Raw genomic sequence first — 60,948 nt, forward strand, 5'->3', positions numbered from 1 at the left:
AGAGCTAATATCTCAACTCGAACTAGGTTCTGTCTTTTTTGGAATAACTGTTTTATGTTCCTCAATCCTATTCATTACAAAGGCTTATATTTAGGATTAATGTCTAATACTAATGTATTTGCTTCTCAAAATTAGCCCAATTATGCTGTTAACTTGAATTTGTATTTAGTTCATGAACATACTGAATTCTGCACCAACTGTGTAAGACTGTGATCTACCGATTGCCATGCAAAGGCAGTGGCACAAGGATTAGGAAATCTGAATCATCAGAGGTTTTATTATAATTGGAAATATTGAATAAGATGTCCCTAAATGAACCATTTTGATCAGTTACAAAAGATAACAAGCCACAGACCAAGAGATTACACTCCAATTATTGTCTTACATTCAGGGATCCTACTGCTTGTGTTAATGAGTAGCTGCCAAGCAATAGTCATTGAACAGGGACGGGAAGCATAGAAATCATATTCCAGACTTGGCTATGGCAGTAATTTATCCCACTTGTGCATACCCAGCATGGTGTGTGACCTTGAGTTGCTGTTATTTCGGTGGATTTTGTTGTCGTTGGTTTTTTTTTTTTTAACCTTTGTTTTATTCTGCATTACATTTCATCTATTATTCATGTGAATCTTGGAGTAAAGCTAATCTTCCTGCCACTTCACCTTTTCCTGTCACACTCCCTTTCTGGCCACCTCTGCCCCAGAGCACTCTTGATGGAAGCATTTGTTATACAACTAGCTTACAACATAAACCTTACCCTGGGTCACAAAGGGGAAGGAAAATCATATTTTGAAGTACAGAATTTAACATCTGAACAATTCTGGTATGTCTAAAACATTCAGACAATGTTTCAAAGGCACCTGATGTAAAACACTGAGTAATATTCAATTGTGTAAGACTATTTCATGTTTTAGTTAATCAGTATTGTAGAAATATAACAGAAAAAGATTTCATCATCATAGTGAACCACGGTAGACTACACGCAATAGCTCTTGTGATACTTTAAAAAATTAAGTTTGAATTGGGATTGGATGACCATGAAGGTCAGTCAACACATTATGGACCAAAATGCCTCTGGCAGCTCCTGTGATCCTTCCTTAAAAAACAGCTGGTAGGACATGCCACTGTTTGCCCTGTTTAAACTTTTCATCCTTTCCTCCATCTTGCTATGGAGAACATGTCAGGAGTTCTTGGCACCATCTTGGATGGTGAGGATGAAAGTCACACCTTGGGAATGATGGGGAGGTTAACTGGAAGGAGCCTGAATCTCTGAGCTGGACTGGGCTTCTACTCAGGAACCTCTATGTGAAAGAGAAGCATGCTTCTATCTTGTTGAGCCACTCCTGCTGTGGATATTTTCTATTCACACCCCAACCCAATGCTAACAGATACAGCTCAAGTAATAACAATAATTACAGCTAAAATGTGTTGACCTCTTACTTTGTCAGATATTGTGCTAAGCACTGTATTTGCAGTATTATCTTTAATCCTCATAACGACTCCAGGAGGCACACACTATTATTGTCCTTAGTTAGTTTACAGAGGAGAAAACTTGAAGTTTAGGAAGTTAACTAACTTACCAAGGGGGTGCAGCCAGTAAGTGGTTGAAGTGATTCAACCCCAGCATATGACTCCAGAACCCATGCTCTAAACATTAACCATGGTGGAAAATATCTTAGTGACTTTGACTCATGGTTCCTCTGTACAATCCATTCATCTCAATTCAAGCAATATTTTTGTCTCATTTTTTGGACCGTCCTGCCTTCTAAACACCCTACCTGCTAAACAAATACTTACTTTAATAAGTTACAACACCCTGTGTTATCCAAGGTTAAGGAAGAGAGGGATGACATTTATTTTGATGAAGTATGTATATAATTCGCTGTGCTTTGCACCAAAAGGCATAATTTCATTTTCCTTACTGATGCACAATGGGAAAAACGAAGTAAAAGAGACAACATCTTGAGGAATGATTCAGTCAGGAGGGATGTGGCCAGAGGATAATCTGCAGCCAGTATTGTTCCAGTGCAATCCTCCACACTGTAATATTTAAAGTGCTTTATAGGTCAGCAGCTAGAGAAAGAAAGAAAGAAGCTAAGAAATGCAGAATGAAGACAGCCTCGCCAAAATTAACCAGAACAAGTTTTGGTGGACTAGACCAGGATACTGTTGTTTCTCCATTAGGACAATGAATTCATTATCGTTTCCAGCCTAGCATAAATTTCTTTCAGCCTCTTCCTGGATTTTTGACAAAAGCATGAAAATGTCTTTGGTTTCCAACAATGATATGTTTTTCCTTTATCAATTCTTTTCAGTAAATATTTGTTGGAACCCTATTAAGTGCCAAGCACTGAGTTGGGCTCAAAGATGGGTACGAATATAAAGAAGACATTGTCCCTGTCCTTGTCTAGTTGGAAGGGACAAAGAAGAGCGCATGTGGGTTAGGAGGCAGAGAGAAGGAAGATGTGCAGGAGATGAGGTGAGACCTGCAGAGGCTGGAACACAAAGGGCCAATTCTCATTGGCCAAGAGGCTTACACATCATCCAATGGCATGGAGAGCAACTGAAGGAAGTTGGGCAGAAGAGTAACGTCAGTTTTGTTTTAAAACTCTAGTTCCACATAGCAGCATGAAAGATGAATTAAATGAGATCAGAATGGAGGCAAGCATTTTAGTTAGGGAGCTAAATTATGCTAATCCAGGAGAACCATGATGAGGGCCCACATCAAAGTAGTGGATCGGGATAAAAAAGAGACTGAATGCAGAAATATCTCCTAAAGAAAATCAACAGATTTAGTGTTGAAGAGATTGAGGAAGAGATTGGAGAGGAAGAGGAAAGAATCAATGAAGATTCTCAAAGGTATGGCTTACTGAGTTTATCTTGGCGTTTTAGAGGTAGCTGGTATTGAAGAAAAAAAAAAGAGCACCTACAGGATTTGACTGTGGAGAATATATTGTTTCCTTTGACTCTACCTCTTAGCAGCAATGAACAAGTCATGTTGATTTCTTAAACTTCAGATTCCTCATCTGTAAAACAATAATTATTTTTTTTCTTAGGATTTTTAAATGAGAATTCGTAAGATTATATAAGAAAAGAGCTTACTATTGCCCCTGTAACAAAACTGGAGTTACATCAGTCAAGGTTCAGTGCAGAAAACAGAAACCACACAAAGTATATCAAGCAAAAAGGTGTTAAGTTCAGGGAACTAGATGCCTCCAAAATAATTGGAAGGACTGGAAAACAAATGTCAGGGTTGTTAAGTTTTAATCACACCACTGCAAGTATAATCCAGAGATCAGGAAACTGATGTTGCTGCCACACAGGTGGAGAGGCTTCAGGAAACTATTGCCAATGTCATAGACATTCTGCAGCCCCAGAACTGTTGATCAGCAGTGAAACATGAAGCCCAGTCACCGTAAAACTTATGTCTGCCAACGGCTGCGTGTTCACCACCACTTCTGCTGTCAGGAGAATGTCTCTGCTTCCCTTCCACCTCTCAAACACAAGCAAGCGTATTTCTCTGATATGGCATAATTGTATCCAGAACTCTATTACATGTAACTAATTCCCAGGTTTCTGGCTCCTGCAATATTGGGCAGAGCATAGAATATGGTGGAAATGGATAATTACCAACAAATAATACCCAGCTCAGGCCTTAAGAAATATAATTTTAGTGATAGTGCTCCTCTGAACAGGAAGAAAGCAGGTTTGGGAGTGGAGATGGTGAATTCAGTTTGGGACATTTTGACTTTGAAGTGCCTGTGGGACATCCAGACAGTTGTATATGGAAAAATAATTTAGGAGGTAGGTATATAAATAAAGATTTAGGAATTATCATCTCAGTAGCAGCTGAAATCATACAACGCAAATGGCCTCCACCCTCCCACCTCCCCTGGGAGAATTATAGATTGAGGAGACACTAATACCAAGCATAGGACCCCAACATAAAAGGGATGGAAAAGGGATAGAGGAGCTCACAAAGAAGTCAGAGAGAATTTTAAGAAGGAGGGTGTGGTCTGCAGAATGCCAAACAGAAGTCAAAGAACTAAAAACTTTCCACAGGGTATGTCAACTTGGATGTCATTGTTCACTTGGGTAGGTTCCATTTCAATAACAGTGGTAAAGTCAGATTTCAATATCAGAAGGAGAGGAAGTCTTGGTTGTGAAGGAAAGAGATGGAACAGGGAGATAGTGTGATTTTTATAAAAAAAGAAAACTTCTACATCATGAGAAGAACTACTAAAATGATAATAATGTTCTTTTGCCTTGCAACTATCTTTAGTAGTTATGTTTCTGTGTTATGTATTCTAAAAATACTTCCTTAAGTCTGGGATGATGATCACCTAACATTGTAATGGCTATTCTGGGTAGTGTGATTTTTAAGTCATTGTTTTTCTTTCTTCTTTTCACATTTTTCATAGCTCGAAGCAAGCATAATCGTTTAAACCAAAAGTAATTGTCATTATCCCCAAACCGAAAATAAATTTTCTCCATACTGAGTGTGGGTTGGGACTTTAGGTCATTTTATACAAGTGGTGTGCTGTTGACAATGTCTAGGACAAGTAAGCCCAGTTTCTAATGGAGGTACCAAGCCTCTTCCTGGACTCAGGGTTTTTAAAGGTAATTATGAAATTGGAATGTCTAAAGAAAAATATACATAATAAACAGGATGAAGGGGATTGGAAATTAACTCTTTAACTTCATTTCACATGGCTGGAAACTTACGTAAAGTATTAGCTTCACAATTTAAGATTCAGAATTTTGAGACAGAAGGAAATAAAAAGACCATAGTCCGGTGCCTAAAATTACAGATGGAAACTGAGGCCTAGAAAGGTCCTGGCCAAGGCCACAGAGTAGGAAGAATGAAAAGTAGAAGTCTGAATCCTGAACCCCTAAGAGAGTCTCTGCCACCCTTAGGCCACATGGCTCACAAGTGAGGCAGAGAACTTGGAGAGCATCAGAAAAGGCTGAGGGCTGGACAACAGGGTGTGGAGTGAAAGGTCAGAAGATTTGGGATTGTTTGACTTGGAAAAGAGAAGACTGAAGGGATCTTAATAATTTCCCAAGACAAAAGGGAAACTATCTCTCCTAATAAAATAGATAATAAAAGTTTCTCTACCCTCTTGCCCAGGTTGTTCTTTCCGGGCAAAAAGTTGCTTTCCTTTTCCCTCCACCTACCTAAATGTAATCCCCCTTCAATGTCATTAGACACATCCCAGATCTTCCTAAACCTCCTCAGATGAGTCCCCTTTGAACATGGAACTTCATCTCTCCCTTTAGCACTTATGGCTGGAGCCACAGAGACGAACACACACATTGTCACAATGCCTCATCGTTTCACTATGGTGTGTCTTTCTTCTTCAGAGAGATCTATCCCAACCCTTCATTTGTAGCTCCCCTGACTTCTGTTATGGCCTAGCATAGGATTGACATAAATAGCAGACACTCAATAAATACTTGTAGAATTTAATTAAACCATGGCATAAAGATTTATGTTAAATACTAAACAAATTTTTCTAATGGTGAATATTATAATTGTTAAGTAGGATGCGAAATCTCCTCTAAACTTATTTAAAAATGGATATATTACCTATCTAGAAAATTTAAGGTGTGATTTTGTCTGAAGATCCAAGGAAACAAGGATGAACAATAATTTATTTTTGAGTCTGAGCCTCTTGATTCTGTCATAATCTACATTTAATTAGAAAGTATGTGTATCTCAAATACACTGCATTAAGAGGTCACTGTGGAGGTTTCAGCTACATCTAATGTTGATTCAAGCCATTGCAGAGTCAAACTGGCTAGCTGATGAGATATTTATAATGATCTTTCACTGCATCGAAATAAAATAAAGAACTGAATGGTTGCTTCGATAATCGTAACTGAAATCTCATAGTTCTATCCTTATAATGAGAAACACATGCTAAAAGCCATTGTATTACTTCAATGTCAAAAAATCTGATGGATTATAGATGCACTCATTCTTTATGAATGGTTAATTTATCACCTCTAGTATTTACAAAATGTAGTTTTTTCACAGATTTTTCTGTATGCCTTTTTCTAATTTTCTTATTTCTATTCATGAATTTCCTAATTTACTGAAATAAGTGATACACTAGAGATAAGAGTATATCGCTAAATAACTTTGGCAGATGAAAAGAAGAAAATCACTCAGCAGAAAGCTCATGACTTGCTGCGTATTTTAAAATACCATCCTTAAGGACCTTTACTATTGTTTTAATTAAAACCATTGTACTCTCAGACTCACGGGAGTTTTTCTTTCACTATAAAACATGTCTATGGACAGGGACTTGCTTTCTTATTAGCATGTAAGTTTCTAAATATAATAAATATGACATTGGGAATCATGAATTGCCTGCTACCCAGTAGAGCTCATTAAAATGTTGACTCTCGAATCACCTTCTTGAGAGGCAGTCCTCTTTTAAAAAACTAATGGGAGCCATAACTTGAGTTTGTGAAATGTGTAGCTTCTCCTTTTAGTAATGACTATAACTTGCTTACAGATAAAGATGAGACTTGCGTCCTCTGCGATATTTCCATGTCTAATAATGTTTAAATATAATTTTAGAATAAGAAGGGCTGTTAAATGTCATTTTGTAAGTTTTATGAAAGGAAAGAATCAAAGTGTCTGTCACTTCAACAAACATCAGGCTTCTATTTAGCATGATTTAGGGTCACTTGAAAACAGTCATGCTCTCTGGCGGGCTTTGAGATGTGGCCTTGTCAAGAACAGAGAGTTCTCCCAAGGCAGGGATAGATTCACTGTCAAGGTAATGAAGGTGACGCTTCAGGGCTCCCCTCCCTTGCCCACTCACTATGAGTGCTCTAAGCACTGGGTCATAGAGCGTGCCAAGAGGAGAGATGCTGGGTTCTCACCCGAAGCATTTCTATCTACTCGTCTCCACTGAGTTGCCTAAAGAGATCATTGAATTTTCAAGGCTTGCATAATTTGTTGTGATTTATTTTCTCATTTTAACTAAGATCATTGTGTAATTTTTCTATCTTTTTTCATATAGAGCAGCAGTCCCCAATCTTTTTGGCACCAGGGACCTGTTTCTTGGAAGACAATTTTTCTGCAGATGGGGGCAGGGTGGGGGTGGTTTGGGGGGATGATTCAAGTGCATTGCATTTATTGTGCACTTTATTTCTATTATTATTACATTGTAATATATAATGAAACAATTATACAATTCATTATAATGTGGAATCAGTGGGAGCCCTGAGCTTGTTTGCCTGCAACTAGACAGTCCCATTTTGGGGGGATGGGAGACAGTGACAGATCATCAGGCATTAGATTCTCATAAGCAGCGAGCAACTTAGATCCCTCACATGTGCATTTCACAATAAGGTTTGTGCTCCGAAGAGAATCTAATGCCGCTGCTGATCTGACAGGAGACAGAGCTCAGGCAGTCATGTGAGTGATGGGGAGCAGCTGTAAGTAGAGATGAAGCTTTGCTCACTCACCTACTGCTGTGTGGCCCAGTTCCTGGTCCATGGCCCAGGAGTCTGGGGCCCTTGATATCGAGGGATCTCAAAACCATATAAATTTCAGGCCCTACAAAACCTAGATCTGCCACTGCCCAACAGCGAGAAGGGTTCTTTTGCAAGGAAAATCTGTTTCAGAGAATCTTTTCAATTGAGAAGTTCTGAGTTTCATTAGCTTCACAAAAGCCCCTTGATGTAATTTGTGTATATGTGGGCAAACGATCTGCATAAATCATCATTTGGATATTGGGGGTTAATGAAGCGAACACTAAGCTTTAGAGGCAAATGAGGGCCAGAATTTAGATGCAGCATCATGGACCCTGATAACAACAGGTGGATCATTGTAACAAAAATGGCCAAGCAGATGTGAATTCCAGTTTCATTACTTGGCAGGCTCCTCCTACCAAGTCGGCATGAGGTTTTGAAGCATCAAGTAAAAGTCAGGGCAAAAGGCATGATCTGCCCCCAAATCTCTCAGCAAAAGCTGTGTTCAGCATCTCTGAGAAAATTTGGCAGCCAGTGCACAGCATGATGAATAATACGGCACAAAGATTCAAACTAGTTTGAGAAAAAAAATGAAAGGATTGCAGGGACCTCTGAACACCAGGTCTCCTACTGACTCTATTCTGTCGAGTTAATGTTTCACAACTTTAACATAGACCTGGTTCTGATTCACTGAAACTTGTAAAACAAACAAACAAACAAAAACTTTGGAAGGGGGGGCAATTAGAACAAAAACATTTCTTTCACTTTAAATTTCATGACTTATTAACACGCCCTGTACTGTAGAAAATTCACCAACTTTAGTAACAAGGGCACAGCAGTACACCAATGTCGTTAAATTGGAGTATGTGGTTCTTAAAAATTATTTTGAAGTAAGTTCTATCATCTGCATGAATTACATTTAAATACTTTGAGTAAATCTTTTTATAAAGTTATCTACATAACTTAATAAGTCAGGAGACAATCTCTTCTTGAAAAAGAAGGAAACCCAGCTACATGCCACAAGATAGATGAACCTGGAGGACATTATGGCAAGTGAATTAGCCAGTCCCAGGAGGACAAATACTACTCCATTATTCCACTTACATGAGGTTTCAAAAGTAGTCAAACTCATAGAAACAAAGAATAGAATCTTAGTTGCCAGGGGCTGCAGGAAGGGAAATAGAAAGAGTTGCTCATAAGACATATAAAATTTCAGTTACACAAGATGATTAAGTTCTAGAGACTAGCTGTCTCGCATTGTACTTATAGATAACGATACTGTAGGCTGGGCACAGTGGCTCACGCCTGTAATCCCAGCACTTTGGGAGGCCAAGGAGAGCGGATCACGAGGTCAGGAGATGGAGACCAGCCTGGCTAACACAGTGAAACCCCATCTCTACTAAAAATACAAAAAATTAGCTTGGCGTGGTGGCACGCACCTATAGTCCCAGCTACTCGGGAGGCTGGGGCAGGAGAATTGCTTGAATCTGGGAGGCAGAAGTTGCAGTGAGCTGAGATTGTGCCACTGCATGCCAGCCTGGGAGACATAGTGAGACTCCATCTCAAAAAAAAAAAAAAAAGATAACGATACTGTAGTGTACACTTAAAATCTGCTGGCTGGGCGTGGTGGCTCACACCTGTAATCCCAGCACTTTGGGAGGCCAAGGCGGGTGGATCACGAGGTCAGGAGATCGAGATCATCCTGGCTAACACAGTGAAACCCCGTCTCTACTAAAAATACAAAAAATTATTCAGGCATGGTGGCGGCCACCTGTGGTCCCAGCTACTCGGGAGGATGAGGCAGGAGAATGGCATGAACCCAGGAGGCAGAGCTTGCAGTGAGCCAAGATGGCACCACTGCACACCGGCCTGGGTGACAGAGCGAGACTCCGTCTCAAAAAAAAAAAAAAAAATCTGCTAAGAGGCCGTATCTCATCCTAAATGTTCTTACCACACTAAAGTAAAATAAAGTAAAATAAAATAAAATAAAATAAAATAAAATAAAATAAAAATGGAGCAGAAGAGGAGGAGGAGGAGGAGGGCTAGGAGGAGTTGGCAGTGGCAATCTCTTCCAAGAAAAAGAGTACAATTAATTGCTCAGCCTGATGAATAGAAGCATTGGTGGTTAGTGGAGGGCAGGTAGGGGCTGGAGGGTGATGAAGATAAAGATCAGTGTTAAAGTTTGTGAGAGACTAATTGACTTTCTCAGGGGAAATTGGCTATGAGCCAATACCTTAGGGCAGTGGTACTCCAAGTATGAGCCATGAATCTCTGAAGGTCCCTGAGACACTATCAGTTTATTCAAACTCAAGAGTATTTTCCTAATAATGCTAAGACATTATTTGCCTTTTTCATTGTGTTGACATTTGAATTGACAGTGCAAAAGCAATGGTAGGGAAAACCCTTGGTGGTTCAGCACATTTCAAGGCAGAGGTCCCCAACTATACTAGTGATCAGCATCCTAGTACAATGAATATTGCACTTCACTGCCACTCACTTGCAGAGGGGGAGAAGCCAGAGAAGAGTTGCACTTTAGAATGTCCTTGATGAAGCAATATAAATGATTGATTTTGTAAAATATCAGCTCTTGCGTATACATCTTTTTAATTTTTTATTTGGCAAAATTGGAACTATGCAAAAAAGCACTTCTACTTCAAACTCAAGTATGGTGGTTATCTCAAGGAAAAGAGCTTGTAAGATTGAGTTGTGAGCTGAACCAGCCATTTTATTCAGAGAATAACACTTTTCCTTGAATCAATGAAGAACCATCTTTATTTAGACTCGGGGATTTGGCAGACATTTTTTCCACAATGAACCAAGTGAGACTGACTATCACTTCAAGGAAAACAACTGACAGTACTTGCTGCCAATGATAAAATTCAAGTCTTCAAGTGAAAATTCAAATTTTAGAAAAATTGTATCTGCCCCTGTAATCTTGATAGCTATCCAATACTCAAAAATTTTCTGATGAAATTAGTAGTAGCATTATTATTAACAAATATAATATTTTGTATAATATAATGAAATATGCCAACATTTAGAACATCTACACAATTCAGTAACTCAATATTCCAAGTGACCAATACATGATGTTGTGAAATCAGACATGGGTGAAACATCCATTCAAAGTACAAGATAGGCTAACAAATTTTAATGTAACTGAATTTGAAAAGTTCATTGATACAGTTTCAGATTTCACAATACAACTCACCTTTTAAAAACCACCATTTGGTATAGTTCCTAAAAAATACCCACACTTTTCTGAAAAGTCTATTAAGATACTCCCCTTTCCAACAGTGTGAGGCTGGTATTTCTTAATATATGTCAATCAAAACAACATGTCACAGAAGATTGGTGGCTTTAAAATATGCCCACAGATTCCTTGATAGTCCTCAAAAGGTAGAACCCAATTTCTTGACTTTGAGTGCAGGCCAAAATTAATGACTCACGTCCAGTGAATAGAATGTGGTAGAAGTGACCATGTGTGACTTAAAAATAGGTCATAAAAGGCACTGTGACTTTCTCCTTGTGCTCCTTCTCTTGGAGAGCTCTGGAGAAAACCAGCTGCCATGTTATGGGAGAGAGTTGAGAACCATAGCCTGAGGAGAAAGGTCGAAGGAGCAGGCCAAATGTCTGGATTCTGACAATGTGAGGTAAATGTTCCCTTTAGGTACCATCAAGATTCAACTACTGTCCAACCAACATCAGGCTTCTCAGGGGTCGTGGATGATGTATTACATCAGGAGTTGGCTAAATCTGGCCCACCATCTGCTTTTGTAAATAAAGTTTTATCGGAACAAAGCCAGGTCCATCTGCTTACATATTGTTTATGGCTGCTTTTGACTATAATAGCAGTGTTGAAGAATTGTCACAGATATTATATGGCATATGACTTCCAAAGCCTAAAGTGTATACTATCTGGCCATTTACAGATTAAGTTTGCTTACCCCGTATTACATCAATGGTCTTCAATTTGCCCTGTTTCTATTCATTTTTCCCAATAAAATTCCAAGGGATGACTTTTTTTACGGATAAGACACTTTCCTTTTACTCCCTCTTATTTTCCCCCAATCAACACCATGTATAGGTAATCAGTGCCAGAAAGGCAGCTGGATAATATTTCGAGATATTAATTTAAATGGTTTTCCTTCCATTTTACCTCTTTACTCTTCTCCTTCTAGCAGGCATAAGCTCACGGCCTCGAGAGAGAGGTAATAAGGAGTATTGCAGAGGTACTTACAGGATTCTGTGTGCTAAATGCCTGCCTACTTAGAGAAGAAACTTTCATAACCACTTGGAGAGGGGGAGAGGGAAGGGGAGTCATTATCCAATCCTACACCTCTGCCTAGAGTAGAGTAATTATCTCATAACCTATAGAGACAGCTCTGTGCACAGAGCTGAACATAGTATCATAGACAAACAGCAAATGTGCCCCAAGCACAGAAATGAAATAGCCCAAGACCCAGACCTGAAGGTGAGCAAGCAGAGATAATGGACATGTGGTGGGCATCCTATTAGGTTAAGTCATGAAGACCAGATGGGCATTCTTAGCACTATGTAAGACATAGAAATTGTGTACAATCTCCAAGCAGTGGTGAAGAAGAGGGAAGAGAATCCCTAGAAAGACTAAAGTCAATTAATTGATTGAAAGAGGACTCAGAGTCAGAAACTAAGTAGAATTATAAAAAAATAAGGAAATTATTTTCTGCTTATTCCAGTTTGCAGTCTGAGATGTTGTTCATTATATAAGCATCACTGGCCAGCTGAAGGCATTCATTCATTTCTTTATCCATTCGGTGAATAACTATTGAGCATCTACTACATGCCAGGCACCAGAGATATAGACATACTCCCTGTTCTCATGAAGTTTATAGTTGATATAGATAAGAGAGTTTAAACAAACACAATATGAAGATCTAATCATGGTAAGTACTATTCTAAAACATACCTGAGTATGTGTGTACACGTACACACATACACACACACACACACACACAAACAACTAGAGAGGTAACCAAGTTCTGAAGCTAGAAATTTTCCCAGGAATAGTCCCTGACAGCTGCCAGTTTCACTCTATGCAGAGACAGAGCAGGCTTTGGGTCTGTCGGAAGTGAAGAATCACAACTGAAACTCTAGTCATAAAGCTACACACCCAGTGAAAGGGCAGATCAGTAAAATTCTACCTGTGGCAAAAGAAAGACTGCAAGGAAATGTGTCTGTTTCCACTATGTCTCTGGGTGGGGAAAGAAGAATTCCCCTCCTGAAAACTCCTAATTACAAAATTGCCCTTGCAGGTTTGGGGTAGGGACCTACACAATCAGTTATGGTGCAGGAAACAATAATCTAAAAAGTCAGTTTAGAGTGACCCTAATCTGGAATAAATAAAATTAAGTCCTCTCTGGAGGAATGAACTCTCAACCAAATCCTTTAGATTTCCCTAAAAGGAAGTAAGCCTCTATGAGTCAAATTCAGCATGAATGAGAAACAGTTAAATTAGACCCTCAAGTAATTTAGATATTGAAATTATCTCATACATGTGGAAAATAAGTATGTTTCCAATGCTTACAGATTGATATATGATGCAGCAATTCCATTTCTTGGTATATATCCAAAAGACTTGAAAGCCGAGGCTTGCACAGGTATTTGTACACCCATGTTCATAGCAGCATTACCCACAACAGTCAAAACATGGAAGCAAACTGAGAATCTACCAACAGACAAATGGATAAGCAAAACGTGTTATACACACACAATGGAATATTATTCACCCTCCAAAAGAAAGGAAATTCTGGCACATGCTATAACATGATGAACCTTGAGAACATTGCGCTAAGTGAAAGTAGCCAGTCACAGAAAGGCAAATATTGTGTGATTCCATTTATATGAGGTAGTTAGAGTAGTCAAAATCACTCAGAAAATAGAATCATTGTGGCCAAAAGCTAAGGATGAGGGGGGAATGGAGCATTATTGTTTAATGTTTTCTGTTTGTAAAATCTAGAAAGTGGTAGACAGATGGTGGTGATGGTAGCACAACAATGTGAATATATTTATTTTTAAAATTATTTTATTTTTGACACAACATTGTACATATTTATGAGGTAAAATGTGATTTTTTGACACACGTATACATTGTGTAATGATCATATCAGGGTAATTAGCATATCCATCACCTCAAACATTTATCGTTTCTTTGTAGTGGGAACATCCAATATTCTCTCTCCTAGCTATTTTGAGATATATAATACCTTACTGTTAACTATAGTTACCCTGCTGTGTAATTGAACACCAGAACTCATTCTTCCTTTCTAATTGTAACTTTGTACCCACAACAATGTGGATGAACTTGAAGGACCTTATGTTAAGTGAAATAAGCCAGACACAGAAAGTACTGCAAGTTCTCACTCACGTGTGGAATCAGAATATATTTAATACCACTGAACTGTACATTTAAAAATGGTTTAGGTGGTAAATGTTACATTATGTGTATTTATTATTATTATGCTTTAAGTTCTGGGGTACATGTGCACAATGTGCAGGTTTGTTACATAGGTATACATGTGCCGTGTTGGTTTGCTGCCTCCATCAACTCGTCATTTACATTAGGTTTTTCTCCTAATGCTATCCCTCCCAAAGTCCCCCACACTCCAACAGGCCCCGGTATGTGTTGTTCCCCTCCCTGTGTCCATGTGTTCTCGTTGTTCAACTCCCACTTATGAGTGAGAACATGCAGTGTTTGGTTTTCTCTTCTTGTGTTACTTTGCTGAGAATGATGGTTTCCAGTTTCACCCATGTCCCTGCAAAGGACATGAACTCATCCTTTCTATGGCTGCATAGTATTCATTCCATGGTGTATACGTGCCACATTTTCTTTATCCAGTCTATCATTGATGGGCATTTGGGTTGGTTCAAAGACTTTGCTATTGTGAACAGTGCTGTAATAAACATACATGTGCAAGTGTCTTTATAGAATGATTTATAATCCTTTAGATATATACCCAGTAATGGGATTGCTGGATCAAATGGTATTTCTAGTTCTAGATCCTTGAGGAATCACCACACTGTCTTCTACAATGGTTGAACTTATTTACACTCCCACCAACCATGTAAAAGCATTCCTATTTCTCCACATCCTCTCCAGCACCTGCTGTTTCCTGACTTTTTAATGATCGCCATTCTAACTGGTGTGAGGTGGTATCTCATTGTGGTTTTGATTTGCATTTCTCTAATGACGAGTAATGATGAGCATTTTTTCATAAGTTTGTTGGCTGCATAAATGTCTTCTTTTGAGAAGTGTCTGTTCATATCCTTTGCCCACTTTTTGATGGGGTTGTTTGTTTTTTTCTTGTAAATTTGTTTAAGTTCTTTGTAGAGTCTGGACATTAGCCCTTTGTCAGATGGATAGATTGCAAAAATTTTCTCCCAATCTGTAGGTTGCCTGGTCACACTGATGATAGTTCCTTTTGCTGTGCAGAAGCTGTTTGGTTTAATTAGATCCCATTTGTCAATTTTGGCTTTTGTTGCCATTGCTTTTGGTGTTTTAGTCATGAAGTCTTTGCTCATGCCAATGTCTTGAATGGTATTACCTAGGTTTTCTTCTAGGGTTTCTATGGTTTTATGTCTTACATTTAAGTCTTTAATCCATCTTGAGTTAATTTTAGTATAAGGTGTAAGGAAGGGATCCAGTTTCAGCTTTCTGCATATGGTTAGCCAGTTTTCCCAGCACCATTTATTAAATAGGGAATCCTTTCCCCATTGCTTGTTTTTCTCAAGTTTGTCAAAGATCAGATGGTTGTAGATGTGTGGTGTTAGTTCTGAGGCCTCTGCCCTGTTCCTTTGGTCTATATATCTGTTTTGGTACCAGTACCATGCTGTTTTGGTTACTGTAGCCTTGTAGTATAGTTTGAAGTCAGGTAGCATGATGCCTCCAGCTTTGTTCTTTTTGCTTAGGATTGTCTTAGCTGTGCTGGCTCTTTTTCGGCTCCATATGAAATTTAAAGTAATTAAAAAATAAGTTTAAAAAATGTTTACAGATTGAAAAAGAGAATAGAAAATATTTGCAAGGAACTGAGATCATCAAAAATGACTAAGCAGATTTAAAGAAGAAAAAATAGAATTTCTGTAAATGAACAAAAGAATGTGTGAAAATAAAAACTCAGTGGACAAGTTAAACATAATATTAGATACAGCTCAAGAGAGAATATGAACTGAAAGACAAATCTGAAGACATAATCCAGAATTATTTCTGGATAAGAAAGACTCAGAAATGTGCAAAACACCAAAAAAAAAAAAAAGACATTGAAAACATCCAAAGAAGAAAGGCAAAGTCATCTAAATGGCAATTAGATTCACAGCAGCATTCTCAATAACCTCAATTAAAGGTGTCAAACAGCAGAATAACATCTGCAAAATGCTGACAAAAGTGTCAACCCAGGATTATATGCCTGGCTACATACATACACACACACACACACACACACACACCAGTGGAAAAAATAAAACATTTAGAAAGCAGAAAATTAAAAGTCTACCACGAATTGAACCTCACCAAAGACACTTCTAAAAGTTGTACTTTATTATATTAGTTTCCTAGGGCTACAGTAACAAAGTACCACAAACCAAGATGGCTTGAAACAACAGACATTTATTCTCTCACACTTCAGAGAATTTAAGTCCAAAATCAAGGTGTTGGCAGGGCCATGCTGTCTCTGAAGTCTCTGGGGAGAGTCTGTTCCATGCCTTAGCTTCTGGTGTTGCCAGCAATCCTTGGCATTCCTTGCCTTGCAGGTATATCGCTCCAACCTCTGCCTTCACTGTTGCATGGCATTCCTCCTGTCTCTTTCTCTGTGTTTCTTCTTATAGTATACCAGCCGTATTGGATTAAGGGCTCACCCTAGTCCACATGACCTAGTCTTAACTAATTGAATCTGCAGAACCCTTTTTCCACATGAGGTCACATTCTGAGGTACTAGGGGTTGAACCTTCAACATACCTTTTTGGCAGATGCAGTTCAACCCATAAAATTCACAAATTTATTTAAAAATGACTCTAAAAGGAAAAAGTGAAATGGAAGAAAAATATTATAAGCAAAGAAATAGGTAAACGTGAGTAAAACTAAACAAATATTGACTATATAGAACTATGAAGTAATGCCTAAATTGAGTGTAAAAAAATTAAATAGAAAAATAAAATATAAGATAGAGTAGAAATCAAAGCTCAAATTATCTAATATATTATTCAGGAAAAGAGCAAAGATATTGAAGAATTTTAGACTTTTGGTCAAGTGTATAGTTTAAAAATTTAGGAGTAATCATTGAGATAATAGAAATTGAGAGTAATATCATGTTTTTCAGATAGTACTAGAGAAAAAAAGTCATTTAAAAAAACTCATTCCAAAAGAAGTCAAGAAAAGAGAAAAAACAAGTAACATTAAGCATACACACGATAAAATAATAGAAATGATTCCAAATATACCAATAATCATGTTAAATGTAAGTACATCAAACTCCCCAATTTAAAGGCAAAGACCGTCAACTAGACAAAGGGTGTTACAAGAGAAATACGTAAAACATAAGGATGCAAAGTAAAAGAATGGAAAAATTGTATTAAGCAAACAATAGTATAGATAAGAAAATAGACTTTAAGACAAAATCATTATTAGAAATAAAAGAGTAACTATACAATGATTAAAAGCGAAAATTCACTAAGGTGATAGCCAATTCTAAATTTGTATGTACCTAACAGCATGGTCACAAATATACAAAAGCTAAATTTCCCAGATTTACCACAAGAAATTGACAATATACCATTATCATAGAGGATGACTCCTTTCTCAAAAACTCAAAAACTGATCAAGACAGATATTAGGAAGGATATAGAATATCTAATTTTAAAATACAATTAACAAGCTTGCTTAAACTCATGGACATCTTACCAATGAGAACACACATTCTTCTTATCTATGAAACATTTTCAAAAATTGGCCAGTTATTAAGCCACAAAACAGCTTACAATACATTCAAAGAATCAGTATCAAAAAGGCCATTTCTCTCCCCATAGTTTGGAAATCAATAATAACGTAACTTTTTAAAAACTATTTATTTGGAAATTTAAAAAAAATCCTTCTAAAAAATAAAAGTTATCATATTGAATATTTTAATAGCTGGAGCTACACAATAATAAGAATTAAAAGAGGACAATGTGGTAGAACCTCTTGACTTCTGTTTCCAGGAGGATGGTGTAGATGTACTTTTCCCTACTTCTCCTGCTAAGTACAGTTAAAATTCCTCACTGGGGGGCCATGGCTCATGCCTGTAATCCCAGCATTTTGGGAGGCCAAGGCAGGTGGATCACCTGAGGTCAGGAGTTCGAGAACAGCCTGACCAACATGGAGAAACCCTGTCTCTACTAAAAATACAAAATTAGCTGGGCATGGTCTCACATGCCTATAATCCCAGCTACTTGGGAGGATGAGGCAGGAGAATCACTTGAACCTGGGAGGCCAAGGTTGTAGTGAGCCAAGATGGCGCCATTGCACTCCAGCCTGGGCAACAAGAGCAAAACTCCATCTCAAAAAAAAAAAAAAAAAAAAATCCTGGATGATATGTATAAAACAACAGACATATGAAGAGACTGGGAGATAGAAAAAGGCGGACCAACTAGGGCATCTCAGAACTCAAGGAATGACATGCTCATGCACTCCCTGGATTTTCTTTTCCTTCATAAATCTCAAACTGTGTGCTGGAGAAGCCAACCACATGGAAATGCTGAGGGGCACATAAACAAACAAATAATTAAGACCTATTTTCTCTAGCTACAGGACTAGGAAAAGGGGCAACCCAGCAAGACAGAAACTTTTAGACAATAACCGCTCTACCCCAACCAAACACCACAAGAACTACCTCTCTGTGTGGTTTTTCAACTTATCAATCTATAGTTACTTTAAGATGAAAAGTTTTTTTTAAATGATGGTGATGCGACAGTAAGTAGCTGAGTGGCTCGTTTATTTTAGAGGTCAGAGAAGCACTCTCTGACAAGATGACATTTTGGTTGAGACCTGAATATTAAAAATTGAAGCAGAGGAAACATCTAGAGAAAAGTCCCTAAGGTGGAAGTGAGTTTGGTGTGTTCTAGAAAAAGAAAAAGAAAAAGAAAAGTGAGTTTGGTGTGTTCTAGGTTGAAAAGTATAGGAAGAGTGGGGATGTGATACAAGACAAGTAGAGGTGTGAGAAAGACCAAGACATAGAGTGATTTTTATATCTAATTAAAAGCCATTTAAACAACTGAATTATATATTCTGATTTCAGTTATTAAGTTTTTAATAACTTAATTATGCAAATAAATTTAATCATGCAAATAACTTTAATATTTTTAATCTTTAATCATGCAAATAACTTTAATATTTTTAATCATGTAAATTTTTATTGGAAAAGAATTGTTGCCCAGCCAAGCTGCAAGCAGAGGAACTAAGGAGTCCCATGAGTTGGTGAGAGATGGTGATAGCTTAACATACGAGGTAACCATGGAAAAATTATGAATATGTTTTGAAGATACAATAGACAGGTTTTTAAAAATGTATTAGATGTAAGAAATTAATAAAAAAAGAGCAGACAGAAGGGAAACTGCTCAGTTGTGGTTTAAGAACAGGGTAGATGGTCATGCATTAACTGAGACTGTGAATATAGGACAGAATACAGGCATGGAGTTGGGGGTGAGAAATAGAAACTCAGAGTTCTATGTTGACGAAGTTAGATTTAAGATTGGATATGTAAATAAAGGTGCTAGGTGGGCCCTTCTGGGAAAAAGTCCTATTTGATATATAGATTAGAGACTTATTAGCATAAAAATAGTATCTCAATCACAGGATAACACCTCCCAAAGCAGATGTCTGTTGATAGAAAAGAAAGAGAAATTAAGACTGAGCCAGGGAGAATTCCAAACTTAGAGGTCAAGATGAGCAGAAGAAAGGCAAAGGAGATTGAGAAAAAGTGGCTAGCAAAGTGGAATAAAAACCAGAATATTGTAGTGTCACCTCTTCTAGAAGGAAGAGGTGATCAATGGGTCTTAGACAAGAACAGAGAAGCGGTCACTGTATTTGGCAATATGGAAGCTGTTATTGTCCTTTATGGAAGAAGTCTCCATGGAGTGGTACAAAGGAAGTCTATTTGGAGGGGACTGGGTCAACAATGTAAGGTAAAGAAATAAAACCATGACTATAGAAAGCCCATTTTTGAAGTTTAGCTATGAAGGAAAGTGGAGAAATGGGGAGGGCAATATATGGAAATGGGATGAAGAAATTTTTTGAGATAGAATATACAAAAGCAGTTTAATTAAGCTAATGAGAATGATACTATATAAAGAGATATTGGCGATGATCCAGGTAAGAGAGGATTACTGCAAGGAAAATGTTCTTAAGAAGCTGAGAGAGAATGGGACCCAGAGCATAGAAGAAAGTGTTGGGCTTCAACCATAGTAACAAGAGGGAAGGGAGACTACGGGTGCAAGTGGAGGCTGCTAGAGGAAAGATGAGACAGTTCTTATTTTATCTCAACCATTTTCTCAAGGAAGTATGAGGTAAGGTTGTAAGTTACAAGTTAAGATGTGGAAGAAGTGGCATAGGAGTTTTGAGGGGGAGAAAAGAAGGTGTGAAATAGTTGTTTAGAAGTGAGAACTTGAACATGCCGGAGAAGACCAGAGGATTGCTAGGCAGTGTGGTGTGCCCTTCCAAGAGCTGTGATCATGGACCCAACATGAAACCAGCCAGCCTGGCCTCCTGTTCCTCTCTAGCAATACTGAGCTACTTGAGTGCAGGCATGATGTCGGCAGGTATTTGGGTTTAAGTAGAGTTGGATGGATGAGTTGGTTGCCAGATGAGAGATGAGTGGGATGACAGAAGAGAAGAACGAAGGACTCAAAGGTGTTTGGAAGAGAGTGACTGCAGTGTTGCGTGGTCTTCAAACTCTTTTGCTTGCATAGCCCCTAAAAATAGTTTTGAAAAACTATGTACCCACACATTTTAAGATAACATCTAAATTTTTCATTGTAAGTCTAAATGTGATATATTTTTGACATACAGTACACTTTTATATCTCACTTTTTAAAAAATGTAACCAATGAATTTAAATACCATATAATTTTGGTACCTACCATCATCCATTTAAAAATACATTTAGAAGTGCTTCTTAAATTGAAATTGTACATCTTTTCTTTCTATTTGAACCTGTACTTTCAGTCTACTCCCTTCACACCCACCCCCACAACTAAATTCTACAATATATTTTTGTACTCATAAGATTTTTATTTATCATTCTCACACATTCCTCTGCAACAAAAATATGTATATAAACTAAAGTTCAATGTAATTTTTATATTTTCCATGAGTATAAGCCTCTAAGTGTGGAAAATTGTCTTCTAGACTGACTTACTATTGCAATTATGATTGATATACAAGTGACTAAAATAATTTTTATATATTCAGACTTTTATCAAAACAGAAATATGTTAACATTTTTGATAAGTAAATATTAAACATAAAATTAAACATTTTATTGTAAGTTCTTCTCTTAATACAAATTAGAACAGTTTAGATAAAATGAGGATACCTTTTTCCAGTTAATTATTTCATCCATGGGAAAAAGTTACTTATTTCTAGATTGAGTCATAGAAAATATAGACCATCATTATATATTTTTATTGTTATATATATGTGCTGAGAAACTTTTTTCTCATACCTATGTAGATAAGAATAGAAAAACATTTTATAGCAATGTCACTCAGCCTTTTGAATTCCTTTTGATCTGAAAGCCAAAAAATAAGGATCTATCATCCTTATGTTATATGGAATATGTTAATAACTTATCAGCTGATAACTCAATTTATTGGCAGTAAAGAATTAGAAATCTCCTAACTTGCAAATGGACTTATTATCCAGTTATTGGAATCATTTATTTTTCTGAAGGAACATATGCCAAAAAAGCTTTACTAAGGTTTATCTGAATGTAAATTATAACTTGCTACTCTTTCACTTAGAGACACTTTGTTTAATTCAATATATTCAGATAGAAATTTGGAAAAGTAAATAATGTTAATTTGATTATGCCTTGGTCAATACAATATGTTTGATAAAATGCTTTAATCACATTTTGTTTTAATTAAGCTTCTTTTTTTAATTTTTAATTTTTGTGGGTACATAGTAGGTGTATATATTTATGGGATACATGTGATATTTTGATACAGGCATGTAATGCATAATAATCACATTATGGAAAATGGAGTACGCACCGCTCAAGCGTTTATCCTTTGTGTTACAGTCTAATTATATTCTTTTTGTTATTTTAACGTGTACAATTAAATTATTATTGACTATAGTCACCCTGTTGTGCTAGTTCTTATTCATTTTTTCTGCTTTTTAATACCTGTTAAACTTCATATTTTGAGATAATTATAGATTCACGTGCAGTTGTAAGAAACAATACAGGGAGATCTTGTGTACTCTTTATTTGGTTTCCCCCTCTCATCACATGTTCTTTGTACGTTTTCTTTTTTGAGACAGGGTCTCGCTTTGTCACCCAGGCTGGAGTGCGGTGGAAGCGATTCAAGCGATCTCGGCTCACTGGAAGTTCCACTTCCCGGATTCAAGCAATTCTCGAGCCTCAGCCTCTCGGGTAGCTGGGATTACAGGCACTCGCCACCATGCCTGGCTCATTTTTCTATTTTTAGTAGAGACAGAGTTTTGCCATGTTGGCCAACCTAATCTCGAACTCCCAACCTCAGGTGATCCGCCTGCCTCGGCCTCCCAAAGTGCTGGGATTACAGGCACGAGCCACCACGCCCAGCCTATACATTTTCATCAATACTTCAAAGCCGTAGACTTGGCTCTTTCAATAAAAGGAAAACGCCCTCCATGCAATCTAACTGGCAAAGCCAATATCAGGGCCAAATCAGCAGCAATATCAGACTTTATTGCATTCAGAAAGAGGCTGACTTTTTATAATTGTATCTTCACATGTATTTTACAGATATTATTAAAATACTGAGATAGAAACTACTGAATATATTTTGCAAACTAGATTACTTGTTTCTGCAGCCAAGATTAAAATGATGTAGAATTCATATAATTATTTTGTATGTCTTTCAGCTATTATAAAAACAAGACCACAATAATACATTGTTTCTCAATAGTTATGTAATATAATGCAATGTAATGTGCAATGAGATGGTAATTTTTTTATGAAATGAGAACTATTATGATAACATGAATGACCTTCCTCTGGTAAGTGAGTTGTATATATGAATCAAGTTTGTTTTTCATCCTTTTGGAATGAGTAAATAAGAATTAATATGAAATTAGAAATTTTCTCTTTTTTTTTCTCCTTTTATAGCTATGTTGCTGGAAGAGGTGAATAGAACATTTTTTTTAATTTTTAAAATTTTTTTTAACTTCTATTTTAAGTTCAGGAGTACATGTGCAGGTTTGCTACATAGGTAAACTTGTGTCACGGGGGTTTGTTGTACAAATTATTAAGCCTAGTACCCATTTTCTATTAATTTTCTTAGATACAGTAGTCTTCAATAATAAATTTAGACTTTTCCTCTGAATTAAGGAAAAAGGCACGTATACTAAAAACTCACTAGCCCAGCAGCCAACACATAGTATCATTTATTGTTAACAGGAGGCACAAATTATTAAACATTTTATAAGGTAAAATCTTAAATTTGTTAAAAGTAAATTTTAGCTATCTTATTGAATAATGAACATGAACTTAAATTATAATTTTTTTACCTCATATATCTTGAAAAAAATGCTAATCTTGGAAAGCATTCTACTGATAGTTGCAAGAATCAGCTTCCTGAACCTATTCTACTTGGACAGTTCAAAGGTTCTTTTCATTTCCCTTGATAAAATGTCCTGGGAATGGGGGAAAGAGTAACTCTATGGGAAAAAAACCTGCCAAACACCACCTCAGCCAGGCTATCAAGGCTAACATCAACAGTGATAAGTCATGTTGATAGTGTGTACCCTGGATATGAAGTGAAGAAAATGGCACTTTACCTCTGAGATTTTTCTCCCAAAACCTAGAAGTCTAGTCTAATCATGAGAAAAACATCAGATGAATTCCAATTGAGGGACAATTCTACAAAATACTTGGCCAGTATCCCTCAAAATTGTAAAGGTCATTAAAAGCAAAAAAGTCTGAGAAAGTGTCATAGCCAAGAGTAGAACTCATAAGGAGATATGAGCGCAGTATGCTGAATAGGACACTGGCATAGAAAAAAGATATTAGGTAAAAAATAAGAGAAATAATATGGCCCTTAGTTAATAATAACATCATTATTGAAACATTAATTGCTTTATTTATTATGACATATACCATAATATTGTAAGATATTACTAATAGGGGAAGCTAAGTGTGCAGTAGATGGGAATTCTATCTTTGTCAATCTTTGTAATCTATCATTGTTCTAAAATTTTAAAATTTAATTTAAAAAATAGTCCTAAGGATAAGTATCTTGAATAAATAAAGTAAAAAAAAAATAGTTCAAGTATGTTTTTTAACATGTTGTTTTTCATTCTCAGCATTTTCTGATGAGATCCTCTTTGCTTTGCCTTCATAGGACTCTACTTTCAGAGCAGTAGTTTCCTTGGTAACAGACCAAAGATAAAGAGTCAAAGTAATTAAACAAAAAAGATTATTATTCTTTCCATATCATTCTATCCCGTATCTGACTCCAGAACATTCCAACATGGGAAAGATATGCTGTTTATAGGACCAAATTCATAGAAGACAGGAAAACCAGGAAAGTCTTAAGTGTTTCAATTAATTATTAAGAACATTTTCCTAAAACTAATACTTTGGCATATCACTTTATTTGGCACTCTGAGGGTTTTACGGCCCAGCTACATACACGATAGTAAGATTCAGGATGGGTGAGGTATGTGTCTTTCTCATGTAGAGTAAGTGAAGGGGCTCCATACACACCTGTGAGTTCTCAGGTGGATCTACTTAAGAAAAAGAATCTATATGATTGAGAGTTTCCTTAAAACTCTCTTTGCACAAGTCCTCCCTTGGAAATTCTTCCTGTACCTGATGGGCACCTAGTCTGCAGACCACTGGAGTGATGAATTACGGTGTCTAAGCTGGACAAGAAGGGAAGTGAGAACAGAGGGGGATGACCGACTGAGAAAAGCAGTGGGCACTGGTTTGGAGGGTCCCGTGAAGCTGGAGAAATACCTGGAGAAGTAGGAAAAGAAAAGAGAGAACAAGAGCAAGAAGAAGGGAAGTGAGATTTCTTTAAAAAGAAATGGAAAAAAAGCACAAGAAAAGGCAAGACTGGAGTGTGTGTGCTGTTGCGGTCAGGACAGTACCAGGACCAGCAGCATTTTCAGGCAGGCCTGTCTTCTCACACATCTTCATGGCAACCGCTGCTGCCAGTGCTCAAGCCCGTCTTCTTCACAACTGTGTCTCACAAACCCAGAACAGTTCCTGGCACAAGGGAGGTGCACAATAAATATTTGTCAAATACATGAAAGTATTTATGACATTTAAACTGCAAGCACTGTTCAGGGAAAATTTTCTCTACCTACCTGCCTACATATCAAAGCAAGAAGTAGAAATCCTATTGCTACTGGCTCTTTTTTATGGCACCATTTCCCAAAACACTTTCATTACAGGTACTTGGCATGGAAATATCTCCTTGAGCTCCTTTGAAAAACGTTTTTAACATATGAAAAAAATAGTTCAATATGCAACAGTAAGTCTGTTGAGTCTGCTGTTCTTTCCTGTCTCCCTCCTGCAGTGTCTGTGGAAGTGTCATGCTTTCTTATTCTACACACATAATACTCTGCTAATATTTACGGTACTGAAAGAATCAGGATCCATTTCTGTTTTCTTCTTTCATCAACTTGAGAGCACATTTGCTCAAGATGCACATTTTCCCAGGCTACCAATTGTTAATTCATTTTCACCTGAGTGTCCAGGGAGCAGCTGCCCGCACTCCAACTGTCCACCTGACAGTCAGTGCCATTTACATACCACACTTCTGACGAGGATCTCTTCAAGTAAAACTGCAAAATAAGGCAAAGAATATAGCAGATGAGTTTGGCTCAGAACTGTCTCAATAACAATCTTCTATTTTCTTCAAAATCATCAATACTAGTATGGTTAAATTACATTGCTGGGTTTTTAACTCTTTTTCCACAAGAGAAAGCATATTTTAGTCATGCTGAAAGCTGTAAGTAGACTTTCCCAGTATATTTGAGAGTTAAGCTGAGGAACGGATGACAACGCTCTTGCCAGACAATAGAAGTTCCCAGTGCCAGACATTTTGGGCTCCAATATCTCAAACCTATTTAGCTCTTCTCCACTCCACTCCATATTTCTTATTAATTCCTTCAAAGTTAGTTTTCTGTCCTAACACCCCAAGTTGCCCTTTTGCTGTTATTAAATTGTAAACCACGTCAAGGAAAACTGATCTTTGAGAAGTACCTAAGTGGCACATTATGAACTGCAAATCTCCCACAGAGCAATTTAAAATGATGAATATCCTTTTCAAACATCCTCTTCAAAATTGCACATGGACCTGAGCCAGTCACAAGACAGAGCTGTGGAGGATGCATGAAGCTCCCCGTCTGCTCTTCACGTTGCTCATCATCATTGATTTATAACCCACAGTGCGTCATCTGGCCACACAGACATTGCTGGGGCTCATACCCCATGAAAAGATGCATCCGTGGCATTAACGTTTTTCTCCTACCTGCACCCTGATGTGACTCACTGCTATTCCAAGAGCATTTCCACCAACTATTCTGAAAAGGAAAAACAAAAAAAAAATACAAAACAAGAAACCTGTGGTATATTTTAGACTTTGAAGAAATAAAGCTCTTTAGAGATAACTAGACTTCTGCTTTCTTTAAAGCAGCTTTGATATGTCTTCTCTCCCTTCAAACACAGCAGCATGAGTAAATCCACCCATTCCTGCTTCAAGTCTCATGAACAGAATCACTTTTTTTTTTCCTGGAGTGTGTACCATTCACTGCCTGGGTGAGACATACAGATATTTCCTTTCAAGCAAGCCGTGAGAGGGCACTGTATGTTGCAGGAGATAAAAATGAAGGCCACAGGCTGGACGCAGTGGCTCAGGCATGTAATCCCAGCACTTTGGGAGGCCAAGTCGGGATAACTGCTTGAGTCCAGGAGTTTGAGACCAGCCTGGGCAACATAGTGAGACCCTCTCTTTACCAAAAATTAAAAAATTAGCCATGTATGGTGGTGCATGCCTGTAGTCCCAACATCTAGGGAGGCTGAGGCAAGAGGATTGCCTGAGCCCAGGAGGTTGAGGCTGCAGTGACCTATGATCATGCCACTGCACTCCAGCCTAGGCAATAAAACAAGATCCTGTCTCAAAAACAAAACAAAACAAAACAACAACAACAACAACAGGAAGGCTGCAGATTCCTATAAGTAACCTAAAGGCACAACTAATGCTGGTGTAACTTCTGAGCAGAACCTCAGTGGGGCAGGTATGATGCCTATCTTCTTCGGCCCACTTTAGCCTGGTCCCATCTCCTGGAGGAGCAGAAGGATAAAGGAAATTGTGCAAGCTCGTACTCTGCAGCGGGTGCAAGGCAGGCTGGGAATGGGGCTGTTTGGTGCTGGTGTCCACCTCATTAGAACAACCACCATGCTGGCCCCGCTGCTCCCCAACCCTCTTCACACAGGGCAGCCCGCCGGGACCTTCCTTTTTGGAAAAGTTCCATAACGCATTCCCTTAGAATGTCTCCACTCTCCGCTTGCCCAATGCCCAATTCTTCGGCCCTCTAATTGGCTCATTCCCTAAGATCAGACTTCTGAGAGTTCGCATTTGAGGGTAAACTCATACAATCTGCTTGGGTGCTAATGGCTAGTGCACAGAGAAACATCCCTGGCTCTTCTTTCCCTTCAGAGAATAGAGCACATCGTAAACAGGGACCTCTTACAAAACATTAATTTTCCAGCCCAGAGGAGTCTCCTGCTGGGAATTTCAAGTAAGATGAGAAAGGGACATCTTGGAAAAGGTGGATCAGCGACTTTTGAGTGACTCTATTTGACAGCTATTTATTGGGTCCTAGTCAAAACATCACTGCAATCCTTGAAATCTTTTGGTCACAAAAACAAAAATAGATTTTTGCCGGGTTACCTCAGATAATAGGGGAGCTACGGTAAGGATACACATCAAAATAAGAGCAACTGGAATTTCAGGGGAACACATGAATAGCCAGGGTTATTCAACTTTATAGAAACTGAAATGTAGTTTAGAAATTGGAAAAGAGTTCAGGATTCAAGGCAGTTCTAGGGAACAGGTTAGCACGGAGTCCCCTGAAAAGAGGGGTTCATTCATTCCCTTCCCTTCATGTTCCTCTTGGCTTCAACTTGCCTGCCACTATCAGCCAACCACCACTCCCTCTCCTCTGCATGTATTTTGATTTCTGCTAGCTCGTAACTTCTGCTTATTCATAACTTCTGCTTACTCATAATTTTAACCTACACATCTCTTCTCCTTTCTTTTAGTTTCTGAGTGTACGTTTTTTGCTTCTGTTATGGATTCTAATGGACCCATTCTAATATTCCAGTTCAAAAGCCCTAGATGGAGAAGTTACCTGGATCAGTTAATTAGCATTCTTCTTGTTGAAGTACAGCCTTTATATCAGGCCTCAGCCAAAGTATTCTTAGTTGTGAGCAATAAAAACTGCTTTGGCTGGTTTAAACAATAAAAAAAAGGAATTTATTGAAAGGATTGAAGAGATGCTCAGAAAATGGACAGAGTTCCTTTCTCAGAGTTCCTTTACCGAACACAGGTCTCTGATATTGTGGCTGATGGAATAAGAGGCTTGCTTGAGAGAAAAGAGAGTGAGTATGAGAGAGAAGATAAAGTTTGGAAAGGCAACATCAAAAGGAAGCTGAGATGAAGGAATAAAGGAAAGTGAGAGACAAGTTAGTCCAGGCAGTAACCGTGGTAGAACATTTAAAAAGTTTCCTGATAACATAGAAGAAAATTAGTAAAAGTACTTCTGAAGGTTGCTTTCAGAGCATGGCTGCAAGGAAGGAAAGATGGAGCTAGTATTTTTGAGCACTTGCCAGATAGCAGACAACTGTTTGGAACTCTTGTGTGTGCATGTGTGTGTGTGTGTGTGCGCGTGCATGCGTGTGCACATGTATTTAGCACTCAACAACCATTTAATAAAGCAGACACTATTTTCATTTTATAGATCAGGAAAATGAGGCTGAGAGATTAAGTGATTGGCTTAATTCACACAGAGAGTAAATGATAGCATCAGAATGTAATGACTCTCCATCTGATTCCAAATTCCACACCATTTTTTCACAACTCATTTCTCCCTGAATAAGACTGAAGGGGAGGAGAATAATCATTGTGTTCCCTAAAAGTTATGTCTCCAAACCTTGCCTGTAAATTCCCAGGAATTTGAGTGGTACCTGTCCTACCTATGAAGACATCCTATGTAAGTAAATTTGTCAAGTAAAATGTTCTAGATATCTTATATGTGAAATTTTTTAAAATAAAGAGAACAAAAGCTTTGTTTCCCATATCAAGCTAGCTTCCCAAATTCTTCACTGTACTTGGAGGCTGATATTGTTTGACTGTGTCCCCACCCAAATCTGACCTTGAATTGTAAAATCCCCAAGTGTCAAGGCCAGGTGGAGATAATTCAGTCATGAAGGTGGTTTCCCCCATACTGTTCTCTGGTAGTGAATAAGTTTCATAAGATCTGATGGTTTTATAAATGGGAGTTCCCCTGCACAAGCTCTCTCTTTCTTGCCACCATGTAAGACGTGACTTTGCACCTCCTTGCCTTCCACCAGGATTGTGAGGCTTCCCCAGCCATGTGGAACTGTGAGTCAATTAAGCCTCTTTCCTTTATAAATTACCAAGTCTTGGGTATGTCTTTATTAGCAGCATGAGAACAGACTAATACAGAGGCAATAAAGGAGTTTTGTACCAGATCAAACAGGATATTATCAAGGCACTCTACCCTAAGCCAAAAAGATAAGGAGAAAGAAGAATTACAGAACCACTGAGTTTACGAAGTAAGACCACAAAACACATTTACATGTTTTTCCTGTGTCATATTTAAGTGGCCAGTATTTTTTTTTTTTCGAGAATTGCAAAGTGGCCCTGTTGACTTTGGCAGCTACCCAAAAGCCTAAAATCACTAGAGTTTACCCAATGTCACTCTGAGGAGGTAGGACACTCTCACACAAAAGCAGAGGGGTTGGGCATTCACTGATACTAACTGTAGTGGGTTGAATGGTGCCTCCCCCAAAACATATGTACATCTAGAATCTGTCAATGTGACCTTATTTGGAAAAAACAGTCTTTGCAGATGTAATTTAATTGAGAATCTGAAGATAAGATCCTTCTGGATTATGGTGGGTGCTAAATCCAATGAAAATGTCCTTAGAAAAGAAGGGAAGAAGAAACACATCAGGGAGATTATTTGAAGTCAGAAGCAGGGACTGCAGCAATGCATCTACCTACAAGCCAAGGAACACCAAAGATTTCTGAGTGCTGAGAAAAAGGCATGCCCAGTAGTCCCCCTTTTATCTGAGATTTCACTTTCCACAGTTTCAGGTAACAGGTATGTGATCTGAAAATATTCAATGGAAAATCCCAGAAATAAACAATTCATAAGTTTTAAGTCACCACCATTCTGAGTAGTGTAATGAAATCTCGCACTGTCCTGCTTCATCCTGCTCGAAATATGAATCATCTTTGTCCAGTATGGATACCTCCTGTGGATATAATGGTGTATGCACAGTGTCTAAGCTCCCCACCCATTAGCCACTTAGTAGCCATCTTGGTTATCAAATTGACTGTCATGGAATCACACTGTTTGTCTTCAAGAAAAGTTTATTTGACTTCGTAATGGCCCCAAAATACAAGAGTAGTGATACTGGCAAGTCGGTTATGCCAAAGAAAAACTGTAAATTGCTTCCTTTGAGTAAAAAGGTGAAAGTTCTTAATAAGGAAAGAAAAAACACACAGGCTGAGGTTGCTTAGATCTACAGTAAGAAGGAATCATCTATTCGTGAAATTGTGAAGAAGGGAAAAGAAAGTTGTGCAGTTTTGCTGTCACACTTCAAATTGCAAAAGTTACAGCCACAGCATGGGATAAGAGCTTAGTTAAGATGAAAAGGGCATTAAGCTTGTGGGTAGAAGACATGAACAGAAATGTGTTCAGATTAACAGAACTGGGCTCACTACTATCTGTGGTTCTGGGCTTCTAATGGGGACCTTGGAACACATCCCCCATGAACAAGGCAGTGACTTCTGTATTGGATTCTCTTAGAGCTTCCAGAAGGAATCAACCAACAATTTCATTTCTGGACTCCAGATCTGAGAGAGAATACATTTCTGTTGTTTTAAGCCACCTAGTTTCTGGTAATTTGTTACCTCTAGGAAACTATGGGAACTAAGAAACTAGGAAACTTAGGAACTAAACGAAGAAACTAAGTTTAGGAAATGTCAAGAAAAGCCTTATAAAGCACTTAGTAAAATTTGCTAAGTGCATAATGGAGCAGACTGTAGATGGATGTAAAGTAACTCATGAGAGTGGCACATGAACAGGTGAAATTCAGGAAGCCAATCCAAGTGTGCCCGGAGGGAAGTGGTTCTCTGAATCCGCCCTCTTATACAATAGACACTGAGGGAAAGAAAGCTTACCTTATCTTGTCACCAAAGGTAAGACAAGGAAAAGAAAACTGCTATACCAGTCTAAATAAAAAGACTGCCCAGCAATCAACAGTTCTTTTCCCCTCTCTGACAATTGCAGGATGTTGGCAGGGTTTCTCAATGGACAAACTGTATTAGAATCATGTAGAGTATGGGCCGGGCACGGTGGCTCATGCCTATAATCCCAGCATTTTGGGAGGCCAAGGAATGCCAATCACCTTAGGTGAGGAGTTCAAGACCAGCCTGGCCAATATTGAGAAACCCTGTTTCTACTAAAAATACAAAAATTAGCTGGGCGTGATGGTGGGCACCTGTAATCCCAACTACTTGGGAGGCTGAGGTGGGAGAATTGCTTGAACCAGGGAGTTGGAGATTATAGTGAGCCAAGATCACACCACTGCACTCCAGCCTGGGCGACAGAGCAAGACTCCTCACAGAAGGATCACATCAGGCACAGAAGGATCCACAAAGAAAAGATTCACACCCACCCACAATTGCCCTGGAGAAGGAAGGGGAGAGACAAACAAACAAACATGTAGAGTATGAATGAACCAGACAATAGGGTTGGGGCCTAGGAATCTTATGCACAAAGAAATTTTGAGGACCACTGTTTTGAAGGTCAACAGTTCTAACTGCCCGCCTTATACACCTTAGTGTTTCACAAAGTGAGTTGTGAGAACAACCAGTGATATTCATAATGATTTTAGCATGGAAGACTTATGCCTTTATTTCATTGTGCATTAAAATATTAAATACAACTGGTATCTCACAAACCAATAATTTCATAGATATTATTGCTTATGATGAAGCCAAGTAAAAATCTAAGGTAAACTTTACTAAGTGCATAATGGAGCAGACTGTAAATGGATGTAAGATAACTCATGAGAGTGGCACATGAACAGGTGAAATTCAGGAAGCCAATCCAAGTGTGCCCAGAGGGAAGTGGTTCTCTGAATCTGCCCTCTTGACAACACAGCTCATTCCATCCTCCTGCATTTTACATCAGGCACAGAAGGATCCACACAGGAAAGATTCACACCCATCCACAATTGCCCTGGAGAAGGAAGGGGAGAGACAGAGAGCCTTTACTTATGTACCACGGAGCTTCAGAGTTAAGCCAGGTGCCCCTGCCTGTCTCTACGTGGAGAACAATTGAACATGGGTGGAAGTAGCAGGCTCCTAGGAGCCGGGCCCTGGTGGGCGGCAGTCTACGTGCATGTGTTGGTGGTCACTGAAACTTGGGTGGCCTGATTCTGTATTGTGCATGATTTGCTTTTCTGGCCACTAATAGGTCTCACGGTGAAGACAACAGAACCAGATGGAGTAGGGGCTCAAGGAACAGATAGCCACACCAACACTTCCCAGGGGTTCAGCTCTTTACAGGCCACAGAGCAACAGGATTGTTGAATGTCAGAGTGAAAGAGACCGCAGACACCAAGTGATCCAAGTCTCTCATTTTCCAGTTGAAAAACAGGAATACAGAGAGAGAGTCTTCTGGTCAAGGTAGCAGCACTGACTGGTAACTGAAGTTGGTCGGATCAGTTAAAGCCTCCTTTTCCAGAGTTCTGTTATGATATATGACTCTCTACGCCAGTTCCCTAGTAGAGACTCATGACTGACTGTCTCCCTGGCAATGACAGAGACGCCAATCCTATTCGATTCATTTGATGATTTGGTATAGGATTCAGAGGGGCACGCGGCGAAGACTGAGCGAGGGCTGTCTGTTGTGAAGCTCATCACAGAACGAGGCCATGCCCCACGCAACTCAGTCAGAGCTGGGCTTGCGATGATGCACCCAGAGTAGTTGTTTTGGTTGGGGGCTGCGAGGAACTCATAAAAGATGTAAGAGGAGGAGAAAGTTGGCAAGAAGTGGATGCTTTCATCTGCAGAGAAAGGCCCCTGAGCCCTAAAAAAACTGCCCTCCTCCCCACTCCCCCCACCCCCCCCCCACACACACACACTAAAGTTCACCCACTACACCTGCCTTCCCCAGATGGGGCTCCCTGCGCAACGCCTCCTCGTCCTCCGAGATTTTCCAACGGTGGCGCAAGCTCCTCCCTCGCCCGAGCTGGGCGCCGTGCTAGAGCCAAGCGCCCGCTAGAGCCGAGACTAGGGGGCGGCGAGGAGTGGGACCCGCTCGCGGCCATTGGTTGTGCGGCCAGGAGGGGCGGAGGGACGACGCGCGGGCTGTGCGGAGCCGGCAGCCCCGGTCCACTCCCGCTGCGCCCGCTGTCCGCCGTGCGCCCAGACTGCGCGCCGCGCGGCTGCGCCCACCATTCCCGAGGACGGCTTCGCGGGCGCGCATCGTCCAGACGGGAGCACCGCCCCACCGCGAGCGCAGGAGACCTGCTGGGGAAGTCGCGTGTCCTGACCCGCAGGTCAGTGAGGGAGACTTGCAGGGTCCCGAGCTCCAGGGGTGAACTTGCCCTACGCGGAGGGCGCCCCACTCCTTGCCTGGGGCGGCCTCGGGTCCTGGAGGCGAGCCGCCTCCCAGACTCTCGCCGAGATCTGGGCTCCCGGAGATCTGGCTCCTTTCTGAGAAACACCCCCAAATCTATCCCTTTTGAGGTGTCCTTACTGTCCCGAGAAGCAATCGCAGCCCGGCTCTCCGAGTCTCGGGGTGACTGCACGGGCTGCAGGAGGAGCCGCGAGGGGCCCTGAGCGCAATGTCCTTGGCCCCGGGATGACCTGCCTCGGTCCCAGACACTGGGAACCGGGAAGGTCTACCCTCGCTCTGCAAGGTGGATTCCTCCATGCAAGTGTAGACAGTTCTACACTTTGCAGACTGTGTGTCTAGGTGCATTCTGTTTGTTTTTGCCTTTGTGGTGTGTGGAGGGTTATTCTTGGGTTTGTTTTGCTCCTGTCTGATTTTCTAGGGTCATTTGCGTTCCTTCTCGGGAACGGGGACTCGCCATGCGCACACTGACAGCTGGCTTTGCACCTTAAGGCGCTGGAGAGTCTTTTCGCCCGTCTTCGGGTGGCCCTAAATCCGGGGAAGTTTTATGTAGCGCTGAACACTTGCGTTTCCCAGGGGTGTTTTCCCTAGCTCCCGGAAAACCAGTAGGTAACTGCGCCAGCGACCCTTCCCCTTTTCCCGGGTCTGATGAGACACTGGAATCCTGCCTTTCCCTGTCGAGGTGTGCGAATGATGGGCAAATTGCTTCAGTTCTGATTTAGGAAAGGGATATGTAATGTGCCCTCCTCCAGGGAGCAGAGGGATTCATTCACAGAAATATCTTGTTGAGGACCAGGATTGGGGCTATGCCTGCCCACTTTCCTGCACCAGATGCCCGGGCTCCATCGGACTAGGGTTTGATCTCAGACTCTAGAGACGGGGTCTGTTTGTTAATGTCCTTCATTTCCTCTCCCTGTTAATTTTTCTTCGGAAAATGTTCAGCTAAAGTATGTACTTCAGTGGTTCTTTGTGGTAAATGATGGGCTGCTATGGCTAGAGGACGTCTCAAAGCCATCGCATTTGGTACAGTCTGCACTACAGGTGCAAAGGGCGGGGAAACTGACAGCGTTACTGTCCTGGGGCGGACCCGCGGGACTACTCCCTAGGACGTTTCTCCTAGGTGCCTTCTCCTAGGTGCTTCCAGGATTCGTTGTTCAGACAACAGCCTAACAGGAAAAGAGGCACAAGTGACAGTCTTTTCTTAAAGGGTTTGTCTTTTAATGCAGTCTTGCGGAGCCCCATGCACCCTCTGAAAAAAACAATATTTAATTTGCTGAATTATACAACTAGCCTGGGTGTCTCAGCTTATTTGTGATCGTGCCCATAGAGGTTCTTAAATATCTTTTTGTAACTAAATTCTCTTCATTTTACTAAGTAGAGTAGTGTCTTTTCCCCCGCCACCACCACACTCAGAACACCGTTTTTAGTTGATCTGTAAAGCAAATTGCCTTTTAGAGGGCTTGTGAGTGAGGCTGCCTGGTCTCAGAGCCTCCCTCAGCCCGTGCCCTAGTCACCTTTAAATGCTGGACATCGTAGGGCCGCCGACGCATCTGTCAACCTCAGAAGTAATCTGGAAATATTGAGATCCAGCACGTGGGTGGGATATTCCATTTTTGTGTTTTGGCTTTGAGGGGCTTATTATTTTTGATTCCTCTATATAAGGCAAAGTGCTTTGAAGAGCTGAACGCACACATTTATTGTTCTCATTAAAGAAACCTAAAGAAACCTGTTGTAAGGTAAGATCGAGTCCATTCTCCCTTGCTATTAGTTCGTTCAGTTCAACAGATTTTACTAGATGTCTACGATGTGGACAAGCACATCAGGGGTTAAGAGATAAATAACTGTGTGATTGCATGTGGCATCAAATCCATGAGAGAGTTTATTTGCAGGTTTCCTGGGTTTCTTTTTCTTTTTTCTTGTTCTTCTTTAGTGAGGGCAGATGAAGAATGACAGAGCTGATTTGTAAGAATGACCAACCATACTAACCTTTAAGCAAACTTGGAGTTATACATTCATTATAAAAAAGAAAGTCTAACTCATAACAGGCAAAATTCTGAGTCAGCCTCTATGCTAGATCAAGTCTGAGCTCATTTGATGATCGTTCTTCTCTGGCTTACTCTTCTCCCTATACTTATATTACAACATTTTTGGGGGGTCCTTTTTTGTTTAAAGTTTGTGCAGTTTGTACGAGCATTTTTATACTTAATTAGTTATAATGAAGAAGGGAAAAATAAAATTATGGCTGAATTTTTGTGTTTTGTTCATCTGAGTTTTTAAAGTAGTGATTTAAGAATCTGAAAAAATACATTTCTGAATGGCCCTGGATGCCAGGCACTGTGTAGGTCCCACTTGCCTGGCTCCTGGTACCCATAAGCCATTCAGTAAATATTTGTTAAATGAAACTAAAAGCCAAAAAGTAGTGCTGCAGAAGAATGTTGTTTTCTTCAAATATCTACTTGTGGAGCCTATTATATTATATTAGTATATTAATACAAAGTATTATAGGCCTAATTTTTATAGATTTCATTATTGTTTATAATGAGAGCTAAAAACAATAATAATAAAACCTTTAAATTAGTTAATGGAATAGGGAACCCAACAAGGAAGAAGTTCAAGCTTTAAGCCCACGAGTTGGCAGGATTCCTTTTAGCCAACATATGTGCCTAGAGGATTCAAGCCAGAGGCTTAGATGAAGAAGTCCTTGGTATGCGTATGTGGCCCAACCTTTGATTTAGAATTCAGGAATTCCATCTGTGCATTCACTGGACATTTCAGGAGCCGGGCAACAGTCTACTGGGCCAAATTCTGTGGTCCCTTCTGTTCTGACTCTGATTTGTGGCAGATGTATCCCAAGGATACAGCGTCTTCATGCTCAGTCTCGTGACATAAAATGCGTCCTTCAAGAGTTCCTTATGGATATAGGAAATAGTCATTATTTACCCTTTACTAAGTTTGGAAATTTTTTTTTGAAAAAAAAAAGATAAAGATGTCTGAGCCGTCAAACAGCCGTACACACTTTAACATATCTCTAAGCATGAAGTAGCGTCATCCAGCCAAAACAGTGCCATATGACAAACCTCCACATTTCCTTCAGAAATGGGGTACGTCACTAATATTTTCTGAGTTCCTAACTTTTAAATTCCCATCTATTAAGCTATATTAAGACAGGAAATTAGTCAGTCTAGGTCTACAATTTGTACTTTGATTCTTGATATTGATATTGTTAATAGTGCAAGGGTCTGGAAAATGTATGCCTCTAATAATTGTTAAAAGGGTCACTTAAGAAGGTAACAGACCTGAATCCAACTTCTGATGGGAAGCAGAAGGATAGGTGGCTATAAGAATCAGTTTCAAATTAAGAGAGACTGGAAGATGACTGAAACCACAGTTAAAACACTAACTAACTTCATTCAGGGAACATTCAACAGATAGATTCACTTCCCATGGGAGGCCAATATAGCAGCTTTCCTGGTTAACTTGCTAGGGTAGTCTGGTGCTGATTAGAAGTACCTGGTAATCTATCAACTGTTGCCGGTTAAACTGCCTTGGTCCTTATTCACCTTCAATTTGCTTGTGACCAGGATTATATCAGAGGGATATACTGTTCTCATTTCTTAAGTAGAACATTGACAACATCCTGTAAAATGCAATGCTACCTCCAAGTACATTTAAGCCCTATTAGGAAGATTGACTTTCTGGCATCAGCCTGAAAGTCAAACTTTGAAAAAAAATGGTAGAAATGAACATTTCAAAGGTTTGTGTTAAGTATAGACAGTACAGAAAAAGAGGGGAGAAGGAGGAGGGGGAAGAGAAAAAACAAGTCCTGGGCTTAAAAACCAGCAGTATTTTCATGGCATGTGACATAATCAAATTTTAGTTCTATTTCTTAATGAAAATACCTTTATTATTTTTTCTGATGTTAATACACATTCTTTTTGTCAAAATATAGATAGAGAAATGCACAAAATAGAATGTTAACATGCCCCCATAATACTACCCTCTAACAAAAACATATGTTAACAGCTCGGTATATAACCTCTTGTTTTGTGTTGTTGTTTTTGCATCTAAAATATATGTGTGGATAATAGTAGTAGCAGTAGTAGTTGTTGTTTTACAAAAATGGAATCATAATATACACTATTCTGAAGGTTACTTTCTTGACTTAGTCATAGATGTTCAGCATCTTTTCATGTTAGAAAATATGGTCCTTTTTCACAGGAAGGGGAACAACACACACTGGGGCCTGTTGGGGTAGGGTGGTGGGAGGGAGCATCAGGGAAAATTAGCTAATGCATGCTGGGCTTAATACCTACGTGGTGGGATGATAGGTGAAACAAACCACCATGGCACATGTTTACTTATGTAACAAACCTACACATCATGCACATGTATCCTGGAACTTAAAATAAAATTTAAATATATATATATACAGCCCTTTTTAATATAAAAGGATCAAGAGACTCCACTGTGTGACTCTTCTGTCATTTATTTAACTAATCTTTGACTCATGGACATTTTAGTAGCTTCAATGTTTAGCTACAGAATGCATCTTTGTGCATGTACTTTTAAACTTGTCTGATTTTTTTCTCCATTGGATAAATTCTTAAAATGTATCATTTACACTGTTATCCTATAATGCTACCTAGTTTGTGTGAAAAGGGAAGCATTCAAATAGTTCATACAACAAGCAGTAGACCTTCCTCACTGTGACCCATTCTTCCCTATGCCTGGCACGTAATACTCTTTTCCTTAAAAAAATTTTTATTAGCAGTTAACATTCATATAGAAAAGTACACAGATCATAAAGACATATCATAAGATATCATAAAGACATAATTTATGTGTTCAATTTGACACACACATATAAATGGTACCAGGCTCAAAAAAAAAATTTACCAATGCATGTTGAGCATCCCTAATCCAAAAATCCAAAGTCTGAAATGTCCCAAAATCTAAACTTTTTGAGCATTGGCATGATGCCACAGTGCACAGTACTCTTTTCATCAAAAGGCAGCATGGCAGGCTGAGACTGAAAGCCTGCTGTTTGTTGTTGAACAGCTGATACGAGTATTCTTGAGATGCAACTGTACTGCTTAGTCAATTTTTTGTTTGTTTGTTTTGTTTTGTTTTTGTTTGTTTTTTGTTTTTGAGACGGAGTCTTGCTCTGTCACCCAGGCTGGACAGTGCAGTGGCGTGACCTCGGCTCACTGCAACACCTGTCTCCTGGGTTCAAGCGATTCTCCTGTCTCAGCCTCCTGAGTAGCTGGGATCACAGGTGCCTGCCACCACACCTGGCTAATTTTTGTATTTTTAGTAGAGACGGGGTTTCACCATGCTGGCCAGGCTGGTCTTGAACTCCTGACTTCAAGTGGTCCACCCGCCTAGGCCTCCCAAAGTGCTGGGATTACAGGTGTGACCCACCGCACCTGACCTGCTTAGTTACCCTTGAACACATTTTTTTCTGTGTATTAATGATGTCATATCTTTTAGTGTTAAGTATTTATGTGTGAATAAGTGTAAGAAAATAATTGCTATGAGTAGCGTATAAATTCAGTCAGGAATTATGGTGATACCAAATAACCACAAATTGTACACATGGGTGGCTAAGATAGTGACACTTTTGCTTTCTGATGGTTCAACGCACACAACTTTGTTTCATGCAAAAAAAAATTAAACATATTGTATAAAATTACCTTCAGCCTATGTGTGTAAGATGTATATGAAACATAAATGAATTTTGTGTTTAGACTTGGATCCCATCCCCAAGATATCTCATGTATATTCAAATATTCCAAAATCCAAAAAAAATTCAAACTCAGAAACACTACTGTTTTTGATACTGGACTACTGGTCCAGAGCATTTTGGATAAGGGATACTCAATCTCTACCCTCTGCCATTCTCAAGGCAAACCTGTCATTCTAACAACTACTCATGGGAAAGTCCTTGGTGAGCCTGGATGCTAGTCTCAGACCTTCAGAAAGACTCCTTGCCAACAAAATGGGTCTAGTTCAATGGAATGAGTTTCCAAGATCTCTGTTCAAGTGTCGTCTTATTATCCCTGTTGGTTTTTGTTTTACATTTTTCCACTGAACTCTCTGCTTGGCACATATTTTGATTCATATGATGAAAAACCTCTGGATTAAAGCAAATTAACTTCTTTTTTGTCTGCCTTCCTCTTGTTAGCCACTCGGCTCAGCTCTGAGTATAGAGTGGATTTAGGGTTGGAAAGGGGTGCTGCGCCCTCAATTTGTGGTCTCTTTCACTAGCTGGAGTTCCTACTTCATATCCTTTTTCAAAAACAAGTGACATATAAACAATGACCTTCAAACTTCACTTAAATTTTGGGGGCGTCATTTTCCTGATTGCTAAAGACTTGTAGCTCTCTGATTCTATGAAAATTTTTTTCTTTTGTTGTTATTGCTGCTTGTGTGGTTTTTAGTTTTCGATGGTTTTTCTTTGTTGTTGCTGTTGTTGTTTTGTTTGTTTGTTTGTTTCTGGTTTTGAGATGGAGTCTTGCTCTGTTGACAGGCTGGAGCGCAGTGGTGTGATCTCTGCTCACTACACCTCCGCCTCCCGGGTTCAAGCGATTCTCCTGTTTTTTAATAGGGGAAAGTGAAGATTGAGAGGGACTATAAAGGAAAACAAAAGAATAAATCAGGTACCTAGTACCTGATACATATTTGCAGTTAGTTGTACGATGAATGAAAAAAGAGAATATTTGCTTCTCTTGTGCTCATCTGTTTTCATTCCTCTTATTATTTTCCTAAGAAGCTGAGGTTTTTGGATTAGTTCCCTGGCATACTGCTGGTAAGGAGATTGCTGCTCACATCACCATGGCTATGATCTGCGTCAAGTACTACTCGAAGCACAGTCCATGCACCAGCGCCCATTTGAATTATTACTTATTCGTCATGAGATACAGAACTCGTGCCAGAATATAAATCAAATAAGGCACTAGGCATACTTTTTAGTTTAGCTATTTCCTTTCTTTCTTTTTCTTCTTTTGTAGCAAGACTTTCTTGATGAAGGAAGCACTGTATTTGTTGCAGGTTCCTCATCTCACAGGGACCTGTAACCAACATGTCACTGAGGGAGCCAGGTGGCTGCTTTGAGTAGCCCAGATCTCCAAAGCAGCACTTTGTAGTCAAATTGAAAATTTTATAAAAATGTAAATATTTTCTTTTTCTGTGCCGATTTGCTATTGAATTTTTTGAGCTGTTTTTGTTTCATTTTGGTTTGGTTTGGTTTAGCATTGAGATGGAGTAACTAACAATCCTATGGTATGTGATATTCCTGAATGTAGTGAATTACAATAAGCTTCCCCTACAATGATCATGAAGTATTTTCCTTGACCCTTTTTATTTCCACAGATGAGCACAGTGTCATAGGTTGTGATGATAAAGGACTTGTAATTGTCAAAAGATGGAATTATCATGGAGTTTAACTTAAGAAATTCTTTTAAAAATGCATTCTGGTTCATATTCAGCCAGAGCTTCATCGTCTCACTATGGTAAACTCTCTTGATTTTTATTGTGCCCTTCAGAATACATTTGTTACAACCCTCCAGCTTGTTCACAAGAATGTATTTCAGTATTTCCAACACACTCTTCCATCCTTTCCTCAATTATCCTGGTGAACAGTTGACCAAATAAAATCTTAGCTTTCTTACACATCGTTGAAAGACACAATTGGTTGATTTTTAAAAGTATGGGCAGAGTTTGCCCTGGAACCAGAAACTATTAATTTTATTGCCATAACTGAAACACTTCTAAAATTTAGAGAGGGTTCATCATCATTATTCTTTACTGTTGATGCTTACACCCTTTGAGTAATCTTTATGATTTTATACAAGATCATTTATTCATTTGTTAAATAAATTTTCTTTTGCCTGTAAAGACAGAATAAACATGAGCTATCTCTCCAAGAAGCTTCAACTTTCTTTATTCCCTTATTCTTTCATTCATGCAGCCATCTAACAAATGCTGATTGATCATCTTTATGCCACATTCTGTACTAGTCTGTGGATATAAGATAAGTGAATTGTTATTTCTTTATTCTATGACTTCCCAGTTTGTTAAAGCAGATAGGTAAATAAATATAGTAAGTATAATAAAATGTGAGAAATGCTAGTGTAGAAAGGTACAGAAAGTATGCTGAGAATGCAGAGGAGGGAGCCAGAAATTTGCACAGAGAAAGTAGGTAGGGATTTCTATTAGGTGAATAATAAGCAGATGAGACAGAGGATGGATGGCTTGATAGAGACCTGCAGTGAATAAATTGGGTTTGGGTTCAAGTTAGGGAGAGGATATGTACACATATAAGGATTAAACATAAGTATTTTTTTAACTGGGGAATTGAAAACAGCATGTTATGCCTGGAACACGAATCTTAGGTACAATGGTATAAACGAGACTGGAAAAGTAGCCTGTGGTCAGATCGTAAGGGGCAGACCATATAAGAGAAGTCTTAGATTTCTCACTGTAGTTGGCAACTATACAAATTATAGATGCATTAGACTCATGCACATGATGATAATATTCTACCCCTTCCTGTACATTGTTAAGAAATATTTGTTCAATGTATGATTGAATGCAACAAATACTATAGTTTTTCTTTTTCTTCTTTCTTTCTTTTCTTTCTTTCTTTCTTTCCTTTCTCTCTCCCTTCCTTCCTTCCTTCCTTCCTTCCTTCCTTCCTTCCTTCCTTCCTCCCTCCCTCCCTCCCTCCCTCTCCTTCCTTCCTTCCTTCCTTCCTTCCTTCCTTCCTTCCTTCCTTCCTTCCTTCCTTCTTTCCTTCTTTTGATGGATTCTCACACTGTTGCCCGGCCTGGAGTGCAATGGCGTGATCTCCGCTCATTGCAACCTCCGCCTCCTGGGTTCAAGTGATTCTCCTGCCTCAGCCTCCCAAGTAGCTAGTTTTTCTTAACCAAAAGCAATACCACTGACCCTTGTACAATGAGTTGTTTTTTCCACTGGGAGTCATGAGTTAGTCTTAATATCCTTATGGCCTCCCACCGGTTCCCATTTGAAACCATTTGGCTTGTTTAAGTGACAGCTGATCAGGATTATCCTTATACAGTAGGAGCTCATCATATTTGAGCTTGTTAAGGAACATGTCTTTGGCACTACCAGTAGCTAAATCTCATGTCCTTAAACCTAACGCTTCTATGAAATTAAAGCTAACCAAAACAGCCTTTAAAACCTTCTTTCTCACCAGTGCCAAAAGAGAGTTTTAATATATTACATACACAATTCATACAACTCTGTTATTCATAATTTGACTTATTTATGGTCAAATTCTTACAGACCCATAATAAACTCTGCCATCAAAATATAGTGAGACCTTATGTTAGTTAGTAGAAGGAGAATGATGCTACAGTAACAAATAAGCCCCAAATCTCAGTGGCTTAAAACAACAAAAGTTTATTAATGTTGACATAAGTGTCACTGGGGCCAGCAAGGGGTGAAGATACTCACTGTGGTCACTCAAGGATGCAGACTGATAGACATTGGCAGGTACTTACACCATTACACAATAATTGCAGCAGAGGGGAAGGGTATGGCAAATCTCACACTAGGTCTTACATTTTCTATCCAGAAGGGACATGTCACCTTTCATACATTTCATTGGTCAAAATAAGTCATACAGTCACCCTAAATTCAGAGGGGGTGGGAACATGAAATCCTATGACAGGCCTACGAGAAAGGACATCAGAAACATTTCGTGAACAACACTAGTGACTACAAGTCTCAAATACATTCCTCCTCAACCCACAGCTTCCCCAGAGAGAAGGAATGGAATGAACATACAGTTTGGAGACGGAGAGATGTAGATTTGAATTCCAGCCCTGCCTCTAAGTGGTTGGGTGAGCTTGGACAAGTCTTTAAATTCTCTGAGCTTGCGGGGCTCAGTGGCTTACGCCTGTAATCCCAGCACTTTGGGAGGCTGAGGCAGGCATATTTCCTGAGCTCAGGAGTTTGAGACCACCCTGGGCAACATGGTGAAACCCCGTCTCTACTAAAATACAAAAATTAGCCAGACGTGGTGGTGGGTGCCTCTACTCCCAGATACTGAGGAGGCTGAGGCATGAGAATCGCTTGAACCCAGGAGGCAGACGTTGCGGTGAGCTGAGATCACACCACTGCACTCCAGCCTGGGAGACAGAGCAAGACTCTGTCAAAAAAAAAAAAATTCTCTGAGCTTTAATTTTCTCATTTGCTAAAAAAGATGATGGGAGATAATACTAACTGACTTAATGAGTTGTGGCGATTAAAGAAAACACACATACATATACAGACACACATCCAAAATTGGTACGTGCTTTTATTTGATAAATACTAGCAGCCATCATTTATGTTACCCTTGTTCTTTTTTCTCAAACTGATTTGTCTGCACATTCTTTCTCCTCCACAAGCATCCTGGGTTTGCCTTCCTCTGCCAGTCATGCTCTGAAGACAGACTGCTACTCCTCAATGACTTGGGGATGCCCTCACTACCTCTTTCCTCTCTCCTGTACCTCCCGTCACTCTTCTGCCATGATGTGTCCCTGCATCCCAGCTCACACTATTGAAACAAAAAAGAACTGATACTAGATGTAAGAATAGTGAATAATGGGTGACAGTGTAGGCTATTTCTACAAGTGAATTAAAAATGCAGAGCTCACAGCCTCTAAAAGTAAGGTGAAGAGCTCAGCCTTGATAAAGGACAGTCAAAGTCAGTTAAATCTTGTATTGAAGATTATCCATAATTTCCTTGAGTGAAAACATATTTATTTATATTTTTAAAAGAATGTGTAACTATTTTCTATAGGTCACTACTTTGGCAGTCTGTTTTCCACAGATAATTCCTAATTATTTTTCAGTTTCACCTTCTTACATTTTCAAGTTGGAATACGCTCTGGGAGAATTTGAGCCTACACTCGTCTATTGCTTCCATATTGCCTTTGACAGGCTCTGGTGTTGAATTGTTATCTAAAATGACAACAGGCTGCTGAAGACTTGATTTCCACCCACACTTGATAGCCTGCCATATCATTTTGTTCCATGTTATGAGGAACATGTAGACATTTTCTTTATTAACCAGACTTTTGAGTTCGCTGTGCCGCCTGTGAGAAAAAGAGAAAGCATTGGCAGGCTCGGCCGCTGTGTTCACACTGAGGATTAGCAGGACCACGGGAATCCCACAGGGGAAGGTGCTTTCCTGATGAAGGACACAACGTCCTCTTTCTGTTTTCTCCCTTCCCAGGTGTCCTTGGAAATCCAGGTAGATGAGTAATTTCACAGCCATGAGAGAGCACTTAGTCTCCTTGTATAGATCGTGTTTTATGTAACCTCTGCCTAATACCAGATTCATCTGGCACTGACAATTTCAGGTCCCTACCTGTATCCTCAGTCATATGATTGGTGATGACTGGGGAAAAGCACTATTCATATCAATGTTTCCTATTTTTTAAAATTGCAGCTGCATTTTGCCATGACTGGCTTCAATTTCTGAACGGTTCATTGGCCCCTATGACAAAAGACTCTGCCCTGGACTGTAAGTGAGTTCATGGGATCAAGTTTAGACTCTTGCTACACTAGAGAACTCACCCAAACCAAGGTGATTAAGGAGGTGGTTGCTAGTTATAAGAGTTGTAAGGAGTGTGAGCTTTTTTCTCTGTGGAACTTGCTATTTGCAGCCTCTTTCACTTAGCTGCCCAAGTGAAGTCTCTACTTCTGTTTAGTTTATCTGCGCTTCTGTTTCCTGAAGTCCCTACTTTGAACCTGGAACACGTTGGCTATTGTGGGTTCTCCCTGATCTTCTCACAGATCACCTACTCATTGGTCCTCATTAGAAAACTGCTAGTCCCAAGCTTTGACTGGGTATTTAAACTGCAGGAGAGATATCCTTGGCTGCCTCTGAAGATGACTGATGATGTAAGATGCACATAACAGGATTACTTGCTCCTGGAGGCCCAGATGAGATTCAGTCCAGTGGGTGGTGGCAGGAGTAGAGTTGTGAATAAGGCTTACTAGTGAGTCACCATTCTTGGTCTTCAGGCAGCCTCTCCCACCACCATAGGCACAGTTTCCTGGTCATATTCAGCTCCCTCTAGTTCATCCTCTGATGCTTCACTGCAAGTGTTTGTGGCTTACTGGGCATCATGAGCTGATGGTAGCAGCAAGTAGCTGAGCTTTTCTAATGCCCACAGAAGAATCTGGCTTCTATTATTGTATTTCCTTAGAAGCTTCTAACATTTTGGCTGACTTAGCGCATATTTTTCGAAGCATATTTTCTTGAGTTCCTTGGGACAAATTATTTTCTTCCTCAACTTGTATGTTAAAAATTTCTAAAACTGTTGAAAAGTTGCAAGAATAATAACAATAAATACCTATATACCTGTCAACTAGATTAACCAGTTGTTAACATTTTGACACATTTGTTTTATGTATGTATGTATGTATATGCGTATGTGTGTGTACTTTTTTTGCTATTTTGGCTGAACCACTTGAGGGTTAGTTGCTGATAATATGAAGCTTTATGGCTAGATATTTTAATATGCATTTCCTAAGAGCAAGAACATTCTCCTATGCTACAACTAGGAAATTTAATATTGGTATAATTATCTAATGTACAGTCTATATTCAAATTTCCCCAGTGGTCCTAATAATGTGCTTTATAACAAAGCTGGTTTTTTTTTAATTGATCCAAGATCCACCAAGGATCTTACATTGAGGATTCTTGTGAGGGAAGAAATCTTGAAGTCTGAATCCTACTTTTTTTTCTCTGAGTATTCAGCTGACTACTAAACAATATAATATGGCCAAAACTGGATATATCCAAAACTTAGCCTGCCTAAGCTGCCAATTAATAGGCATTATTCTTTTTAAATAGCCATTTTACTGTTGAAAGCATTATCATACTTTGACTGTCAGCCATAGAGGACTGGAAGAATGAGATAATTTATTTGGCAAAATTCATATGTATATGTTATGCCAAACACTTGGCTAATATCTGGATGAGATGGGCAATTTACAGACTATGTAATCAACTAGGGTTCTATCTGTAGTTGTGTTATGAGAAACAATGGTTCATTAATTCAAGGAAATGGGAATTAAAAATGTCATTAAGTGAAAGACTCTGTTAGCTTGAATTCCTATTGGGAAATGCAAGACACATAACATTTATGCATATTTGTGATGTTCTAATCCATTTTTAGGGAATAGGATATTATATAAAGCACCCTAGTTTAAACAAATGCATGACTACCATTGTCAATAGAGATAGATATAAATAGTGACCTGTGTAATTATTTTGCTAATGCTGAAATTTTTTTTCAGACAAGTGGATCCAAAATCTACCAATGATCTTGCATTACATTGAGGGGAAAAGTATCTCCTTAATGGGGAATCTTTACATTTTTTTTTCAAATTGTGCCTATACACGTGATCTTATGGATAGATAATGGTTGTTATTCCTTGTTGTATTCTTATATGCAAAAATAGAGAACTTGATACATTGGTTAGTTTACATTGCTCTCTTTCTATGCATCAAGCTTCAACTATCAAGATATTTTAAGTGGCAAAGAAGTTTGGGGTCTATGTTATAGAGTGAATAAAATATTTACTGCATATCCATTCTTATAAATTAAAAATACACACACACACACAACAACAACAACAACAACAATAAGACACTTACAGGAACAGAGACCAACAAAAAGGTTCTCATTAAACTTGTTAGCCTGGATGCCTGTGACAGATGGAATTTCAAGTTCTTCCCTGCTCTCTTAGGACAGTTTTAGAGGCCCACAAAGGCCCCTGAGGCCTGAGAATACCTAGTAGTTTACATGCAAAGGATTAAAAAAAAAAAAAAAAAGCTCTGGCTGACTCATTCCAGGGATTTGTGACAATCACAAATTTATTTTTCAAGCACAAAATCTTTCCAAATATCACTCTCTATATAGAGACTGTTATGAACATTTTCTGATTGGACAAAAATACATATATTGGATACAAATTATTTTACTATAGAGACAAAATGAGACACAAAAGAAAAGGAATAAGCACCATTCCATTGTCCTAGCATGGCATGGTTTTATGAGAGTTCTATTTTATTTCATGTATTTTATTTTTTTAGACAGGGTCTCACTCTGTCACCCTGGCTGGAATGCAGTGGCACGATCATGGCTCACTGTAGCCTTGACCTCCCAGGCTCAAGCAATGCTCCCACCTCAGCCTCCAAGTAACTGGGACTACAGGCACATGCTATCATGCCTGCATAATTTTCGTATTTTTTGTAGAGATAGGTTTTCTTCATGTTGCCCAGGCTGGTCTTGAACTCCTGGGCTCAAGCGATCCTCCTGCCTCAGCCTCCCAAAGTGTTGGGATTACAGGCATAAGTCACCATGCCCAGCCCGAGAATTTTCTGAAAGGTTGTCCAGTTTTGCTAAAAATAAGCAAGACTTTTTACTTTACTAATGCCATGATTTAACCAATTTTAGCTGCTCTGAGATTAAAAGATGTTTTTCTTAATATACTTCTAAAATATTGGAAATGATCAGAGCAGGATGGGGGGAAAGAATTGATCCCAAAAGCTCTCATTTAAAATGCTGTAACATCTTGAAAAGCCAATCTTGTTTTTACCTTCTTTCTTCCCATTGATTCATTATGATCTTGCTTATGATCTTCAAGTCATTATTTCTCTGGCTGTTGGCTTTTTCTTTCAATCAAGTGTATAGCCAATGACCTTTTCTCCTGCTCTCTAAAAGTGGCTTTCATCATTCTGCTACTTCTTAACCAGTTCGTGTTTTCTTCAACCCGCAGGTTACTCCTTTTCTTGTTTTGATTTAGGCCAATTATGCTAGCCAAGATGGGTCCAGTCTTCCTGAAGTGCAGGAAGTCTACTCCTGGTCTTTTGTAAACATCATAAAAGAATCATGAAAATACTATGCCTGGACCTGGTTTTGTACTTGACCGTTTTATCTAGAAAATTACCCATTTAGCTATATATTTTATTCTAAGAGAGTATCTTTTTAAATAGTTATTCTTGCTAAGGCAGTGATTTGGCTATAAAATCCTCCCATGGATGTAAACATACTAGAAATTTTATTAAGAATAATAGTTACATCCGGGCGTGGTGGCTCATGACTGTGGCTCCCAGCAGTTTGGGAGGCTGAGATGGGCAGATCACCTGAGGTCAGGAGTTTGAGACTAGCCTGGCCAACAAGACGAAACCCCATCTCTACCAAAATACAAAAATTAGCCGGGCATGGTGGCAGGTGCCTGTAATCCCCGCCTCTAGGGAGGCTGAGGCAGGAGCATCGCTTAAACCCGGGAGGTAGAGGTTGCAGTGAGCCGAGATCATGCCACTGCACTCCAGCCTGGGAGACAGAGTGAGACTCTGTCTCAAAATAATAATAATAGTTTGATTTCCTCCAGAAAAACAAAGCTAAATAAATGCAAGGGACTTATACCTATAATTACTTTTGAGACTGTATGAATGAGGTAGATGATCAAAACGTTAAGTTCATATCCTTTTTTGAAAGATTCTCCTGTGGTTTTTTTTTTTTAGCTTCCCTCAATCAACTCTGTTTTATATATCAAGAAAGATATATTATGAATATTCTGAGAATTATACCTTATGTAGATAACTAATTTTTAAAGAATTAGTGCAAAATAAGTTCTCTAAAGTGAAAATATTCTGAGTATAATTTATATTTATTTTTCTTTTTGCTGAGGAAATATTTTACAAAGCCTAAGAGTAATCCAGGTAGACAAAAACCATCACTAAGGGAGAGATGGAGAGACTGGGCTGAACCCAAAGCAACCTAATGGCCTGCCCTGGAATTGATTCTTAAAATAAGTCACTGATACCAAGCTATTAGTTTGTCATTTCTATAATTTTTATCCACCAAAGTACTATGAAAAAATTCTGAGTGTATTTTCTGATCGCTCATTTAGATTAAAAAGTAAATTAAAAAGACTGTTCATTTTTATCTTTTGTCTCACATCACCCAATGGACGATTCAAAATCTCCGTCTCCCCGCCTTTCTTCACATAACATGGCCCTCTAATTCAATGTTCTCAATGTGCGATAGCAGATAGATGCAGTTTATTTCCTTAACGTGGCTTTGGTTTTTATCATGCCAATTGAAGGACTCATAATGAGAGTTCACACAAAACTCTACTCTCCCAAAGCATTGTACTGATAAGTAAAGGCGGTTCTCAAATAGGCAACTCTATGGATGGCTGAGTCAGCTTTGAGTAAGGGTAGCACATAAGATAGTAAACTTTATTTCTATTACTGCAAGGCCCAGGGGTAAATGTTTGCCTTTGAAAGCAAGTGAAGATTTACATTTAGAGAAGGGTGGTGGGAAGTGTGTATTGCCAGCAGTAATCTTCTCTCAGCTAGCAGGACCTAAAAGGCCACTAAGGAGAGAGAAAGCATTAAAAGAGAAGATAATCATGCAAAGGGTAAAGGAATGGCTGCAAGGTCTTATATAAAACATGCATTTTCTAAGTAGAATGAAAAACAGCTTTGCTCAGATGTGATAAGTTCCCTTCTGGATTCTGGAAATATTCGTTTTTAGGTGTTCTACAGAGGAAAAGATCTAATACATCATCTGAAACCATGAATTCCATTCGGCTATCAAATCTTCCTTTTGTGTACTGGGAAAAGCATTTTATTACGTTGTGTTAATACTTTATGGCCACTTTCCTCATGGTTTTGAGAGGATCACCTTTTGGAGTATGACAGCAGAACCTGATAATGATGGAACATTGATATGGCATCTAACAGCCAGGCCACTCTTTAAATATAAAGTCCGCAAGGGAACAAAGCAGCTTGTCCCAGTTTTCCACAACAACAACAAAAACCTTTCAAATAGTCGTTATTCACACAGAAATGTATTCGAATAACGGTCATGAAATTTAAAATTGCTGTGCCATATTTGAGGCTGACTGGTAGCCTGAGTTTCACAAACCATTGTGTCGTAGAAGTCAAGGATGTGGCGCAGGCTGTGCCCATGCGCTGACTGCCATGGGTCCTGCAATGCTTATGTGAGAGCACTCAGAGATGAGAGCTGGTCAACTCTTCTTCATTTATGGAGAATGAAGGTACGTGCTAGAGAGTATGTTTTTCTTCTTCCCAAACATTATAGTCCTCATAATCCTTCCGTGGGAAGGAAGTTCTTTAAAAGGGGTCCCCGGGCTGTGGTGCTAAATGACTTGGAACCAGAGACCCCAGGTGTGCGCTGTCTATGTTGTCATTCCATTTCCCACCCGACTGGGCACATGGTGAGAGACTGCACATCCCTCCTTCCTCATTTCACTAGGGGCCTGCTTTTTTGTAGATTTCTTTCCAGCCCAGGCTTTTATTCCAAGAGACAAAGGGAAAGCTGGTTGACCATGAGCTAAAACATTTCCACAGGTCTTCATTTATAATGTTGTGATCCAACTGTCTCATTTTCCTTTCTCAAAAATCACCTTCTGAGGACAGTGATTCTGAGCGGAAAAAAAGCATCAAAATCCCCGTATGGCTTTAGGTGTCACCTGAATTGAGAGTCTGCTGGCGCTGCCCCGAGACAGGTCAAGGCTATGCATTTAAGATGAAGTCTCTTTCTTCTTTTCCTCAAACCTTATCTGTTTGGGAGCAACAGCCCAAGAAGCATCATCTTGAAACACACTCATTTGATTTCATTTCCGCAATGCAACCTCCAGCCTCATTCCACACTGTCACAATGCCTAAACACATACAGGCTGGGTCACCCTGAGCATTATACAGCTACTGTTAAATAAAACCAGAGAGAAAGAAGATATTCCAGTTTAAAACTTCAATAAGGAAATGAGAATTAACATCCAAATTAAAATTCTTTCTAACAGTGCACACACTCTGTTGTTTCAGAGTATGAAATGAAATTTGTGTAGCTGTGATTTTAAATTAAGAAGTACCCTGGAAATGGTATTAAATCAATGATATTTGGGGGGAATACTTAAGGAAGAAGATATTCAGTTGTGAAATGTCAAATAAGGACACAAGGTTTCATTTCCTTGTTTTCTCCTATTCTTCCAAGGCCACTTAAAAGATCAGATGCTTTGACCAAACCTTCTGAGCCTCATTTCCTATAAACTCTCTTGTCAACAGTTGAGACTCATGGTGGGGTTTTGGTCTGAAACAAGGCAATCTTCAGGAAGTAAAAACCTACTCTTAGAATATTTACCCTGTAAAATTATATTAACAAGAGGTCTGGTAGCCAGCTGTGAGCTTTACCAACTGAATTGCTGATACCAGAGTGACATTGCCTGTGCCTCCAGCCCCACCCCTGGAAAATGATACAGACTTGGGTAGCAGAGAAGGTAGCTTTAGAAAAATCAGCCAACTTCAGCTGCACCTGTCAAAACCCTAGGACTAAGAGAGACCTTGAAAGTTCCTCTAGACTTTCTAGAAGGAACTATCTATCTACTGGTACTTTACTTGGGATGGCCTTTTATGATTTTCTAAGTATGATTATGGAAAATGTTATCACATCTTAACTCAAGACCTCCTGGAGAAATAGGAAAGGTAGGCATCACTGCTGTGCAAATGAGAAAAATAAAAGATCGGGACTAAACTGTGGGCTTGCCCAAAGTAAATGGCAGATAGGAACTAATTATCCAAAGCATAATTTTTCTCTTCCTACCACAGTTGAGAAAACCAAGAACACAGTTCAGACATGGATTCTAGTCACTTTTCTGTCACTGTCTAGCTATGTACCCTGAGTAAATCGTGATGTCTTTGCATGTCAGTTTTCTCATCTCCAAAACGGGAATAATTCCTCCTTTACCTGCCCTGCAAAGTAGTCATGAGGAACACACAAGATGCATAGTCTTTGCCTTATCTGCCCATGCAGAAAAGAAATTATGTTTACATTTGATCCTTCCTACCAAAACATTAGAGAAACTGAAACCAGATGTTATAGAGGGTGAGGGTGGGGAGAAGCCAAAAGCCCTTGCTTGTCTTCTAATTAGACATGTGACTTTTGTCAACTCAATTAGCTTCTTTATTTCTCTATTTCCTCTGCTACACTTAGGAGGTTGTACTTGAACATTTTAAATAGTTTTTCCCATCCAATCTGTGAGGCTTCTATCCTAGTTTTCTTTTCTATGCTACCTCTACGACTCTTTGCTATATTCCCCAAAGATGAACGGCTGGAACATTTATGTGCTGTAAAAAAGCTAGGTATTGCCAAAACGGTGTAACACATTTGCAGTCCCACTGCGATTCTTCTTCTTCTTCTTTTTTTTTTTTTTTTTTCTTAAGGTTGGTTAGGAACCTGTAGCAGCCTAATGGAATTAAAATCACCAGGCAATGCAAAATGAGGAGTAGGAGTCAAATTATTTTAGGAACTACTAAGACACCATCCCTAGCCTACTCATGAACTCACTAGGACTCATTAGACTGCCCGTCTCCCAACAGGGACAGCCCTCTCTGAAGTGTCCCCACCTTAACAAGGATCATTAGTGCTGTTCAGCTCCAGCCACAGTGGCAAATGTCAACCCCTCCAAGAATCAGCTGCTTAATTAGATTTGGAGAACAGAAGGAAAAGGCAAGTTCTCCAGGGAAAATGCAGGGCAGAGTTTAGGAAGAGAAAGCTAGAGGCAGAGTGAATGTTTTCCTGTTAGTTTTGCACCACAGTGGAAGCAAGATTTAGAAATGTACAGCAAAATTATCTAGAGCCATACAGAGCTAGGAAGAGCATCTTTTCTGGACTAGAAAAAAGACTTATCTATCAGGAGGCATCCTCTTGTCTCACAGCCTGAACACAGTGAAGAGCTTTTCTTTGCACCTGGCTAAGAAGAAATGGTCCCCCCTCCACACCCCTTAAAACACAATACCCTACACCCACCCATCCACCAAGTCCCATTATCTCCCACCACACACTAAAGTCATTTTTTTCTCCAATGCTTTACAGTTCAGCATACCTCCATGTCTATTATGTTGGTCCGTGCATAACACCCTGGGAAGATGAAGCAGGTGTTGGACCATTTTACAGATAAGAAAAGTGATGCTCAGAAAACGTAGGTAATTTGCCCAGTTTCCCAAAGACAATGGAGAACTCAGGCCTCAAACCTAAGTCTCTTGACAGCCAACCTGATACTCTCTCTACCATTCAGAGAGAATCTAACCTTTGTTCTTCTAAACGAATCTAAAGTTTTTAAATTAAATGCCTAAAGCATGTAAAACAAAGTACCTAGGTACATTTAAGGAAAAGAGTTACATAGAAATGGCACCTGATTTCAAGGAGATAGAATTTTCATAAACAAGTCAGCATCTTACAAACATTCGATAAAAAGCACACTCACATGTGCAGTGATTTTCCAAAGTGTGCTAGAGGGATTTACTGGTCAGGAATTATGCTAATGAGCTGGTGAATGTATGGAATTAATTTTCTGGGGGAGGTTTGGAACTAGTTTTCTGTGTTCTCATCTCAGAGTGTATACTTGGAGCATCTATTGAAATCACAGCAGATGGAGCACATCATAAATGTATTTTCCCTTTTATTTTATCTTCAGTGCCTTGTAGAAACATAGCACCTAGGGTACTGTAGACAGAAAATAAAAGTTCATTTTTATATCATCATTTGTAATATAAAGACATAAACATGACTGATTCCTAGGGGAGTTATATCATCTTGTTTCCTCCATACTGAGTTTTCTAATTAATCCTTACTGAAATAAAACCTAAAAATGAAATTTAAATGTGATTTTTCTGAAGAATGCACTGAGTTGCTTTTTTTTTTTCAGTCTCAATGCACACCTGATACCTGCTGCCTCTGAGAAACAAGAAGTTTTGTTGTGCTGATTTAACAGCCTGTGAATTCTGCAAACACGATCGTGAAAAAATGCCAGTCTGTCCTGTGTAAGCCCTGTGTGAAGTTTTGACTTTAATCTATTAAAAGATCACTCCTTCACCCTCCATAAAGATGTCTGAACCTGACACTTCCTCAGGATTTTCGGGAAGTGTGGAGAATGGAACTTTTCTTGAACTGTTTCCCACATCCCTGTCCACGTCAGTGGACCCATCCTCAGGCCACCTGTCAAACGTCTACATCTATGTGTCCATATTCCTCAGCCTTTTAGCGTTTCTGCTTCTGCTTTTAATCATTGCCCTCCAGAGGCTCAAAAATATCATCTCCTCCAGTTCCTCCTACCCAGAGTATCCAAGCGACGCTGGAAGTTCTTTCACAAATTTGGAAGTCTGCAGCATTTCCTCTCAGAGGTCCACTTTTTCAAACCTTTCATCCTGAGGAAAATGGAAGAGTCCTTGAGTGTGGCAGCAGTTTTGACATCCCCCTATGGAAGTGTCGCGTGAAGCATTGCCTCAGGAAAAAAAATGACCCTTTCGGTGTAGACCTGCTTCTCCTTCTCGTTTTTCTCTGATTTCTTTTCTGATCATGATGCTTTTCATTTGGGGATGGAGACACCGATGTTGGTGGAAATGTGTGCAAACCCCAAGGTGCAGAATTTCACACAAATGGCTTGATGAATCTAGACTGGGCTTCTTCGGGTAGGTCAGTTCATTCCACTTTGTTGGGCGCCGTAGACTCATCTGAGGTGGCCCCTCCGTGGATGCTGGACGTGGACTCTTGCATTTCGTTTCTTTTACAAAACCGTGAAATCAGCTGAGCCTGCAGAAACTGCAAAATCAAGTCTGACCTACGCAGAAGTTATTTTCCATATTTAAAAGATAAAGTGGAGACACCAAATTTAAAAAGGAAGAGTCAATTTAGATTTAATGTATAACATTTCTAAAACTGAGGGTAAACATATGCTAAATATTTTCTTTAACTTCAGTTTAACAAGTGAAAATCACACTTATTGATGAATGTAAGTCATTTGGAAAAGTTTTGGAAGAGTTTACATTTTAATAGCAAGACAAACATGCATTATGATGGAGCTTGTAATGTATTTCTGCCTCCTGGAGTTTTATTTTGTTTTTCTGCTTATGTTTTAGTCATAATGCCCCAAAGTTGTGGAATTTTTGTGATTAATTGCTGTTACTAGTACTAAGAGAAGCACCAGAAGAGATGCCAAGAAGTTTTTATATGGATAATTTCCCTCAGTGAGAATTAAGCATATGGAAAATATTCATTTAGTTGTATTTTATACAGTAATAACTCTTAGCTGTTGTGTAAGTTCCTTAATTCAGTTTCATAGTCTTTATAATTTTAGTGCAGAATTATATTAAGCCTCCAAGATGTCTGATATTTGTTCACTCACATTAGGTTGCCAAACTTAGAAACTAAATTGCAAATATATGTGTTATTATATACTCCACGAATGTTGCGTCTCTGATCATTAGTTTTTGTATGTTAACATAATACTCTACATTAGGATTTCAGGATGTGAGTTTGTATTAACAATTGTAGGCACTCAAGTTGTGTAGCTGCTGGGAGCTTTAGGGATCCTAGGAGTTGCTGTGCTGAAGGCAGCAGAGTATGTCTGAACTCGGCAGGCGGTTGGCAGGGGCTGTCTGTGAAATTAGGCACACATGTGAGCTCAGACATGGAATGTGGAGGAACTCAAGCTGCCCCTAAAAACAAAACAATCAACTTGCAGCTCCTTAAGAGTAAGAATTTTAATTTAATTTTGAAAATAAATGGCCCACAGGGTAAACACTGAACTTACCCAACCTACAGGAGGCCACTGCATCAACATGACACGGTCTTCCCATGGCAACCGAATCATTCCTTGTTCAAAACATTTCATCATCTTAAGCAGTGGGGCTTCAACACACCCTTTGGTTAGATTGTGCAGTCAGCACTCTCCAGTGATGAGAATCGGGGAAAGAATCCACTATTTGTACAGGGTTTATCTTTATCATTCTAAAATGCTGAGTGAGTAGAGGTCTGGGAATGAAAATCAGGAGTCTGCTTCTTCTTTTAATTCATAAGCCTCACTTAAATCAGACCACATTTAACTACTTATATATCAAAAACGTCCCCAAACACCATAAGACCAGCACAGAGTTGCTGCCCTAAAATGTATAATTAGTGAAAAATTTACCTCTGCTTCCATTTAAAGCATGGCAGTGGGTTGGGTGTCATTATGTAGTATAAAAACTGGACTAGATAAACTGCTATTTTAGAGCATTATTAGCATTCTCTGAATATATGTATATATACTCACATACGCCCAATTAAAAGTCATGTGAAAGCTACACAGGATTACAGAGGCATCTATATTATCACTTTTGCTCTTTGACTAATCCTATGCTGTTTTGGTTGTAGAGAGAAAAAAGGACATGGGTGAAGTGATTTTTTTTTTTTTTAAATAAAAGGACAAATTTGCCACACAACAGAACAATCTGAGTATGATCTGTCCTCAGGGTATCTTTATATCCTTTCCTTGTGAAAGAGATATAAAGACTTCTGACAGCAAAACTACTTTAAAAATCAAATCAAATCAAATCCACAAGCACACTCCCATTCCGCCCCTGCCGCAGTGGTTCTTGCTCTCAACGTTTAGTAGAGAAATTAAGAGCCACATTCAAAGATGGAAAATAAGATTTGTCATTAGAAGCTTGGCAAGGTAACAGATTGTACAACTTGAGATGAATTACGTTGTTTAAGAAGTTCAGAAAGGTTGGAAGATGGGTTTATAAATAAAGAAGTGGAGTCCATTGAAAGCCTGGTTCTTTGATTTTTTTTTTCAGTGAGGTGATTTATGATCTCTTCTAGAGAAGAAGCTTTTCCTAGGAGTTTTAAGCATACACCACACACACACACAGAGATGTATAGACATACATTTACATATAAATACATCACTCCTTTTCTGTACGTTCTCTCTGAAGCAGGGTCAGTAATGTGTGACCCAAATGTCAGCCTCTCCCAGGCCCTGCAAGGGCCACCTCCTCCTGGGACAATGAGTCCCACGTTTCCCAGATGAAAAGAATGATCTGGATGCTTTGACAATATAGAGGATCCCACGCCACACCCCAGACCTTCAGGAGTGGAGCCAGGGCATTTCTGGATATTTTTAACAAGGACTTCAGGTGATGCTGATGATCAGCGCGGAAAATGGCAGAGGAAGGATCACATATATTGTGCTTATGTATTTGCAGAAGACAGGGGTCTTACCTCTTGGCCAATGCCCTTGTAACTGCAGTTGCTCCAAGCTGAGCATCCCCCGCACAGCTCAAAACCCCCACTGGGACCTACTTTCCTGCTGAACCCAGCCACCGTCCGCCTCGATGGAAAGCTGCTGGTATTGTAATAAACTTGGTGGAAGAGGGAAGTGCAAAAAGTCACATCTCTTTCTTGTCCTGTCTCTTAATTCCCCACAGGATGATGTGCACATAACAGACTAGGTTAGAGGACTGGGGGTAGCTGACAGGATTTATAAGATGAGAGAAAATATTTTACATTGAGTACTAAGTAAGACTCTTCCCACAGTCCAAAGGAAAACAACAGCATAGCTAGGAAAACATTATCTAGGAGAAGCACCAGTTTCTAAACTTGCTCCCCTGTCTTGAAGTCAGCCTCCCATCTGTCTGAGAGAGGCTGCCACTTCAATCTAATGCCAGGTCCCACTCTCCGACTCTCTGTTAGAAAGTCCCCTGGGATACATTCCTATCAGTCCAACACCCTGGACCTAAGACTTCAGAGAACCGAGTTATTCAAGAGAGAATACTCCCAGGCTGTGTGTGGATAGGTGTGGTATGGATGGAGTCCTGGAGGGAGGTCTGTAGCAGAGGAGTTCACGGTAGGCTCTGGATCTCCCAGGACCAGCTCTCTGCAGTATCTCTCCATCAGTGAGAGGACAACTGTGCTTCTCTTGCTTCCTGGTTAGCCAGCCAGCCCAAGCATGCATCTGTGTGCACGAACACACATACACATACACATACACATACACACAGAAACTCAGACACACGCTCTCCTTCACCCACACATACACCATCCAAGAACAAACAATAAACCCCAGTGTTCAAAGACAGCACCTCAGTTTTCAAAGTCCACTTACTTCAATTTCACCCTGCCTTCAGTGGTGAGCCAAGCACAGTAACTCCCTCTCACTCTTCCTTCTCCTTCAAAACCATGCCTAAACATCTACCACTTAGTAAGAAACATTTCCTACTAATACTGCTTTTCACAGCAACAGAGCCCACTAGCCCCTGTAGTCACTTCTGACTATGCAGAGACCTCATCAAACCATTGCAAGTATAGCGTTTCTGTATGTTGGATTGAGTCCACTCTGGGTTAGGGTGTTTGCCACCCTGGACACTGTAATAAGACATTATTATCAATGGGAATTTATTAAATAAATGAATAGAAGTGGTGTTTGGTTTTCTGTTCCTGTGTTAGTTTACTGAGGATAATGGCTTCCAGCTCCATCCATGTCCCAGCAAAGGACACAATCTTGTTCCTTTTCATAGCTGCATAGTATTCCACTATATGTATATGTACCATGTTTTCTTTATCCAGTCTATTATTGATGGGCATTTGGGTTGATTCCTTACCTATGTAACAAACCTGCACATCCTGCACGTGTACCTCAGAACTTAAAATAAGAATTAAAATTAAAATAATAAAATAAAATAAATGAATACATCCTTTGGCACTAGATAAAATAGACAGATATAGTTCCTGCCCTCATGGAGCCTATAATCTAGTAAGGAAGATACAAAAACAAATGAACAAACCATATGTATAATTGCAATTGCAATTAGCACTATGAAGAGAATAAAATTGTGAAATAATAAGCAACAAGGGAAACTCACCAGACATGGGTGGTCAGGGAGGGCCTTCCTGATGAGATCACAGTATTTGAAGGGTGTTGAGGAGAGTCTTCTCCACAAAGGGACAGCGTCTACAAAGGCCCTGTGGCAGAGAAGGGCTAGGCTTGTGAACAGAAAAGTCAGAGTACTGGGATCCAGAGCACGAGGCTGGAGAGGTGGGCAGGATAGGCTATGTAGGAACTGGTAGGTTCAAGTAGTAACTTGGATTTTATTCGGAGGGTGACAAGAATCCATTGAAGGATTTTAAACAGGTAAGTTATATAATTGAATTTTAGTTTCAGAAAGACGACTGCAGATGCTTTGTAGAAAATAAACCAGAGACGGACAAAAAGTCCTATTCAGATCCACCCTGGGTGGGGTATGGGAGTGGGTGGAGAGTTGTTCTCCCAGCTACAAATATCTGCTCATCTTCTAGCCATGGAAACGGCCTGAGCTGAGAATGAGTGTTGCCACACACACCCCCTCCCTCCTCCTCCCGTTTCTACCACGCGCTCACCTCCCTCTCTCCCTCTCCTAGTCTCTCTGTCTCTGTCTGTCTGTCTGTCTCTCTTTCCCTCATACACACACACACACACACACACACACACACACACACACACACCTTCTCAGATTCTTCTCTCCTCACCTAATGTGTCCCCATTTGGCCCTTGTTTAAAGTATTTCAATCATGTTTCAGTCCATGTAACTACTACTCCGGTACTTTTAACATGATATGTGACTAATATTGTAATGAAACTCTAATACTGCAGCAAAGTTGAAGCATTTAAAATTGTTGCTCCTTTTAAAATTCCATTCTCAAAACAGCTATTATTCTTGATGCACTATATGGCTCATTCCTATGATTCCAGGCTCTTGTGGAGAGTTAACATTTTTGGGTGTTTTCTCCTTGGTTATCTATCTGCCCTGTTTAGCTAACACTACGTGCCATAAGACACAGAATTTGGATTCAGACCAAGACCTAAATGTTAACTCTACAACCTTAGGCAACCTTCTGAGACTCCAGATGTTGGTAACTAGAAGAGAACAATAACCTCCTTACAATGTTGTGAGAATTAAGCAACGATATGTGTTAACAGTGGAGAGTGTCCAGGTTCTTGGAGTCTTGAACAAAGAATTGGACAAAATGCACAAACAAAGCAAGGAAGAAATGGAGGGTTTTATTGTAAAGGAAAGTCCACTCCACAGTGCGGGAGCGGGCCTGAGCATAGGGGCTCAAAGTCCCCATTATTTCGAATTTTGGGGAGTTTCAATATCCTCTAGAGGATTGGGGCACATACCATATAAATGAAGAAGATGAAGTAAAGTTGCAAAGTCATTTACTTGGCCTATGCCCTATGGAGAGGATATTTCCTGTCATAGCTGAAGAGTGAATTGTCCTTATGTTTCCTGCCTCCAGACCCTATTTTCTTGCCTCATCTCCTCCCTGGGGGATGTGATCCCATAAATCTTTATGGAAGGCAGAGGGACCGATGATCGTTTTTGGTAACTGCTTCATGCTGGCTTGGGGCATAGTCCTTACCTA

At 39.4% G+C, this 60,948-nt stretch overlaps 1 protein-coding gene across 2 annotated transcripts; it reads left to right on the forward strand.

Moving 5' to 3' along the window:
• The first annotated feature begins 33,347 nt into the window (after window positions 1–33,347).
• Window positions 33,348–57,317, forward strand: SERTM1 (serine rich and transmembrane domain containing 1). 2 transcript variants are annotated; one of them, XM_055244656.2, is made up of 2 exons: window positions 33,348–33,593; window positions 54,434–57,317. In XM_055244656.2, exon 2 carries the CDS (start codon window positions 54,613–54,615, stop codon window positions 54,934–54,936), a length of 324 nt encoding a protein of 107 aa, XP_055100631.1. In that variant the 5' UTR covers window positions 33,348–33,593; window positions 54,434–54,612; the 3' UTR covers window positions 54,937–57,317. The 2 variants fall into 2 exon arrangements, with proteins under 2 accessions (XP_055100631.1, XP_055100632.1); XM_055244657.2 differs by lacking the exon at window positions 33,348–33,593 and adding an exon at window positions 35,354–35,406.
• The last annotated feature ends 3,631 nt before the right edge of the window (window positions 57,318–60,948 follow it).

This window comes from Symphalangus syndactylus, chromosome 15, assembly GCF_028878055.3.
Source record: "Symphalangus syndactylus isolate Jambi chromosome 15, NHGRI_mSymSyn1-v2.1_pri, whole genome shotgun sequence".
NCBI classification, from domain to species: domain Eukaryota; kingdom Metazoa; phylum Chordata; class Mammalia; order Primates; family Hylobatidae; genus Symphalangus; species Symphalangus syndactylus.

What these genes read in the sequence shown, in the direction of transcription:
- SERTM1 (XM_055244656.2), top strand. Translation starts at nt 54,613, where the DNA reads ATGTCTGAACCTGACACTTCCTCAGGATTTTCGGGAAGTGTGGAGAAT.